The sequence below is a fragment of the Archocentrus centrarchus genome, chromosome 8 (assembly GCF_007364275.1).
Source record: "Archocentrus centrarchus isolate MPI-CPG fArcCen1 chromosome 8, fArcCen1, whole genome shotgun sequence".
Lineage (NCBI taxonomy): Eukaryota > Metazoa > Chordata > Actinopteri > Cichliformes > Cichlidae > Archocentrus > Archocentrus centrarchus.
The window spans coordinates 16,525,554-16,597,331 of record NC_044353.1 but is presented as its reverse complement, the minus strand read 5'-3'; the positions used below and the strand labels follow the sequence as shown (position 1 = coordinate 16,597,331).

Below are 71,778 nucleotides of genomic sequence, written 5' to 3'. Positions count from 1 at the left end.
AATACTCGAGTGCCTAGCATGAGGTGAAATGTGGGGGCCGCCTAAGGTCTTTCCCCGCCTCTTATACCTTTCAATAACCAATTGTGTTGTCCACTTTCCAAGTCAAAAACGTGTTTGCCGATGTGGGATTGTCCGGTGCCAGAGCCTTTCCAAAAGGCCACTGCTGATTAGTTCAAGTGAAAACTATGTGGCAGAACAGCCATTCACCCATCATGTGGACATTTTAGCATGGAAAATAAAAACACTGAAAGGTACCCCAAACCCTACAGGAAGTCAGCCATCTTCAATTGAATGTGTCAATTTTTGCCATTTTCAGGCCTGCTATTTGACTCATCTTCTCCTAGGGCATTTGACCCAGTGAGACCAAAATGGCTCCAGATCATCTACACAAGTAGCTCATCAAAACTTACTCAAGGTTTTACAGAATCTCGAACAGTGTTGCTGTAACAACCCTCTGAATATGGGATTTCAATCATATACCAAAGAACACCAAATTGTCACATCTCAAATATGTCCAATCAGTCCCAAACTTCACATGCTTCATGACAGTGTGAATGAGTCTGGACACACCCATCTACCAGCTTTGAATCACACTCATAACCTCACCTAGTGGCGACAGTACACTAATAATCACCATCCTGTGATCATTACAATTTCATTGATGGGTGCAGGTATTAGATACAGCATCATGACACTTTATTTAGTGGGTGCTCACCAACGCCACCCACTGGATGTGGGAGACGTTTGGCAGCTGAACAACGCAAGGAACGAGCAGTCTGCTCAAGCGTGCCACAGGTCGACGCGCGTTGGGTACGAGGGCCCGATCATCGCTGCTTGCGGCTTTATTTTATTTGAGGCAGTCCACACTGTCAGCTTTAGCAGCCTACAGCCACAAATAAATATAAGTAATTATTGATAGTATCAATGAGAAAAATTTTATGATACAGCAGTGAGCACTGTTTTTAAACTGTAACTGTAACTGCAGCTGTAACTGTTCTTGCCATTTTCACACTTACTAAAAACCTAAAAAATATACCCTCACTGCTCTCTGAAACAATCATTAAGGATTAATCACTAATTAGCCAGTTAGGCTAGCTATATATTCCAAATTGAGCTGTAGTTCAAAGTTTGATACAGACACTTGTTACAAGTCAAAAGTGACCCAGAATCTTCTGTGAGGGTATGAAATATGAATAGTATGTAAGGGTTAAATTACAAATCCTGGCAGTGACTGTGTTTCACCTATAAAGTAATTTCACAGTGGAAGGATGAGAGGCTTTGCAGAACACTCAGTGTCAGTGTAACAAGTATGAGGAGTCACCAGAGTCATATTTTTTCATAAAACAAAACACTTTAATTGAAGTTGTTGCAAGTAAGAATTAAAAAGTGGAATGTCTTGGAAAAACAAATAGTGAAGCATTTTAAGGCACCTTAAAGAAAAACCTGATCACACATTTATGATTTATGATTCTTGAAAGCAAAAAAACTGCAAAAAGCAAATCACTTGGACTACTTTAAAACTGCTCATAGTAGGATTCCACAAAAGCATGTTCACTAATCCGTGTGCTAAAGAGCTAAAGATTATGAGTATCCATCTTTTCTATCCATCTTTACACCCATAGCTGTTTGGATCTGTTCTCAACAAACTAAATTCCTGTAAGATATGACAATCTGTGATCAGAGTCAAGATTGGCATATATTCAGGAAGCTGAAGACCTACAGCTACTTATTACTTTCTGCTAAACTAACAACAAAACAGGATCTTTAATCCAGAAATTCCAGGGAGGACGGAGCTTTACTTGATCTCAATGCTTCTTATGCGAGCATCCCCATCAAAGCTCAGGAACGAGTATTTCTCGGCACCGATGCGATTGGGGAAACGGATTGTTGAGTCATTTGGTAAAGTCACCACAAACTCTGAAGGAGTGAATTCGATGACCATCTAAAAGGTATTATGAGTGAGAGACAGAGAGACAACGGAATTATATACTACAGTATATATAAATTGGTGCACAAGTAATATAGTTATCAAGGATGCAATGATACACATTTTCCAACAGAGGTCACTCTCAGAGAGAAAAAAGCATTAGACAAACTACACAGAACCCATGCAAGGCTAGAATATGTGCACACCCTCCTTGAACATACCTTGAACTCCTCTCCCTGGGAGAAAGGAAAGCAATCCTCACGTTGCTCCTGACACCAGTTTCCTCCCTCAAATGAGTTGCAGACAACTGTATTTGTGTCTCCATGGGCATTAAAACGAGGGTTGATGTGAAGTGCAATTGTGTCCTCGCTGGGGCCGATATTCACTTGGAAACTGCAGTGTACAGACACACAAAGAGTCATTACATCATTTTTTCAGGTGGGTAAGAATATATTTGGCTGAAATGGATTGGAATACAGCTACAAAAATTGTCGGTGTACATTCACAAATGATTTTGCAACAAAATTCATGATCTAATAGCCCCAAGACAGTAAGTGTAAATAAAATAGAAACAATAAGTAGTCAGCCAGTTATTATAGAGGCCGCCCCATTTCTGTGTTTGTGTGTATGCAGATAAAAGTTCTTTTGAAAAACTCATTTTCCTTTAACAGACAGTTCACAGCAAAAGAAAAAATTAAGGAGAGTTTAAAACAGAAATAAGCACAGGAAGTTTAAAACCTCATTTATCTTAAAGGAATAGCTCGATCAGGTTCTCATGGTGAATTTCCAACAGTAATAAGCATAGTAAGTAAAATATGAGAGGAAGAAGAACAAACCTGAAACACAGATTCACAGCTGTACTTTTGAAGCTTGAAAGTCCCAATTAGAGATTTGACTTGATTTATTTTTCCAACTTAACTATTAACTAGTATTCACTCATTTACAAAATCGTGACACAGTCTATCCTTTCACTTACTTTCCTGCATCAGGTTTGGCGACTCCAAGAACAGTCAGGGTTTGTCCGACTTTGAAGGACATGTTCTTTATTAGCATACCCTGTGCAGAAAAAGGGGAGTTTGATGATACAGAGCATTATTGTCTAGTAATGCCACTGACTTTTATTACATCCAATTATTATTGCAGCCTCAGGCAGAAAACAGCACTGGCAGTAGTTGCAGCAAACTCGCCAATCCTCACTTCATCCTTAGAAATTGCAGAACATGTGTTTTCAATTATAGACCCATTGACTGGCTGCTCAAATATTCCAAGTCTTTCTTGTCCTGAGGTTGCCAGGGACATTTTTTCTTCATGCCGATTTTGGCAGAGGCTGAAAATATTGAAAAACGATGAGGGATGACTGCTGTTTAATTGAGTCAAATTTTCCTCAGTGCAATACTAGATGCCAGCAACACAGTGGAAAAACCACCAAGCGCAGCAAAAACTCAGTAGCTACCGTACATGTGGCAGGGACATGCTGGGCTGTGTAACGATTAGGAAATGATACTTGAGCAACCAGTTATTTTATTGTGAAACACAGATCACCACTGTTTTACACTCTGGGCCATTTTGTCAAATAATGTAACTTTGGAAATGTCAACTACCACTAAGGCAAAAGAGTACATATGCACCAGTCCTATGAGGAGTGACTATTTTCCAGAGTATTGTGTTCTATACTTTGTGTAGAAGAGAGAGAGGTGTTCTAAAGAAGTAGGTTATCAGACATCTGATAAACCACTCACAGCTTAAAAAAAAGAAAAAAATATGTCCGTTAGATGAGCTTCTGCAGCTTGTCAATAATTTATCTTCTGACCAGAAAATGCTGAGAAATGAGGGAAGGGAATGATTTGATGCCTTTGTTTTAATAGTTTTCATTTCTTGCATTTATTAATTTGCACCTGCATTCTTAATGCGCCCATTTCAGGGGACGAGAGCAGAAACCTTAACTACTTGTGTGGGTTTGACACACTGCAGTTGTTAGGGAAATACAGTCAACAAGAGACCAACACATCTGCCAAAAATAACCATAAATACTTTAAATGTTTGCTTAGCTGATTTTCTTAGATTATGCTAACAATTTTAGATGCAGTTATGAAGAGACCAAACAAAAACACCAAACACCAGTTAGGCATCTGCAGTGTTACATCCCAGTTGAACTATTTATACTCTAAATTTCTGTTAATCCTAAATGATGTGTCACAACTGTAAGAGTTTCTATTGGTCCAAAGATAACATCAAACTAATTTATATTACTTTAGTAGACACATGAATGCTTACTGGTCCCCAAAACCCACTTTGAGAACCCCTGTAAAATAGGCTGAAATGATGCCACGACTTATTGCAAAACCTGAGACGACATATTTAAAGATAGAGCAGTGAACGTAAGGGGAGGCATGTAACATGGACATTCTTCCTTTGTTACAAAGTGTGTTTGGCAGTGCGGCTTGAACTGTGTTGGGCTGGGCTCATGTCCAAGCTGGCAGTGACCCTGCATCGCTCCCAGACATGCTACCTAATGAAGGAACGTGAAATAACCAAATGTGTCATTGAGAGGATGGTGAAATCTGGCTGCCAACTTATTAAAACAGGCTACTATATGTACAGTAACACACATTTAATTAGTAGTAATAATTTATTGTTTTAATTAATAATTTGAGTATAAATCATTGTCATTTCTCTGTGAAATCAATATAAAGTGGACCCTGACAGTGGCCAAGACATTCTTTAAGAAAATACTATACTACTACTACTAATGATTTGCACTGCAGGTTACCACTGTTTGACTTACAATTACAGGATTGTTGCCTCTGTTCTAGTTTCTCCATTATTACTTTATTTTATTTAATGTGATTTAAACCACTGCACTCCTTTCCAAACATGTTTCCCCCTTTAGCAAAAAAGAAGCCAAAATGATACAAGGTCTTTATTGTACTCTGCCAGTTCATCAGTCTAAAGAGGCTGGACTGCAATGCAGCCTTGGTTCAGCTCTAATACTTGGACACAGAGAAGGCATGACTGAAATGAATGGTCAAATGTTAGCATGTGTTTATATTACTTTAAAACAGACATCTATGCATAGGCATGGAAGTTGCCTAGTACTGTAGATGAGATGACAAAATAAAAGTTATGAGGTCATTAATGGACGCATGTATTCTGTAGTGAATATTTTGACCATAAAAGGTCATCAAATAAATTCAAAAGGTCAGAACTCCCAAAAGCTCAAGAAACACTAAAAGCAAAAATCTCCTTTAGTTGAAGCACAGTTCAGTTGGTTCTGTTACATTAGCCTGGTATAGACTAAGTTTGCACCAGCTGTCAGTCCCATATTTAAATTATGGCTTAAAACGGTCCATATCAGACATAAAACACATAGGGGTAAGAGTAATACAAGTCGAATATTGTTGTCAAAATTTTACTTACTTGCATCATCTTGGCAGATGTAGTAGATCAAGTACAGCGGAGAACAAAGGAGAGTGCTGCAGGGCCTTGGCTCTCTGCAACCCAGCAGATGACAGTATATAGAGTGTGGGAGGTGCCTTCAAAATGAGAGACGTTTCAACCAGCCAATAGAATTGTGTCGTTGCTAAACAGCCACCAGCTGAGTCATAGTGAAATTATAGACCATAAATAACTACTTTAGTAGCTAACAAATACTTGCAGATGTTGCTGAAGTAAGGCTAATTAGTGAAAGATCATTTGTTAACATCAGACTGTTACATTGTAACTTGGTGGAGTTGAGTCTGACTGTGAGAGGAGACTTGCACACTTGCAGATAAAAATAGAAACGTGTTTGTTGCCAGGGAGACAACTAAATATTTAGAACAGCCAGCAGTCTTAATGTCCACTTACTGTATATAGCCTGGAGCGTACTGTAAGATCAAATGGCAAAATCTGAAATATATCTGACTGGCAAGTGAGTAAATTCTAGTTAGAGGAGAAATAAGTGAAATGTTGAAACTGAGTCAGATCCTCAAAATGTTTTGAATGTCTGACTCACAGTTGGCAACACTCTCAGCTGCTGACATGCATAAGGCAGCTGCTATGACTAGAGGAGGGCATGGCCCAATCCACATACATCCACTACAATGTATCACAAACTAATGCACTTCAGAACAATGTCACAAGAAGCAGTTGTCAAGGAATACTATAGTTTATAGTTATCTACTGTTTTTTGTAATGTAATAACAGCATGTGGCACTGACATGTATGTATGCATTAAAATTGATTAGATTGTTCTTTACAATGCAAATGGATAATGATTCAAATCATACCGCAAAAGCCGCCCAAGAGTTTCTTGAGACAAAGAAAGGAGATATTCTTCAGCTGCATAGTCAGTCATCTGATCTCAACACTTTAGATCATGCTTTTCAGTTATTAAATACAAAACAGAATTCAGAAAGACCCACAAACAAGCACCACAGAAGCGGCTGCATTAAAGGCCCAGCAGAGCATCTCAGGGTGGGAGGGACAGCATATGGTGATGTTCATAAGTTCTAGACCTAAGTCACCGACTGCAAGATTTTTATCCAAGTATTAATATCTATCCCTATATTTAAAATTATGTTAATTTGTCCAATTAATTTCATATACACAACAAGCAAAAACCTAATAGAAAGCTACTCTGCACCACCATACACACACAGTTTAATTGACAGATTATGTCATTTTAAATAAGATTCCTAAAGCAACTAATCTCACCTTCTTCTTCCACGGTGTGCTCCTGTGACCATGTGTCAGAAAAGGCGGCCCCATCTTCAAATGACGCTCAATAAGGACTCCCACAACTTGCTGTGTCAGGGTTAGGTACTGAGGACTGAAGCAGACGCAGAGTGGCGGGTTTAGTGCAAGGTTTATTTTCAGTGACTCAAGAGCACAGAGCAGGTAGGCCAGGCACGGGGAGGGGGAAGACTGGGGACTCCGGTGACCAAGGTCGAGAGAGGAGCTTCGGGTGCGGTGCGGCGGACCCGCAGAGAGGCGGACACGGAGGAGAGGGATCTGGTTGTGAGCTTCCCAAGGAGATCTCCGCTCGTCGGGCGATATCTGAGTACACGGAAAACACAGGTAAGTTCTCAGGGTTAAGACAAGTAGATGTGAACATCAAGGAGCCGAAACTAACTGTTTCACAGTCAACGATCCAGCGACGAATGACAGTCTACTGCCAGCTTAAGTAATGCAGGAGGATGAGCTGATCGGCAACAGGTGTGGAGATTGCTGCTCTGAAAACCAGCCCACGAGGGAGGAGACCTCTCTACCACTCCAGAGGGACGCGCCCACCAAAACACACACACCAGAAAGAAAGAGGAAAAAACAGAATACACACCCACTAGCCCGGGACCGTGACAGTACCCCCCCCCTCAACGGGAGCCTCCCGGCGACCCAAACTTCTCCGGGTGCTGTCGATGGAAATCCCTGACCATGTCCTTATCCAAGATGTCTGCCTGGGTCACCCAGGACCGTTCCTCGGGTCCGTATCCCTCCCAGTCTACCAAATACTGGAAACCCCAGCCGCGGCGACGGGCATCCAGGATGCGGGTGATGGTATAGACACGTTGGCCGTCAATCAGGCGAGCAGGCGGCGGAGGAGTAGGAGGGGGACACAGGGGACTGGAACGAACAGGCTTGACTTGGGAAACATGAAAAACATTGTGAACACGCATGGTGCGAGGCAATTTCAGGCGAATGGAAACTGGGTTAATCACAGAATCTACTTCGAATGGACCAATGAAGGTGGGGGACAGTTTTCTGGACTCCGTTCGGAGAGGGACGTGTCGGGTGGAAAGCCATACCTTCTGGCCGGGTCGGTAGTCGGGCGCTGCAGTCCGGTGACGATCGGCCAGCCGCTTGTTTTGCTCCTTGGTCCTGAGTAGTGCCGCTCGGGCGGCTCTCCAAACCCGACGGCAGCGGCGGAGATGGTGCTGGACCGAAGGTACTGACAGATCCTCTTCAACGGCCGGTAACAGCGGCGGTTGGAACCCCAAGGAGACCTCGAAGGGGGACATGCGGTGCCACCAGAGGTCAAGGAGTTATGGGCGTACTCCACCCAGGCAAGTTGGGAGCTCCAGGTGGACTGATTGGTTGACACCACACAGCGAAGGGCCGCTTCCAGCTCCTGGTTAGCATGTTCAGCTTGGCCATTTGTCTGGGGATGAAAACCAGAAGATAGGCTCACCTGGGCGCCGAGCGCAGAGCAGAATTCCTTCCAGACGCGGGACGTGAACTGTTTGGAAATTGGAAAAGCGATCTATGATCGTCAGAATGGTAGTGTTGCCGTTAGAGGGGGGTAGACCGGTAACAAAGTCCAGGGCTATGTGTGACCAGGGTCGCTTAGGAGTGGGCAGGGGTCTCAGAGACCCAGAAGGAGGGGAGTTAGATACCTTGTTCTGCGCAGAGACGCTGCAAGCCGCCACATACTCTCGAGTGTCCTTGATAAGGTGCGGCCACCAAAATAGTCGCTGCAGGAAGGAGATGGTCCGATGGACCCCGGGATGACAATGGAACCTGGCTGTGTGTGCCCACTGTAACACACGAGCCCTGACCTGACTGGGAACGTAGAGGCGGTTGGGCGGTCCGTTTCCAGGGTCGGGTTCAGTTTGCTGGGCAGTCCGGATGAGAGACTCGATTTCCCAGGTGATTGAGCCCACTATACAGGAGGCGGGTAGTATGCTTTCAGGCGGGTCGGCATGGTCAGAGGTGAATTGACGAGACAGGGCGTCTGAGTTGACATTACGGGAACCAGGTCTGTAAGAGATCGTGAAATCAAAACGAGCAAAAAACAGAGCCCACCTGGCTTGTCGGGGATTCAGGCGCTTGGCAGACCGAAGGTAGGCCAGGTTCTTATGGTCGGTCCAGACGAGGAACGGATGGGCCGCCCCCTCCAGCCAATGCCGCCACTCCTCCAGGGCCAGCTTGATGGCCAACAACTCGCGGTCACCCACGTCATAATTTCGCTCAGCAGGCGAGAGACGGCGAGAGAAAAAGGCACAGGGCCGCAGTTTACCGTCCACCCGCTGGGAGAGCACGGCCCCCACTCCCGCATCTGAGGCGTCCACTTCCACGACGAAAGGGCTAGCGAGATCCGGCTGGATGAGGACCGGGGCGGAGGCGAAACGGGCCTTGAGAGCTCTGAATGCTGCGTCCGCCGGCGGGGCCCACTGAAACGGAAGCTTAGGAGAGGTGAGGGAAGTCAGAGGCAGTGCAAGTGTACTGAAATCCTTAATAAAACAGCGGTAGAAATTAGCAAACCCCAGAAACCTTTGCAACTGCTTTCTGTCTGCTGGTTCCGGCCAATCCAGGACCGCTTTGAGTCGACACGACGTGGAATTCACACTTCTTGCCTTTGACGAACAAGCGGTTTTCAAGAAGGCGCTGGAGAACTTGACGAACGTGCATCCGGTGCTCCTGCAGGGATTTTGAGAAAATCAGAATGTCATCCAGATATACAAAAACAAAGTGGTTAATGAAGTCGCGAAGAACATCGTTGACCAGAGCCTGGAACACAGCCGGGGCGTTAGTTAACCCAAAGGGCATGACCAGATACTCAAAGTGTCCCAGGTGGGTATTAAAGGCCGTCTTCCATTCGTCCCCCTCACGGATCCTCACCAGATGATATGCATTCCGGAGGTCGAGCTTGGAAAAGATAGTCGCCCCCTGCAGGAGCTCAAAGGCAGACGTTAGCAAAGGCAGAGGGTATTTGTTCTTCACTGTTATCTTGTTTAGCCCACGGAAATCAATGCAGGGACGGAGGGTCTTGTCCTTCTTCTCGACAAAGAAAAAACCAGCGCCAAGAGGGGACGAAGAGGGTCGAATGAGACCGGCAGTGCGAGCGTCGGTGATGTACTTTTCCATGGAGTCACGCTCTGGCTTAGAAAGGCTGCAGAGGCGACTGGATGGCAGAGGGGCCCCAGGCAGTAGGTCAATAGCGCAGTCATACGGGCGATGTGGAGGTAGTGATAGAGCCAAATCTTTGCTCAACACCTTGGCCAGGTCATGATACTCGGGAGGAATAGCTGTCAGATCCGGTGGCTCGGGTTCAGGGAGGGAGGAAGCAAGCTTTACCGAAGGAACAGCGGATCTCAGACACTGCTGATGGCACAGGGCACTCCATCCTGATATGTTGCGAATGGACCAGTCGATACATGGGTTATGTTGGCTTAGCCAGGGGTAACCAAGGATGATGGGATTCTGTGGGCACTCAAAAAGATAAAGTGAGAGATGTTCAGTGTGATTTCCAGAGAGAGTGAGTGACACCATTTCAGTCTTATGGGAAATTTCAGACAGCCTTGCACCATTAAGGGCGGAAACCAGGAGTGGTTTAGTGAGTTTTACTAGTGGCAACTTGAGGTGAAGAGCTAGGGTGCGATCAATCAGGTTCTGTTCCGCTCCGGAGTCGATTAGAGCTTGAACCGAGTGACTCAGGTGAGGGAGGTTAATCTTAGCAGGTAACAACAATCCCAGCTGGGGGGAACAGGAGCTCTCCTTGCCCGCCAGTAACCCCACCCTTAGGGGCTCGCCACACGGGGAGCAACGTCGCTCGCTCTCCATTCATTTCCTATGGAGCTTGTGCGATGAGGCGACAATCACTTGCCCTCCTCCAGCTAAGCGACCGGCGACGTTCGTGCATGTGAAATTTCGAGCTCGTACACGTAGACGTGCACACGCGACCAGGCGACGCGACACAACAAAGTTGGAAAATGTTCTACTTTTGTCGCTGTCGCGTGGCACTAAACCAATCAGCAAGAGTTTCATTGACTGACCAATGAGCGAAGAGTATGCTACACACTGCAGTCTGCAACCACTTTCAGCAGGAAGGAAAGCATCGTTTTAGCTGTGTTTGACTTTCCTATATTATATGACACTTCACGCAGTGATTATCGAGTTACACATAAAAGGCAGCCATATGAGAACGTGTTGGTGCAAGACTAACGTTAAACAGACGGATAGAGAGGACTTTTGTGCTAATATAGGATGAACGCGAGGTTGTCTTTTTCTTTTGTAGAGGAGACTTAACAGCAAGATTTCTGTCAGATCCAATAAAATCTTCAGACTCCTCATCTTTATTGCCGTGTCTGACATGGACTGCTTTGAAAATGTCTAAATCCCTCCAGTTTCATAACCAATCACATTTCTTGGAGACGAGTGACGTAAGAGCGCGATTCGCAAAGCTGCCGTCGCTATCGCGTCCCGTGTGTTCGGTTTCACCCCAGTGGCGATGCGACCCATTCGTCGCTGTCGTTTGTCGCTCCCCGTGTGTCGAGCCCATCACGGGCACAAAAGTCCTCTCTATCCGTCTGTTTAACGTTAGTCTTGCACCAACACGTTCTCATATGGCTGCCTTTTATGTGTAACTCGATAATCACTGCGTGAAGTGTCATATAATATAGGAAAGTCAAACACAGCTAAAACGATGCTTTCCTTCCTGCTGAAAGTGGTTGCAGACTGCAGTGTGTAGCATACTCTTCGCTCATTGGTCAGTCAATGAAACTCTTGCTGATTGGTTTAGTGCCACGCGACAGCGACAAAAGTAGAACATTTTCCAACTTTGTTGTGTCGCGTCGCCTGGTCGCGTGTGCACGTCTACGTGTACGAGCTCGAAATTTCACATGCACGAACGTCGCCGGTCGCTTAGCTGGAGGAGGGCAAGCGATTGTCGCCTCATCGCACAAGCTCCATAGGAAATGAATGGAGAGTGAGCGACGTCGCTCCCCGTGTGGCGAGCCCCTTACTGACGGGCCCCATCTTTTGGTCGCACCGGACAGGAATTGATGAAATGCCCTTTCTTCCCGCAATACAAACACTCACCCCCCGCCAGTCGTCTTCTCCGTTCTGCAGCGGTTAGCCGTGCTCGCCCGAGTTGCATGGGCTGTTCATCCGAGCCGCTGGACGTCGCGTCGACTCCGTCATCCTCTTCCGGGACCTCACTGCTAGCCCCCGGCAGGGCGCGTCGAACCGCAGGAAGGGGACCGTACCCGCGGGGGCGGCGGCGCTCTCTCATGCGATCATCCAAGCTGATACACACCGAAATCACAGCCTCCAGAGAGTCGGGGAGGTCCCTGGTGGCCAATTCATATTTTAACTCTTCACACAGATTGTTTAAAAACACTCCGCGGAGGGCTCTCTCCTCCCATCCTGCTTCCTCGGCCAAGATGCGGAAATCCACGGAAAAGTCCGCTACGCTCCGCCTCCCCTGTCTCATGTTCGTTAATCTCTGAGCTGCCGCATCCGGGCTGGTACCTTTATCAAACACCCCTTTGAATTTAGACAGGAATTCTAGGTATGATAAATCAGGGTGAGAACGTAATACTGCCTGCCCCCAGGCCAGAGCCCTGCCTCGCAGTAATGTGACCATAAATCCTATTCTGGAGCTGTCAGAGGAAAAAGTCCTCTTCTGCTGTCTGAACACCAGCGCACACTGAGTGAGAAAACCGCCACATTTTTCTAACTCACCGGAGAAGACTTCGGGGGTAGGCAAAGGTCTTTCGGCCGGCTCTGCGGGTGCCGGGGGGGCGGTAGCTCCAGGCGGTGCCTCAGACGCCGGAGGAGACAGGGGAGAGAGACCGGGTGAATTAGGAGATGCAGTGGTTTCGAGCATACCTTTGAGATCCGCCAGTTGCTGTGTAGTGGCTCCCAGTTGGCTCGTGATCAGGCGAAGCATGTGGTCGTGCCGTTGGAGCGTCTCCTCCTGTATTGCCAGTGCCCGGTTTACGGGATCGGTGTCTGCTGAGTCCATATCCTGGCTGGATCGTTCTGTCAGGGTTAGGTACTGAGGACTGAAGCAGACGCAGAGTGGCGGGTTTAGTGCAAGGTTTATTTTCAGTGACTCAAGAGCACAGAGCAGGTAGGCCAGGCACGGGGAGGGGGAAGACTGGGGACTCCGGTGACCAAGGTCGAGAGAGCCCGGGACCGTGACATGCTGGACTGGTCATTGATACATTTTTGATAGTTTTCTTCAATCATCATCTACAGGTCAGAAGTTTACATTCACACTCATCATGGGCATCATGGGCGTTAAAGTCATGATAATTTTGGGCTTTTAATACTTTCTTTGATATGTTCTTTTTCACAGGTGGGATGATTGCACAGCATATATCTTTGGTGACTTTAAAAAACAAGTATTTTGTGCATTAGTTTGAATTTATTTTTTTAATTTCTCTACTACACACAGGTCAAAAATATACATACAGGCTAAAATATACTAATATCTAGTTAAATGTCCCTTAGCAAGTTGCACCTTGACCAGATACTTGGTTGGTTTCCTGGCACAGACCTGGCTTTTAAGCATAATCCACAAATTTAAATAGGGTTGAGGTCAGGGCTTTAGGAAGGCCATTCCAGAAGCATTTTTGATGTGTGTTTGGGATCATTACCTGTTGGAACACCAAGAGGTAATGATCAGTGTCCAAGTTTCAGTTGTGGATTTAAGGTGAAGTTGAAGAATTTGGAGGTAGTCCTACTTCTTCATTATTCCATCCACATTGTGCAATGTACCAGTACCACTGGCAGCAAAAGCATGAGGGGCCTCTTTCTCGGATGGCAAGCTCTCAGTCCATAGCGATGTAAAACCCACTTCACTATGGACAGTGACGCTGGTGTTCCAGCAGTTTCTAGTTCATGGCAGGCTTGAGCCTTGGTGGTTCCTGGGTTGTTCAAGAGTATCCCAGCCAGTTTCTTCTAATCTAAGGGTGACAGTTTGGGTCTTCTTCCAGGCAAAATGGTGACACAGTCAAATACCTTGTACTTACGCACAACTGTTTGAACTGATGATCTTGGAAACTGCAGTCTGCCTTCACCTCATATAGCAGACAGGACCTTCTGGACATTAAGCATCTTTGCATAAACAATGTTTTCAACTTCATCTTCGACTAAGTTGATATCCCAGCAGAGATCACCAAGACACTGAGACCCTGCAAGGCAGCCCTACCGCTGAGACGATGACACCAGAGATTGCAAACAAAGATGGGGAAGGCAAAGAAGGCTATGTGATAAACTAGAGCAAGCAGCACATCGACCACCTCCTCCGAGCCCCTTTACTGGCTAATATTTGTCCATGGGTGAATAAAATGGATGAACTGCAGCTTCAGTTAACAATTCAGCAGTTCTTACATGTTTTTTTTACATGTTTTTCATGAAAACATGGCAGAACAACATCACATACATATAAACAAAAATAACTGGTGTCTTAAAGAAACAGTTTTAAATGAATTGTTGTGTGGGCACATAAGTGCAAGATGAATTTTTCCCCCTTGGATGCCTGCTATGGGTAACCTTTGTTTGTCTTTTCTGCACTGAGCGGTTTCTGTCGTATTTCAAGCCTGCTTCCAGGGTACAGGGGTGGTCATCAAATGTCATCTTTAGAATAAAGAGCTAAGAATGTTTTCCCAAATTACTGTATTTTGGTCTACAAGATATGATTCCTTTGAAGGTGTTTTTGTTAAGATTCTATCACTTTACACAGAACTTGTGTGGCGATTCAGCTTCAGATTACTAAAGTTCAACAGACAACAACCTTGCTTGCTGATATCACAGCTGACAAAAAAATGCTGGTCAAAAATGTTGCTTCTGTTGAGGCAAGCATACCTGCCACACACACTAAACTAAGGAAGAATGCATGTGCATGGCATACACTCATCTGTTTCTAGATATTATCCATGTGAGATGACTTGTTTACTGTGAGGTGTTCTGAGGCTTCTCTTATTTGTGCATTACATTCTTTGTATAAATATTTTAAGCTTGGTGCCTGAGTCAAGTTACTTTTGTGTATACTGTGGCTTGCAAAAGTATTCATACCCTTTGAACTTTTCCATATTTTGTCACATTACAACCACAAACATAAATATATCTCAGTGGAATTTAATGTGAAAGACCAACACAAAAGGGTATACAATTGTGAAGTGGAACGAAAATTATACATGATTCAAAACATTTTTTACAAATAAAAAACTGAAAAGTGCGGTGTGCAAAAGTATTCAGCCCCCTGAGTCAATACTTTGTGGAACCACCTTTTGCTGCAGTTACAGCTGCAAGTCTTTTAGGGTATGTCTCCACCAGCTTTGCACATCTAGTGACTGAAATTTTTGCCCGTTCTTTGCAAAACAGCTCAAGCTCAGTCAGATTAGATGGAGAGCGTTTGTGAACAGCAGCTTTCAGATCTTGCCACAAATTCTCGATTGGGTTTAGGTCTGGATTTTGACTGGGCCGTTCTAACACATGAATATGTTTTGTTTTAAACCATTCCATTGTAGCCCTGGCTTTATGTTTAGGGTCAGCCCCAGAGCATGATGCTGCCACCACTGTAATTGACAGTGGGGATGGTGTGTTCAGAGTGATGTGCAGTGTTAATTCTCCACCACACACCTTGTTCCACATGTTTGCTGTGTCCCCAACATGGCTTCTGGTAAACTGCAAACGGGACTTTTGATGGTTTTCTTTTAACAATGGCTTTCTTCTTGCCACTCTTCCATAAAGACCACATTTGTGCAGTGCACGGCTAATAGTTGTCCTGTGGACAGATTCCCCCACCTGAGCTGTGGATCTCTGCATTTCATCCAGAGTCACAATGGGCCTCTTGGCTGCATCTCTGATCAGTGCTCTCCTTGTTTGGCCTGTAAGTTTAGGTGGACGGCCTTGTCTTGGTAGGTTTACAGTTGTGCCATACTCTTTCCATTTCCAGATAATGGATTGAACAGTGCTCCGTGAGATGTTCAAAGCTTGGGAAATCTTTTTATAGCCTAAGCCTGCTTTAAACCTCTCCACAACCTTATTCCTGACCTGTCTGGTGTGTTCTTTGGACTTCATGATGCTGTTTACTCCCCAATATTCCTTAACCAACCTCTGAGGCCGTCACGGAGCAGCTGTATTTGTACTGAGATTAGATTACACACAGGTGGACTCTTTTTAGTCATTAGCAGTCATCAGGCAACTTCTGAATGCAATTGTTGCACTCAGAGAAAAGGGGGCTGAATACTTTTGCACACCGCACTTTTCAGTTTTTTATTTGTCAAAAATGTTTTGAATCATGTATAATTTTCTTTCCACTTCACAATTGTATAACACTTTGTGTTGGTCTTTCACATTAAATTCCACTGAGATATATTTATGTTTGTGGTTGTAAGGTGACAAAATATGGAAGAATTCTAAGGGTATGAATACTTTTGCAAGCCACTGTATGGTTGTGGAGAGAAGTTTACATACACGGATCACGGGTATGAATGTCACGGTAATTTTGAGCTTTTATTGATTTCTTTGAACCATTTTTTCCCAGGGAGGCTTTAATTCAGCAGTGGTTCTCCACTGAATTGATTGTTAAAAGTCATGGAACTAAGCACAAAAACACAAAGATCAACTACAGTGCAAACATAGCAGGCAGAATAGGGGATGGTGTACTAAAGACCTTTTAATGAGGCGTGCTGACATGAGAATCTAACATTAATGTGCTGGGGCTGACTGATTGAATGGAGCTGAGTCTCTGAGGATCCTGCAGCTGGGGGTGAAATTTTACTCGTAACGATGTTTATTTTGTCAGCAAAGAAATCCAAAAACTTATGACAGGCCTCAGTAAAAGGCACTAAGGTAGCAGCCTCAGTAGAAGGATTCAGTATAGAATTATATGCATAAAATGATGCTTCCAGTCTTTGAGCATTTTTTGGGATTAGTTTAGCAAAATATTGTTCGTTAGCTGTCTTTAGTGATTAAAAAATTTCTACATTTTTGTATGTGGAGTTTATCTTTTTTTGCTTTGTGCACTAACTCATCTAAGTACTGACAGTGTTGTTCTTATTTGTTTTTTAATTTACTGGAGCTACAAAGTCAGGGTATCAGAGCCACAGGTTACAAGTTCCTATTTTTGGCTTGTATCTTAAAATATTAGTAGTGCTCTTTGGGTTCATGCAAGTTGCCGCGTCTTGTGGGTTTAAGATTTTTAGTTGAACTTGGAGATACTTATGGAGTTTTCTTGACTTTAGTCATTTGCAGCATACTACTGTTTTGTTATTTTGCTCATAGGAAAGTGGTAGAAACAGGGGTATTTTGTATTTGGTCACATTATCTTCCCTCGCAGATGAGCTCGTTCACAATTATGTACCAGCTCTCATGTGAACATCTGAGGATCTTAGTTCAGCTGTGCTTCGAGTGTTGGCTGACAAACAGTGTGAGGTTTGTTCGGATTTCAAACAGCTGGCATCCACTGGCATCCGAATAAACTGTCAATTTACAAGCCACAGCTCAAAGTACACTAACCATGTCCTCATCAACAGTGAGGCGTCCCCTTCATCCCATAACCAGCTGGAAAATATTTTTTATTTATAAGTTTAGCTCTCTGTATGATGAATCTAGAAAAGCTATAATATTTTTGTCAGTATTGTGAAAGTCGGTTTCTTCATCAGGAGTTCAGTGGGGCACAGAGGTCTTTGCTCATGCCCCAGCACGGTCTCAAGACAGTCAGCAGATCTATTGCCACAGAAAACATTTACATAAATAGAATAAGGCGTGTGCACACACACAAACACATACACACACACACACACACACACACACACACATACAGTACATACGCAGAAAGCGCTTATACAGATTTTACTAAATATTTACTAAAACTATTATGATCGTATGAATGTTATGTGAGAAATTTTAACAGTATGGACCACTGCAAAATGTATTCCAGGCTGCGCATCAACACAATACAACAAGATACAACTATATTTGTAAATTTATGGATGGTTTGTGTCATTAGCAGTGAGCAGAGAATTAGCAAAGTTGACTGTTTTACTTAAGAGTTATTATTCAAAAAGCTCGGAGAGGAATTGTTTCTCCAGTGTTGTTTTTGGTTTGACACTAAGCAAAGTTGATCTGAGCGTTCACTGCCCTCCAGTGGTCACAGTGAATTACTACAAGACTCCACATTCTGCAAAGCCTTTTCACCGCTCGTGTCAATAAAGAGACAAAGTGACAAAAAGAACATAAAGGGCACTAATGCAGGTGTGAAGTCTTAAGAGGATATTCACTCTGAGTGTTGGGGATGTATAGCTTTGCAAATTACTAGTTATTTCTGACCGGAAGAAACAGAGCAACAAAAGGGAAAAAGGGACATGTTATTTAATTAACTCCTCATCTGACAGCGTACAAATGTAAAAAAAAAAAAAAAAAAAAAAATTAAAAAAAAGAAACCCATACCCCTCAGCTGAATTTAATAAAAAAGTGCTCACATGTTCCCATGTCATACACAAACAAATAAAGTAACTATAAGCAAATAAATACCCCACTATTCTTGGGTAAATCCAGGCATATCAGAGTCTGTGTGGGGCTAAGGGTTACCTAGTAGCTTCAAAAATAGAAGGCAAGAGCTTGGCCCAGCATTAGTTAACCAAAAGCAATACTCAATCCTTACCTGAGATTTAAAGGAGAGATATTTTACTAAATAAAAAATGAATCCCAATGATTATATGAACGTTCCAGCAAGTAGCTGGAGTAATTGATTAACTCTGTGAATAAGGAAGCTTGCTTCTGCTACAGGAGAAAAGGCTGAAATTTTGACGTATTTTGTCAAAACTTACTGACTGAGCATCTCAAACTTTTGAGTTACTTACAAGTGATTTGAAATTTTTTTAGTGGGGGGAAACAAGCTACAATACTTTTTCTTCTCTCTCTCTCTCTGAGTGAGGGGGTGCGAGACAGAACAAAACTGTTGAAGAGAGCCAGAGATTAATAACAAATGATTAAATGCAGAGTGGTGGATAAATACAGAGAGTAAATAGAGTTGAGTGAAGAAGAAACAGCTCATCACTGGAATAGTTATCTGTTGTGAACTGGGAGTATCTTGCTTTTCTGGTTGATTTGTAACCTGTACCTAGTGTATATGTAGAATAGTAATGTGTCTGTAAAATATGATGAACACTGTGATCTCTTGTTACCTGCCCTAGCCCTCTTGTTTGTTTGTTTGTCTGTTATTTTTTCTGCATAAAAATAAATAAAAATAAAGTTAAAAAAAAAAAAAAAGAAATGCAAAAGAATAATCACTGAGCAAAGTTATTCTCACTGACAATCTATGAAGAGGCGAACATGAGTCAGTGGTATCAAGTGTGCCATTATAACTCAACATTTACAAGTCAAGCAGAACATTTCGTACACCAGAGGGCCAGTTTTTCCAGTCTGCAGATCAGTGTTAGAACAGTTTTCAAGAACTGAGAACTGGTCACAATTCAGTGGCTGAAAAGTACATCATATTATTTTCTTGTCATGATTACATAGGTCAGACATAACTAGCTTGTTGGAAACCTTGTGGTGTTTGTCAGACCAAAGGTATACAGTAATAACTGCAATTTATAATTGTAAATGATTAAAATTAACAATTGAATTCTGCTACCATTACACCCACAGTAGTTTAGGAGTGTTACATGCTGATTACAACATACTGGCCTGCCGCATCACCAGCCCTGCTGCCTTACTGCCCTCTGAGGGGCAGATCCAACTTGTAATCATATGAACGACCCCCTCACCGGTATTGGTCCACTGTTAACATACTCCCAGTGACATCAACGCTACTGGCGAACAAGGATGTAAAAACACACGGTTATCCACGCCTTCTTTATGAATATTGAGTAGGTACTGGTGTTTTTTATTTTCTAATGCAGGCAGACGGCACATAAATAAGACTTATTGTAATGTTAGTTAACGTGAGGTGAGACCCTTATTAACTTCATTAAGTCTAGTGTAGCTGATGTTGGCTAACCAACGTTGGAGTTGAGAGCCTGAGTTGCACAGGTTGGTGTGTATGTGTGTGTGTGTGTTGTTTTTGGCTGCCTGCCGTCATCACAACAATTTAGACAGCCTCCAATTTATTACTGCAAAGTTGGCGTAAAAATGGCATCAATAGCAGCGGCGCATGAAGCAGGCATTTGTCCAGGCTCCGCACCGCTGGCTGATGCTGTAGTCCCGGCGAGTATATTTGCTCCAGACCGGGGAGGATGCAGCGACGACGCCGGGGATGAGTGTTTCGAGGATGGGGACGCGTTCAATGGCGAGCCCGAGGATCATGGGATTGACTTTACTAGCAAGGTAAAGTTAGGCCTGACAGCGCTGCTATGCTAATGTTAGCTGCTGCTGTCACAGTGAATGAATGAATGAAAAAAAGAATGTGGCTTTCGCATATTGGCATGTAACTACCGTTTTATAACTATGGAGTGGTCAAAGCACCAAGTATTATACACGACTGATTTTCTGGACACCGAGCTGCTTTTGTTGACATTAAATAAAATAGCTAGCAGGTGTTAGCAGCTCCAGCTAAAGTAGCTGCAGTGGTGCCGGAGCGCGGCGCTGACTGTAGCTACACAGAGGGGCACTTTGCGACATAAACGAACATGTCCCGAAATTATTATTTAACCCCGAAACAAAAACATAGAGGCTGATGAAGAACACTGAGATAATATGGTTTGTTTAGCAGGCTACAAGCCAAAATACCTGACATATTTCTGCTTATAATTTATATATATAATATATATACTTTTGGCTGTAGCTATATGTGCTGTAGAACCACTCTGATAAACTCAAAGTTTGTTTTGAGTAAAGAAACTTAAAGCAGGAAAGAAGAGTTTTTGACATGACGTAATCCTGGATGTTTGGATGTAAGAATGAAAACAATCAGTTCTGTGAATGCAGGTGTCAAAATTGCACATTACAATGGCATTTTCTGGCCTATAAACACATTGCACGGAGTTGCATCAGGGAGGCAGTTCCTTGTTGACTTTTTGCTCTGGCAGTTTCTGTATGTCAGCAACTGATATGCTGTTCTTTGTAGTAACTTATCAATAAAGTGGTGCACTTCTTGCAAAGTACTCTATTTATGCAGCATGCTTTTAACACAGTCTGTGTAGCTCTAAATGCATATCTTTTGGTATAAACTCTCATAGTAATGGCACATTTGTAAACAGACCTCAAAGGGACAGCCATGTACTATAAGCCACTAAGTAGCTAATTGTAACCAAAACTCCTGGGCCTAAACTACATTTCCACAATTCCTTTGTTCTCATATTACATTTGAAGTGATAAAATAATTATTATGTGTTAATTTCTTTAAAAGGGGGAAAAAAAAACTCCATCATTTTACTAAGTTAAGAATAATAAGAATAACTTTATTGATCCCAGAGGGAAATACATATGTCTGACATAGCTCATCTGCTATTTGTATTAGCACTGAAAAGCCTGATGGCTGTGGGAACAAATGATTTCTGCATCTATCTAAACGGCAAGAGTAATGTGTTTATTTTTTTTTTTTAATTGTTTGTTTGTTTAATCAGGATCCCCATTAGCACCAGCCCCAGCCTTAGCTATTCTTTATGGGGTCAATCCAACTTCCACAATGCATAAACATAAAACAAATGGGTTCTTCTTATACAGATAGTGCTGAATTTCATAGAAAGAACATAAAAACTGTCTTACAGCAGGACACCAAAAAGAAAACAGCAATCAAAAGAAACTAATAGAGTTTTTTTTTTTTTTGAGGTACATATCCCCAGGGATAATAGCACTGTTTGTATCAGCCCCTTTGACTGTATGACCCAGACGCGTAGAGTTTCAAACGGGTGTCGTTCTATTTCTTCTTTTTTTCAAGATCACCAGACACTGTTACACCGTGAAAAACTACGAAACAAAAGCAGAGTGCATCTGTGTAGTTTCACACATAATTCTTATGCACATTATATCCACATATTAATCACAACTCAAAAATGCAACCAATAGTAAGTATTACAACTGCAATCACATCTTGACAAGTTGTGCAGTTTAACTCATATGAACAGGTTTTAACCTGTTCATATGAGTGTGCTTCTTAGAGAAAATGAATAAGAGCGAAACAATAAAGATAATGAGGTAGATGAAAATACAAGCTTGTTTCTTATAAAAATGTTAACTTATAAACAATATAAATACTAGTTTGTTTTCTGAATCTTCTACCACACAACGGTTATCCGCACAGTTGCCCTGGAAACCAGCAGAGTATCGCATCTCCAACGTTAAAATAATCTTTCAAAATAAGAGCGCAACACAGCAAAAGAACACGCTGTAATTGCGGGCACATACGGTACTGCACGTAAACATTCAACATAAGGAGGATATTCATTACATCTAGAAGTCATTTACACTGTGCTCACATAACCTCGAGACATGTCGTCATGGGAAGAGAGGCAGCTGCGTTTGTATGTGGAGGGCAGTTTTTGATCCTGACATTCCTTCCAGGTTTTACTTTTTCTTCTGGTTTATGGGGAATGAGAGTTTCCTGCAGTGAAAGTAAAAAGCCCTGAATGAATAATACTATTTGGCCCAGTCAGTGCAATCCCGCCCGAGGACTGGTATTAACAGTTATCTTGTTGGATGAAAGATATTCCTCGATTTAACATGAATTCCATGACAAACATAAATCCAGTGATGATGGGAGCAGTGGTCAATGCTCCTCTTTATGGTTTTGTGTCTTCTCTCTGGGACCCAATAGCTGGCACTTGTTAGCCCAAATGGAGAGCAGTATGACTCGTTACTTTCGGCAGCTACGGACAGGATGGAAGAGGGATGTGGAGAGACTATTTATGTGGTTGGAATGGGCTCAGTGAGAAATATAAAAGCTTTTCTACATTTCAAAGATACTGTAGTGTAAATATGAGTGTGCCTTTTGGACCTTTTCACCCATTTGCGCTAGCTCAGTCTATAACACATCTGCTCTTGTTCTCGTACTATGCAGATGGCGGTGACTGGGGTTTGGATGAGAAAGATATGGAGGCCTCAGTAGCCACAGTGCGCTCTATGTGTGAGCAGCTGGACGCTGACCTGATCCCTCTACGGGAGCGCAATGAGGCTGCCGGTTTGGTACGTGACTATCTGATACGGAGACGTGTGGGTGAGCTGGACTTCCTGGAGGTCAGGTGAGCAGTAACGAAGTCACAGTTACTTTGGAGTAAAACACTTCACTCATGATACCAGAATGTTCACTAAGTTTACAGAAGTGCATAGTGTGTGGAGCACAAGGCAATATCTTCAGTAACCAGGATTCTTGACTTATGTTATGGCAATATTGATAACGCTTTTAAAGCGGTTTGCAGTCCCCCCCCCCCCCCCCCCCCCCCCCCCCCCCCCCCCCCCCCCCCCCCCCCCCCCCCCCCCCCCCCCCCCCCCCCCCCCCCCCCCCCCCCCCCCCCCCCCCCCCCCCCCCCCCCCCCCCCCCCCCCCCCAATTGGGAAATCAGCCCATAATGATATCCACCTGCTTCCTAAAGACAGAGAGCTAATAAAAAGGGTAAAATCTACAGCGAAAACTGTACAAGTTTGGAATGAAGAAAACGAAGGAAGGTTAACAGCTTGTTTGAATTAACAGGAATTTTTTCTTTGACACAATTAATGATCCACACAAGTTGACTGATTATAATACATTATATACACTACTCAAAACAAAAAATTAAAGGGACACTTTGAAAACACAGCAGATCTGAGGGGGAAAATATGCTTGATATCTATATGGATATGGACTGTGTAATGTGTTAGGAATGAAATGATGCCACATCTTTTGATGGAAATGAAATGAAATGAAAATGATACTCAGTAGTTTGTATGGCCCCACATGCTTGTATACATGTCTGACAACATCAGAGCATGCTCCTAATGAGATGGCAGACAGTGTCCTGGGGAATCTCCTCCCACATCTGGACCAGGGCATCACTGAGCTCCTGGACAGTTGAGGTGCAGCCTGGTGGCATTGGATGGACTGAAACATAATGTCCCAGAGGTGTTCTATTAGATGTTTTATGGTTCAGGCCTTACAGGGTAAAGGTTTGTCTCAGTGAGAGAAAGATTACATTTCTTAATGGTGACACTGAAATCTTTTATGGTTAAAGGAGAGAACGCAGGTTGGAGGAATGGTGTATCTGGGAATATATATATATATATATATATATATATATATATATATATATATATATATATATATATATATATATATATATATATATATATATATATATATATATGACCAGATGAATTTTACAGATCATGTTGATTTCATCTGTAAGAAAGCCAGTCAGAGATTATTTCTTATTAGGAAGTTAAGAGGCTTTGGAGTTGTCATCTTGATTGTAAGCATCCTTATATTCAATACATCAGTCTAGTATATTATATGACTGGGGAAAATAAGAACAAACTGAACAGGATTGGCAGAACTGCTGGAAAAGTCACTGGACGACAGCAAGCCTCATTAGATAAGCTGTATCAAACTGCCATTTTAAGGAAAGCCTGATCTTTTGTTGCTGACATAGAACACCCCTTTGATTTTGAACTAATGTCCTACGGACGCTGTTGCAGGATGCGTCGAGGTAGTAAAACGTTGTATAAGGGATCATTTGTGCCAAATGCAGTTTGTAAAAATAAGATGCTGTGATGTATTTTTTTTATTGATTTTACTGAATTTGTATGTATGTATATGTATGAATGTTTGCTGATTATTATCAGTGATTTTATTATGACTTGATTTGTGACTTGGTGAACCAAAGACAGTTTTCTGGTCGTCTGGAGCGTCCAGGGCTCTTTTTTTCACTTTAGATGGTACTCTTGTGTCCCTCAGGGTTGCAGTGGTGGGGAATGTGGATGCTGGTAAAAGTACTCTGCTGGGAGTATTAACACACGGTGAGCTGGACAACGGCAGGGGCTTTGCCCGCCAGAAACTGTTCAGACACAAGCATGAGATGGAGAGTGGCAGGACCAGCAGTGTGGGCAATGATATCCTGGGGTTTGACCAAGAGGGACAGGTGAGAGTGTATGCTCCGTGCTTTACTTCTAAAAGGAGTGTAATTCTAAAATTACACATAAATGTTTTAAAAATTGCTCATTTATTGAACCATGAGGTGCTGAAATGTGTTCACTTTGTGGATGAAATCTTAACATTAATGGGAGAAGTGAAGCCATCGTAGCTCTACGAAAGGTGAAAGTTAGTAGTAACATCGAGGACATCTAGAAAGATGAGCTCAAATTTGAAAGAGAGACTGTTCTGCACTAGTGCACAATAGGATTTATGGTATGGTACTTGTCTCGCAGGTGGTGAATAAACCAGACAGTCATGGAGGAAGCCTGGACTGGACCAAAATCTGTGAGAAGTCCTCTAAGGTCATTACCTTCATAGACTTGGCCGGCCATGAGAAATACCTCAAGACCACAGTGTTTGGGATGACTGGACACCTTCCCGACTTCTGCATGCTCATGGTCAGAAAGGGGAAGGGGGAGGGAGGATAGTGTGTGTGTATTTGTGTGTGCCTATATACAATATCTATACCACAAAAAAATCTTTTTTTTTTTACTTGCAAGCGTAGGATTAAAATTCACTTTCCCTTCCTTTCCAGGTGGGCAGTAATGCAGGTATCGTTGGAATGACCAAAGAGCACCTGGGCCTGGCTTTAGCGCTGAATGTGCCTGTGTTTGTAGTGGTTACCAAGATAGACATGTGCCCAGCCAACATCTTGCAAGGTCAGCCTTCTGGAGTCTTACTCCCTTATAATATTTCTTTATTCTACAAAATACACGTCCGACCTTGTGTTGATGTATTGTCTAATATCGGTTTATGTGCAGTTTGTCTGCATTTTTACAAATTAAAAAAAAAAAAAAGGAACTTTTGTGGGCTTGCTTTCCTCCTTACAGAGACCTTAAAGCTGCTGCAGAGGTTACTGAAGTCTCCAGGTTGTAGGAAAATTCCTGTCCTGGTACAGAATAAGGATGACGTCATAGTCACGGCTTCAAACTTCAGTTCAGAGAGGTAGGGCGTCTGTTCTAGCAAGATTCAGAATAAGAAAGAAAATGCTTCACTGTAACATGAATGCGTATCTGTGTTGCGTTCCCCCAGGATGTGCCCCATCTTTCAGATCTCCAATGTGACCGGAGAGAACATGGACCTGCTTAAGATGTTTCTCAACCTGCTTTCCTCCAGAACATCCTACAGGGACGATCAGCCTGCCGAGTTTCAAATAGACGATACATACTCTGTACCGGTACTCTGAACACTGACAAACTCCTCTCCCTAATGCATTTTATCATGTAAATTTCATGCAAAAACAACAGTTTGTGTTTTGTTTATGTCTTAGGGTGTGGGAACTGTAGTATCAGGAACTACTTTACGTGGGCTCATACGCCTGAATGACACCATGCTGCTGGGGCCAGATCCTCTAGGGAGCTTCATCTCCATTGCTGTTAAATCAATACACCGCAAGCGAATGCCTGTGAAGGAGGTCAGAGGTGGCCAAACTGCCTCATTTGCGCTTAAAAAGGTAGAGGAAAAAAATCCATAGTACCATCTAGTGGACATGCTTGGCATTGCGTAGGTTAGGTCAATTTTAGTACCGTATTTGTGAATTAATTGTAATAACTGGGTTATTTTGAGGTACATTTTTGTATTCATGAGGCCTTATTACTGGTCTGTTAATTATATATTTATCGTGATAATAGAACAGTGGTGATAATGTGTATTATATGTTTATTTCTAAAGATCAAGCGTTCGTCCATAAGGAAAGGCATGGTAATGGTGTCCCCGAGGTTAAACCCACAGGCAACTTGGGAGTTTGAGGCTGAGATCCTGGTGCTGCATCATCCCACCACGATATCCCCCAGATACCAGGCCATGGGTGGGTAGTAGTGACTCAGGCCATGTGTTATGAATATGTTCTGTATGTGTTTTTAAAGTCACTATAAGGCAAAAGCAGGACATTTGAGTGATGATTTATAGCCAAATTTGTAAATGGCATTGCATATTTGTATCTATGTTAATTGTTATGGGGTTGAAATAGTCGTATTATTGTCACAGTATGCATCAATTCATTCTCCTTTACCTGTATTTTACCCATTATCCAACACTCAGTCCACTGTGGAAGCATAAGGCAGACCGCCACCATCTTGTCCATGAACAGAGACTGCTTACGAACAGGGGACAAGGCTTCAGTCCACTTTCGTTTCATCAAGACCCCCGAGTACCTGCACTGTGACCAGAGACTGGTGTTCAGGGAGGGGCGCACCAAGGCTGTGGGAACCATCACTAAGGTAGCAAAGCCTTCTGGAAGTTGAAGGTTTACACTGAGATATTGCTAAAGTGATCTGGCTCATTGTGTGCAAAGGTGATCTTGAGCCAGGTACTAAAGCTGTATTCTTCACATACTACAATTAATCATGGAGTTCCTCAGGTTCTGTGATTGGGCACAGTTCTATTTAAATTATTCATGCATCCCTTAGGCAGTATTATTAGAAGGCATCACATACATTTTCACTGCTATGCAAATGATGTCCAGCTTTGTCTATCCATGAAGCCAGATGGCACATATCAATTAGTTAAGCTGCATGAATATCTGAAAAACATAAAAACCTGGATTTCCTGCTTTCAAATTCAGATAAAACTGGGGTTATTGAACTCAGCTCTAAAAATCTTAGAAACATGGCATTACCTTGGCCTCCAGTAACACTGTGAGGAATCTTGGAGTCATTTTGACCAGGATATGTCCTTCAATACACATATTAAACACATATGTAGGACTGCTTTCTTGCATTCAGAGTGATGCTGAAAGGCTAATTCATTCATTTATTCTAGGCTGGACTAGTGTAATTCGTTACTATCAGGCTGCCCACAGATTGTTCATTGAAACTCACATGTTGTCTCATGTCATTTTCAGCTGTTGCAGTCCACCAATAACATGCCATCAAACTCAAAACCTCCACAAATCAAAATGCAGTCTACAAAAAAAGCGCCGCTCCGAAAAGAGGACGGCACCGTGACAGCCAGTGACGATGTGGGAACGGCAGCGCAGCCAGCAGGCTCCAGCACGACACAACCGGTGAGCTACAAGTCAATACATATCCTACAGCATACTGTATTGTACAAATACTATGTGTGCACAGTAGTGCTATTCCTGTGTTTCTTCATATTCTGATTACTTACCCTGACGATGCTGTTCCATGCCATTTCTCTGACTTGTTTCCTCCTCCCCTTTTTTCCCATGCGTCACCTTGTCTGTCAATCAATACACTGCTTTGTCATATTTCACCCTAAATTCTAACTCATCCACATCACTCCTTTACACTCTCTCCATCTCCTCTGCTTTCATGGCTGGCTCTCTCAGGGAGAGGGAGATGATGACCCTCAAATAAAGGAGGGCAACAAAGAGAATAAGGTAAACTGTGGTGACAATAAACAAGAAGAACAGCGAAGCTGTACTGAAGACTGACAGGCTGGGAGTTAATTGTTAAAAATATGGACACTTACTATATGACGAGTTCTGGGCCCTGTACTATGAAGCAAGTTCAGCATACCCAGGATATCTGTCTGTTAACTGGATTCACTTACCCTAACGCTGGCAAACAGGATAAATAGTCACCCTAAGCTGGTTACCACCTTAAGTTAACCCAGGGTGTCCCCTGTGTATTTACATGAAAGGGGTGGTGTTGGCAGCATCTGGCCAATCTAAAAAGGGCTTTTCACAGGTCATATGACTTTTTTCCACAGAAAAGGATCCCTGTGAGTGCCACTTACTCCTGAGACAAATAGAAATCTCTAAAGAACATTAAAAAAAAAAAGTAAAAGGCAACACTGTTGTAAAAAGAGGGCATGCGATTAATGCCAGAGCAAATCGTTAATCTGGTGACTTTGCGCACAGAGTGGTAAAATAAACATTTAATCTGAATGGATGATTTTCCGGCTTAGTGCACTCTCAATGCTGCTGTTTATTTCTAAGGTGACGGCTGCACATTGGAGCTCTGAAACTTTACACTGGATCCATTTAAACATTAAAGCTTCCTGTTTCACAGCCTAATGAAGGAGATGCGGAAATCGCTTTAGTTTGTCGGCAGATCAAAGTGAAATTAATTTGCTAGAACTGGTATTTTTGGTGTGTGTTCTGTGTTTCCAGCAGTGCGAAAGAGACTCAGCAACAGACTAGAATCAAGTACAACAACATTTATGCATTTCCTCAATCACCAAATCAATACACACACGTTCCTGTGGTTTTAGTAAAGTACGGCTTAACATGCTGCACAGCAGAGAATCTATATTGTTCTTCAGACATGCAAATAAATACAAATAAAAAAAAAAACTGTGAAACTGTGGCACTTCCAGATGATTGAAACTGAAACTCTGAACCTGCTTCTGAGTTTTAGTTTTTATTCTCTCAGCTGCAGACTCTGTGCTGTTTAAGGGAGAGTAAAAATTAACTATAAAAACAGAATTCAAACATAAGCTTAGTCTACATACAGATTGGATATGTGGTCAGCAAGCACAGTGTAAATGTCCCGTTTTAGGATCATATTTTAACACTTACAGAACAATAAAATTGTTAGCAAAAAAAAAAAAAAACCCAAGGAATGAAATTGTGTTTACAAATCTATATTAATTACTGATGCTCATCAGGGAAACCAAAGATTTTAGATACGATTTTAGATTGTCTGGAGAATTGATTGGTCAGTGGGTGGTGATCTCATACCTGTTGATCTCTAATCTGGGACCCTGCATTTTGTCTGCATTTCGTTGCACTACTTGTGACATATGCAATGACAATAAATTAAATCTAATTGAATCTAAAAACCTGCTCCGGAGCAGGTTAGCTTTGTAACATAAGTTACCAAATAAGTTTGCGATTTACCCGGGTAAGAAGTGAACCACCTTCATAGTACAGAAAACCCAGGGTTAACCCTGGATAAGACAGAATCCTGCTTCACAGTATAGAGGCTTGGTCTTCGCATTGGTTGTCGTTCTGGCTCTTCAAATGTTGTGACGCAGTTCAGCGACGCCTTATTGAGCATTTCCGTTCTCTCTCTGTTACAGCCAAAGTCTGGAGGTGGTGGAAGGAGACGGGGTGGCCAGAGGCACAAAGGAAAAGGCCAGAACAGCAGCACCAACTCCACAGCAGCACCGTCTTCATCGGGGATAGGGAGCTGCTGAAAAACCCACGTGCTCCATTTCAAACCTTCTTCTCTATCACTCCATCAAGTGTCTTCATTCCACAAACCATGAAGAAAACAGATGTTTGGAGCAAGACACTCTCCTCAGTCTTATTACTCCTTGCCTTTTTACACCAGGTCCTATGTTTTTGTTTTTAAAGGGAACACAGAGGGGTGTGTCACACTAAAAACATGCACTTCTTAAGCATTTAATATCAGCTGTCTGTACCATTTTGAGTGGCTTGGGTGATTGAAAGCAGTGTGATTTTTCAGGTTAGCCTCACTCAGGATGAAGAATTTATTTAATTTTATCCATATTTTATGCGTGTCTGAAATCAGTCCCCTGGCTCAGTTTCAGGGGCTGGGAGGGGGGTCCAATACCCTATATATATGAGCAGCTATTAGTGACACTCACCCATGAATTCCCTGTGTATTTGCAATGATAAACAGTTGTACTATTTATACTACATAAATTACCCATTAGTTCTACTGATTGGAAGTGTGTACAAAATGTATGCAAATCACAAATGAATGTAGCAGAGCTCTCACAGTGATTTGAAATTCTAACTACGGAAAATATAAGCTGTTTTGTTTTATAATTATTTATTTGACATGCAGAACATTTACTCTTGGATGGTCGTGATCTTTTGAAATGAACTCACTTGCGCACCTAGATTCAGTAGTATCTGTCATGCTTCCATTGTCAGTCTATATACAAACCTTCTAATAGTGTTAGTATGAATACAGCACAGTTTTTCACTTCAGCAGCTGCTAATGATTGTAAGACTTGCCGTACTTGCAGTGCTACTTGTAACTCTCATACCCCATGTGTTATGGCCTGTTGCTGTAGACATATTGTGTCATTTTAAACACCTTGCTGCAAGAAAAGGACCATTAATAAACACAGTTTACTGAACTTTTCAACAGTGTACCTTATTGTGTTTCCATATTTTCCATTATTAGATAAATACAATCCTAACACTATATACAGTACTATGCAAAAGTCTTGAGTCACCCTTCATCGCTTCATATTTTGCTAGAAAATGAAACTGAAACTGAAAAGGTGGAGCGAATTATTTAAATATGTGCAAGCATTAATGGAAATACAATAGATAAGGCAAGAACAGTTTGTACAGTTTGTAACCAATTTAAAAGTCAATATTTGGTATGACTCCCTTTGTTCATCAACACAGTCTTGGCTTTCTTTAAGTAGTCTTCAGGAGTAGTTCTCCAGGGTTCTTGAAGGACATTTTGCCTGCATGGGTTTTCTCTGGGTACTTAAGTTTCTTCTCACAGTCCAAAGACATTTAAAATTTTGCCTTTGCTAAACTGTTATGTGTAGACAACACTGTTTCATAACTTGAGTTGGATTCCAATTTGTGCTTGAATGATTCGTAGGTCAGTGTTAATTGGCTTTAACAACAAAAACCAGTCTGAAAATGGTTGAGGACTAGGTTGGAAATGAGTGAAAAAGCAGCCAATGTCCAAAGAAAGACTTCAAGGAGACCTTCAGAAAGCCTGGAAAGGCTTAAAGTCTGGAAGCAAAACAGGTAAAAATGACAAGTGGCTCAAGAATTTTGCACTGTAGTGTGTTTTTGTGCAAAAAGGTCAAATTGAACATTTTGCCAGGAAAATCACTGTTTTTCTTCAGTACGTTGTTAAGTCAAATTTTGTCCAGCAGGATTTAGAGTGTTGGTGAAATATTATCTGCTGCAAATGATATTGGTGAGGAGAAAGACTTTGTTAACCTGACAACTGACACTGGCTACAGTCATGTAGACCCAAGAAACTGAGGAAAGATAGCAGTGAAAGTTAAAAACAGATGCATAATCTTAAGACCATTTAAGCTCCAAGGAATATGAATCAGAAGAACAAAGTCAAAAAATTAAGGTGCTAAAAAAAAAAGTAATGAACATGTATCATTTACATGTGACACAGCTTACTGAACTTAATGCAGTTTATTTCTGAAGTGCATGGCTTTCAAGTCAAAGCTGGAGATCAAATATAGATGAAGTTCTATGTTGAACTGCCTTAAACCTTCAATGGTCCACTTAGCCACAAGCAACAAATGTGTTCATATCCAAAAAACATTACAAAGTATAGACTTTTATGTGTGTGTATATATATTTTATACATAGCTGTAACATGAAAAGTATCTGCTTCATGTACATTATATTATACAAGACAGACTGTTTACTACCACTGCTTCGGTAGTTTTGTATCACACTCACAAGGCTTACTCGGCGTGTGCAACATTTAATGAACTATTTTGTGATACTGAGGTAAATTACATTCCACTCAAAAAATAGTTTGTAACTTTACAGCTTTTTGTTTGCGAATGTCCTATTTTGGTCTTAAAACATTTACAGAACGATGATGATGTCATTTAGGATAATGTTAAAACAACTTGTGTTTTCCATGGCAATCGTGTCTTAATGAGCCAAACAAGAGCACAGATCGTGTTTCTCACCCACTCATGCATCATGAGTTGCAGGTACTGAAGAAATGCTGTTCAGGCATTTGTTGCGCTCCAGTCCTAACGGTACAGACTCTTCTCTATGGCAGGAGTGTGTCAGATGTGTGTATATATATTTTTGACCTTGCAGTGAAACCCCTGGTACTGGGTATTAGTAAATTTAAATTATATACAATGATTTACACATTCTTCAGCAAACACAAAGTTGAGTTTGAATCATTTGGGTGTTCAAATTGTCCAAAACTGACAGGATGAGAGGCGATGGGGTTGGTGGAGTAGTCACCTCTTAGCAGGCAGTAGTGTCTGTGTATATCTATATATAGTGAATGTCGCTTCACTTTTTTTTATATTTTAAAAAAGACAAAGGACTAAGCACTTGGAGACCAAGTGATAACTTAGATGCACAACAGCAGGTTTCAGCCATTTTCGCTGCGTGTCTAGCCGTCAATGTCCCAGCTGAACAGGTGATGTTTGACCAACATGTCCTGCACTCCCTCTTTCAGTGGCTTCTGCTCCTTCTCCTGGGACACAAATGAAATGTGGAAAGCTTTTAGTTGAAGAGGACAACAAATAAATAAATAAATAAATAATAATAATCAGCAACACATCACATGTTTTCTTTTCTATGCGACTATAATACCTAACTGAAACACAGCAGGAAACACAGGTGTTACAAACAGGACTGATTTTTTTTTTCCTTTTTCTACTTGTACAGTGACATGGCAAATTTTCCTCTTTAAGACGTTTTATTCTAACAAGAAAACTGTTGACTCTTCATCAACCATCACTGAGCTATTTTTTTTTTTTTTTTTTTTTTTTTACCATTTCAAAAATTTACAAAAATATTTAAGTAAAAAACTGAAATTCTATAGATTTTTGCTCAATGAATACTCATACAAGTTTCAGAAGAACTGACCAACAAAATAAGGGAGGAATAGCAACTGAAGTTAAACATGAATGTACAGTTTATCTTTAAAATAAAATAAAATAAAAAATAAATAGTAAAAAATTGAACATAAAAAAATTTGTCTCAAGCATTTTGCAGATTTTGCACACGGCTCAGTATTGAATAAGCTCAGCTGTCGTTGACAGCGGCGCAAAAATGTGCCACCTCACTCTGAAGATGAAGGGTAAAGAACAAACTACCGACAGTCTGATAAGTGACATTACCTAGAGATCCCAACTAAAGAGGTGATGCTGAACCAGCACTTCCATAACTTGTGCTTTCAGAATCGCAGACTTCTGAAACAGTATAAGTCATAATGTTTTTCTTCTCTGGGTTCTAACAAGTTGTCTTCAATTAGTAAGACTTGCTCACTACCACTCTGTATGGAGATGCTGTCACACTCTCCTTGGCTCACCTCCTTTTTGTCGGGTAGCTCACAATCTTGGGAGAGACTGAAAGCAAACTTTGACAGGACCCTGAGGAGACAACAGGTTTGTCATTAATTTTTTTTCCTGTTCAAATCACTTTGTTTAATTTTTGCCCTTCAAGCTCCTTTTACATGTATATTGCCGTTTTTACACTACTGGATTATGTGTGGGAAATGCAGAAGGGTCATGGGAGGATAAGATAGCCAACTGCAAGAATTCATTAACTGAGTAACCATCCATGATTTGAGCAGACTGATGCGTGTTCACTACCTGAGCTCACACTTGATTTGGACCCATCCAGGACTACGAAGGAAAGACCATGGATGATACCATTTTTCTACAGCAGCCATGCTGGAGCACAACACCTCCAACCATAAGTGCAGCACCTGCTCACTGGAGAGACAGACGTGTTAAGATCCAATCAGTATGACAGTATGCTGTGGATTTCCCCGGAATGAAATTTCTCATAGCTTCTACTGATGATTTCAATTCTGCATGCGTGTGTGACGAGAACTTACTTCAGCCCAACACACACAAGAGACCTAAACTTGACATCCATTTGAGCGTGTGCTGCATCGTGGCTCATGTTGACTGACTGCACTGCCTGAGAAGGGAAACAAAGGTCAACACTCCACTTCCTACCAGTCTTCAGTGCTACAGACTGACTTTACAGACAAAACGCTAGGCCTCAGTGCACTGACAATACAGTTGTTGATTAATAAATGTAGTGTTCACTCACTCTGTAGAGCAGCTCCTCTGGTGTTAGTACTTTCCCATCTTCATCTAACCTGGTAAATACAAAAGACTACTTCTAAATCTCTAGTTGTGGTAGAGCAAAAGGCACACAATACACTGAGCGTACAGTCAACGGGAAATGCCCCATTTATGTTCTTAACAGAGTGTTATGCATTGCAAATTAAAGTCAAGTGCATCCCTGATTGTACCTGGAGAAATTAAAATTCTGTGCCGGTGTCTCACCTGTAGGTTTTACACAGCACCAGCCTGGAGTAAACAGAATTGAAGTCCCTCTCTACCTCCCTGCTGGCCGCCTGAGAGAAAAGCAGAAGACAGGAATCAGAGTTCAGTTTTTAGTTAGACACACACTGTTTGATACATGGTACAGTGAATAGTTAAAGTTTTCCTACCTCCTCTATGAATAACCAAGGGTGACATGGCCCCCCAAGTATAGATGGTTTCTTTAGACCATGCTGAAAGATGGCCTTTAGAGATGGACATAGAGTCCCTCTGGCCAGGTCTGTCACTGCCTCTGTCACAGAGTCATCACCTGCTAGTGAGTACTGGAAACATGTATAAGATCATCCATCAATGTCAAAGGCACTGTATGATTTAATAGTCAGGACACTATAATATAAAGAAGCAAAGATAAAAACAGGTGGATAGCACACGACACAGAACACTGTATAAAACATCAGCTGGGCTAATCGGACAATTTCAAAGCATTTGGCTTTAAGGGAATAACGTGAGCGTGTTCATACCTCCTTGCTCCTTTCATCTAGAATCTCAACAAACTTTGCTGGAAACCAGCCTGTTCAAGAGAAAATGTATGTTGTGAGGCAGATGATTACTTAATGTTTTTATACCACTTTATTTATTGTCCACATTTTATAAGTTTTGCTTTGCTCTTCATTTTTAAACATGTCTGTTTATGAGTTTTGTGTTTTGCAATTGAGTTTCTGGAAACCTGGAATGTAAATACATCTGCCTGGAATACACTTTGGATCAACTCCTGTTTTAAATGTGCTACATCAATAAAAGTGACTTTACTTGATAGATTAAAAATAAATAAATAAATCACATACCTCTAAGGCCATTGAGCTCACCGACCCAACAGTGCTCATCCTTTTGCGAAATGATCTGAGTGACAAAAATACAGCAGAATAAGACATAGAGGTACAACTGTGTTGTTTTGTTTGTTTTTTTGGTTTCATCTCTAAGTTATGACTCACAGTGATGATGTCATTCTTCCTGAAGCCCAGTTCATCATCATCATGACGCTCAAAGTCCAGCAAAGCCTTTGCCCGTCTCCGCCGGTTGCGAGATACCACAAGAAAGTTCTCATGATCTCGCTGGTGACTCTCCATGGAGTAGTCTGGAGTCAGATCCTAGACAGACAAGGAGGGAGAAGTCAGGTTAAAATTAAGTCAAACTGTGTGAAAATAATAAACTTCTAACAATTTGAGGATATCAGAATACTACTACCAGTACTATTAAATAAGCACTTCAAGTACTAGCCATTTATTTTGGCTGATTCATAGTTTAGAACAGGACACAACACACTCACAGTGCTGGAATGGCGTGGGTCCAGACAATGGAAGTGCTCTGCAATGCGGGCTATGGCCTCTCGCAAGGAGGCCACCAACTCAGTCTGCTTTATGTTCTTGGATTTCAAAGCTTCTGCCTCATCCTCTCCAAACAGCAGGGAGGTCAGGGTGGATTTCCTGCGCAAAGACTGCCTCCTCACCACCTGAACATTTACCAATGAAATCTGTTTTTTTCCTCTTTTTACATAAAAAAAAAAATATTTGAAAGAAAGGAAAAAATACACCTCCTATTCTCCTAATCTTTCCAAACCATGTGACTCTACTCAGCAAAACTAAAAACAACTTTGCCAAGACTACAATGACTGACCTTGTTGAGATTACTGTTGAGTGTTGTGCTGTTTCCATTGCTGAGCTGTGCCTGTTCATTTAGGATGTAGGCTAAGTGCTTGTGTCTGTGAGCTTCCAGAGTTTCTTGGGACAGTGTCCCTGCCAGCCTCATAGCCTCTCCTAAAACTGCAGCCGCATCTCTCAGCTGGCTTGGCAAATCCGAAAGAGTATTAAAAATGGATGCAGAGTTCTCTGATGATACGAGTTCCTCCTCCTGGAGTCAAGAAGCAAAAGAAGAGAAGAAGAGTCAAGAAGAACCACTCTTATTTTTAACAGGAATCACTGGTGAATAAATGGAGTGAGAATGATTTCAGTCCAATGTATAGTATAATGCTTTGTTCTTGGATTTCAAAGCTTCTGCCTCATCCTCCCCAAAGAGCAGGGAGGTCAATGTTTGTTGGTAATGATGGCTTTAATCTTCCGTCCTTCTAACCCCGCATTAAAAAAAATAAAAATAATAATCTAACTCATAACTGCACGCACACTGAGTGACTAAATTAATTCAATAAATGTAAAGCATTCAGGCAAAAATGCAAACTGTATCAGGCTATTGAGATTCAATAAAGAAGCGAAGTAGTGTAGCTACCTTAATCTTGAGCATGCCCAGTGTCACCTGGAAAAGCACCAGGGAACCTTCATAGAAGAGCAGATCCCAGATCCTGAGAAGCAGACGGATGTCCACCACACTGGCAAATGATGTCAGGAACCAGTGCAGTGTGATCAGTGATAACTCTGGATGCATAATTAAGAAGCGGTTACATACTGTGTGCAATGTACAGTATATAGTGTAATGCACATATAATTTAGAAGATGAAAGTCACAACCCTAAGACTGAACCATCTTTCCTAATACCCGACTCTACCTATGTCATGTTCCTGCAGAAGGCGGTCAAGGGCCGGCAGGTACTGAACAATAAGTTGGCGGAGAACTCGCTGGTCCGTTTGGACGCCCAGCAGAGTGGAGGAGAAGTAAGATGGAGGAAGGAGGTCTTCAATCAGGGAACACATCATCCATAGTGCATCCTCCTCCTCAAGAAAGAGCAGCAGACAGGAAACCACCTGGATGGATCAAGACACATGCAGGGAACAATGCCAAAGAGTAAGGAGGAGGATACCATAGGAAGAAAAATATGATTATGTAAATATTACTACAAGTTAATAGTTTACAAACTGTGTAAGTGACTTTGTCTACATTGAATCAGCTGCCTGGAGTAATGTAACAGATCACACAGGCTCTGTGTGTATGTGTTCTTACCATGCCGGTTCCCTGGCAGTAGCCAATATCGGGGTAGAGCCAGGCCAGGCTTCTCAGTACCCGTCTCAGCCTTGGCACTCCGACACTGGTCAGACTACTGAAACATGCATTGGTTGGCATAGTCCGTAACAAGTCCTTCTCTATCTGAGGGACAAAAGGTTTAGATGGGATCATCACATCATTATTTCAAAGACTTGAAGAAAAAGAATAAATAATGCAAACACCCTACTCTTAACAATCTAATCTGTAAAGGGCATTTTTATACCAATTAACTGAGACTCAAGTTATTGCTGGCTTGATGATACACAACATGTATACCATCCTTGAAGACCAAGATACTTCTGTGAGATACGTGAATGAAATATGCCAGTACAGATTTGTTGATTGCATTTAGGCAGTACTTTGTGTACTTTATAAAAACAGTGCTTTTGCATATATATATATATAGAGCTAGGCATTTTACCTGTTTAGCTATTGTAGTGTCATCATTGGAGCTGTTCTTGATGATTTCTCTGTAGGAGATCTCAGAGGTCCTCTTCTTTTGAAGGGCTCCAGACAGACGCATCCAAAGCTAAGAGAAAATCTTTAAAGGTCACTTTTGGAGAAAGGAGATTTATTTCTTTTCTATTCACTTTTTTAAAAATCATTTTGCCCCACTTCTAGTCAATGCCACAAGAAGGGGGGAGTGCTGTGAAAGCTTGCTTACCTGTGGTCTCATACTATGAGGTATTCCTCCTAGCACCAGGGAATGCAAACGCTCCGAGCGTGGAAGGACGGGATCAATAAGATCCCAGGTCAGATCACCCACTGTGTGGTTATGGGTGAACTCCAGGTGGGCTTGCCAGCGCAGTCGCTGCTGGGGGTCTTCACGCTGAGGTGAGCCCTCAGTGCCCAGCCAGGACTTAGGCTCCCCACCGTCTGAGAAAGAGCAATATACTGAGCTTTAGCAGTGTTTGTCTTCTTAGCAGTCTCTATATTAAAACAGTCATACCTCACAAATACTCAGATTAAGGTGGAAAATGGAAACAGCTGCAATACTGTGACTTTGCATTACTGAGAAATGAAAGTTGCTTCAGTTAAAACAAATTCAGTTGAGTCTGTAGGAGTGCTGGAGAGAGTAGTCCAATTTAGCTGCTGTGAGCTGTCAATTTGGATTTTTTAATCATTAAAATTTGGCTGGGTGATTAACAAAATATTTTTCTGTGGTGTGAAACTCACAATAATCAAAACAGATTTCATCATCATACTGGATCAAGACTGGAAAAATCCTGAGATCACATGCACTTTGTGCACACAACAGAGCCACTACACTCACATCCAAAATTTACATTTTTCTTGATGATTCAGCAAATGAATGTTGAGAAAAAAGGATTAAAACAGAAAAAAATGCCAGTGACGTGTGAGAGCAAGAGGGAGAAAATATGAGTAAATTAAATACCCTCTGTGTCCACCCTAAAACCAAATTCATCGTACTGGAGTTCAGGCTGCTGTGACGAGTCTTTCTGCAGAAACAAAAAAAGTGGCATGCATTTCATCAGTGCGCCTCTCATACTGAAAACATGACTTTAAAGACACTAATAAATATGGCTATTAAGGAGTGAGATTAATGGACTACTGTTGCACCTAAAGCCATTTTCAATGTCAGTAAGGCAGCTCTCTTAACCTAACAAGGTCACCATGGTAACTTATGCTGAACATTACCTACTCCCAAGGAGGCTCTGGAGGTGTTTCAAATTAAAACTGGCTGCAAAAAGCCACTTATTTTCACTGTTTCCTGATGATCTACTCTGGAAGTGATCAGGTGCACTTTATATACAACCCTGTATATTGGTAATGGCAAAGTCTTTCTGGGTGGACAGGTATGTCTTTGAGAATCCCTAAATGAATGGGTGCTGCCATACAGGAATTTCCATGCATTTACTTGGTGATGCAAAAACTGTGTTCTTATGTTTGGTCCTGATCTGGGGTCTTATTTTTTGTTAACCCTCCTGATACAGTGGGACAGTGTCAGGCCTTGGATGTACTTCTTATTTTTTAATATATTCTTCATTAGCCTCCATAACCTCACTTCTTGACTCAAGTAGGCAGCACTTGATTAGTCAATTTTTTGTGGAAGAAAAGCCAAACATTTTTAAGAGTTGGAATGCTCCATTTCTCAAGAAATTATTTTTTAATGAATATCTAAAGTCATATTCTTACTTGATGGTACTTGGCCAAAATATCCTGGGGCCACATGCTTGGGGTAAGAGCCGAGAATGGCCCACCGGGAGCTGGTGTGTAGGTACCTAACAGAAAAGAAAAATTCTCATATATAGTAACATGAAAATATGGTATGAAAGTTAAAAGATCTGCAAATAAGCACAGGCAAATTAAGAGACCTTTAGCAGGAAAAAATGAAATTCTGCAAATACATACCTGACATTTTGTTGATAGTAGAGTTCAATATGGTGGAACACCGGGGAGTAAACAAGTCAGCTAATAGCCACGCTATAGAAAAGACAAACAGAGTCAGAGAACAAGTTGGCAGTTTAATTTCTGGACTGTCAAGCTTTCACATTTTAAGAAAGATACTGAACCCAAGCTCCTGCGGCTGACAGTGCTCCATGTGTTTGTGGGAGACAGTGGTGCACTTGGAATAAAGGGCCTTTATAACCACAAATTACCATTAGCTGGCACTATAAATGTGTTTGACTTAGCTGTTTCCATGGTAATCCATTCAAAGTAGAGTAACACCAAACCAATGTAATGTCTGAAACCCTTCACGGTAATCTGGCATTCAGTCCCTAAGGTTACTTTGATAGCATCAAAGTTACTATAATGTAAGTCTACCTAACCTAACTGATAAACACATTTGTCATTCTTCAAAAACCGAGCCAGTACCTTACCAAAGAAGAAATTGACCAGTGGTCCAACAATCACGTAACAAACCAATGCCACTTCTTCTAGAACGAACTCCAGCAGATGCAGAACTTCTGCACAATCACAGCGTGGGGCCCAGCATGTGGTCATGCTCTTTTAAAAATAATAATAAAAAAAAAAAAAAAAAAAAAAAGGAGCATTTCTCTGTAAGAGTTAACTTTGCATGAAAGTACAAAAGCAGTCACAATTTCAGAATATTAGAACAATAGCAAACATCAGCAAAGAAGCAGAATGAAGCGGTCCAACCTTCCACAGCACTGAGACCACCGTTCATTTCTTCAAACTGTTGGTGCAAAGTTGGAACAGCTGTAGAGCCTTCCTGGGCCATGGATATTAACAATGGCCTTAAATATGTCCACAGGCTCATTTTCAGAACTTCAGCTCCCACAGACACCACACACTTTGAAGACCATGTAACTGCACAACTATAAACAACACATGTCGCATATTAACTTATTAAAGCTGGAAGTGCTGAACAAATTGCTGCCCAAAATAGTTTTGAGCACAAAGACATACATTTTTTCCCCACACATAAAGCTCCAGCTAAAATCAAGCTATTGAACAGTGGGAGGGAGAACAGGTGACACAGCTGTAACGTCATTAAACCTGACCAATATATCAGCTGACTGATATCAGCCTATCACAAATATACAACTGAAGGCTAATATGAGCCCATATTAAGCATATTTTTCTGAAAGCAGAATGGACAAGAGCACACTGCTTCATTTACAGCCTTCAGCTGTGCAAGCAGACTATCATTTCAGCACTGCTGTGCTTCCACTTTGCTGGAGGATTTTTGATGAACTCTTGACTTTAATGAAAACTGTTCTTTTCCTTAACAAAATATAAATCTGAAAAAGATACTTGGAGTAATTGTGAGATGATTCTGGCTCAGTTTTTACTAGTTTCAGTAATGTGTGCAGCACATGTAGCAAAGCATGCATCACAGACATATTTGGAATGTATGTATGCTGGCTGATATCTGGCTATAGGGGGGGCTCTAAACAACATGAAGCCTCTGTCTATAATGATGGGTTCATGCCATCAAGTCTATCAGTTTTATCCGTTGAACAAAAATGGCAAAATCTGCTGCTTGTGTTTGATAATTGCTTTATGGGCAATTATACAACAAGTATGGGGTTGCCCGAGAGAAGAAATTATACAGTATATCAGTAAAGGTAAACACTACTTGAAATGTGAGCAGCTACAAGCCACACAACACTATAACAACTATAACCTGCAAAAAGAGGCTTGCTTGCATGCAAACACACTGCCAAAATGATTCATTCTAGCAGCAGGCTTGTGGCATGAAGGGGGATTTAGGACTTAAGAGAGATGAGAAATCAATTTGAGGTCTGGAGGATGGCCAAGTGCTTTCAGGGAAGCTCTGTCTAACTCAGGGGAGGACTGGGATTTTAGAGATTCTCCTTTACAAGAATATTAACAGTTTAATCACCTGCCAAGAAAACCAAACATCACAGAACGGATCCTCCAAACTGTTACACATGTTGAAAATCTGACAGCAAAACTCTGCCCCAAAGAAAGCCTCAAGTTAAACCTGAAATAAACATTATACGAGCAAGTTCTGAGTATCTCAATTTGAAGCCTGATTCTCAGAGTCAAAGTAAGATGTTCTCCCTACTCCAAAGAACAGCAAATCTGTAAACACAGTTACTTAAAATGTGATAGTGATTACCTGGCTGTGATTGTGCTGTAGTTTTATATAGCAAGAAAACATCTAAGAAAAACCTTATGACTTATGACAGTGAGGCAACCTATTGCAGAGTGGATCCTTCAGTTACATAATAAACTAATAAAGCCGGCAGGTAAGAATTATTTTAATTTTAGATGAAGCCATAAAGCAGTGATTCCCAAAGTGTGGGTCGGGGCCCCCTAGTGGGTTGCAGTAGTAGAAATACTGTTTGAAATTACTCACATGCATGTACAGTTACATATTTATATAAAAAATGAATTAAAACAGGTAATAGGAGGTGGTTAGTTTGTGATGTTACTAATTACTCTGACCTAAATTTACTGCTCTTGTATTGAAGTTTGTACCCCAGTGGCAAGTGGGTCACATATTGGCATTAGCATTTTACATTAGCATTAGCAATTTATAGCCATAAGCCTGTGCCGTTTATGTTTTTCAAATAAAAGTTTCAAGGAAATACATTACTTTATCTTGTATCTTGATTAGAGTGAAGACTTAAAATTGGGTGGGCCCAATGGGATTTACTGTTTTTTTTTAAGTGGGCCACAGCACTCCTGACTTTGGGAATAGCTGCCATAAAGTTTACAGAGAAATGCAGAACCTGGGCAGGAACGAGTCCCTAACTTTCAGGAAATGAACAGCACTAAGGTGAGTTGGACGTTAAAGCTCTCAACTGCATGTGACAAATTGAAATCATGAACTTGTTACAGTCATGTTCTCCCAAGGACATATATTGCACTAATAAATCAAACCTATAAAGAGTCTTTCACTGTTTTTCTCAAAAAAGAAAAGAAAAAAAAGGAGAGAATATCCTTTTCACTGTGGAGGCGTGGCTGTGCTCACAAGTGTTTGCACACACTGGTCAACACCCTGCTGCAAGAACACATAACATCCTGCTGTGCAAACAGGGCAAGAGCCTGCAAGGTGCACTGCAAAGCCCTTCCTTTTAAACACTATAGGAAGCTCTCACTTCTTTGATTAGAGTTTGTGCTGCCCTGTAAGCTTGCCCAATCAGCTCTACGCACTCCACTTCCCTTTACACCTCCCGCAGCTGTCCCTCTTATTAATCACAACATTGGTGACTCATGTCGCCCCCTCACCAAAAAAAAAAAAAAAAGCCTTTGTGTATGCCAGAGAATCTCTGCCTTGTGCCCCACAAATTTAGCTTTGGCTGAAGAATGACAGACTCGCATGTCTGTGTTTCCTCTCTTACGCACTGACATGCTTCACATTTAATTATAGTCTTATTTACACACACACACACACACACACACACACACACACACACACACACACACACACACACACACACACACACACACACGCGTGAAAAGCCACTTCTTTAAGTGAAGGTACTGGAAACTCCCATCTAAATTCTCTCATTTCCTCATTTCAGGGGAGTGTAAAGTAGAGCCTACAGGGAAAAGGTGCTACATAACATAAAGCACTGCATCATTCTAGCCTATATCCATCTACAACACCAAAGCTTTACTGCCAGCAGGCCATAAGGTTATGCATACAGCAACAAGTGACTCCTGCAATTCATATTCGTTGTTACAGAGAACACAGCCCTGCGAGGCATGTTGGGGTCTAAATTATCTGTTGCTTTAGTACAGACTGCAGCATCTGTCAGCTTTGCGTGTGTGTCACCGTTAAACCACTCAGCTGACCCAGAAATGCATGCTGTAACGCTAACGGCAGACCACACGTGGGGAAAAGAGAGAGAGAGAGAGAAAAAAAAACACACTTAAAATGTTTTTGCTTACTTTTACGTAACTATATATCCATTAAGCACAATGCTCAACAATGATTAAATTACTGTTACGTCAAACCCCAGCTGACGTCAGGTCCAGCTAAAATACAATAACACCCCCATCCCTACCCCCTACCCCACCCCCAGTGGCAACACATTTGGCGCACCGCTTATACATTTTCTATCAATGTCACCAGCAACCTAAACACCGGACGTACAATAATATGGCATCAAATGTAACGCTAATGCATTCATTCTGACTTGTCAGCTGTTAGCCACACAGGCTACGTTTAGCTTTTAGCTGCTAGTTAGGTGCAAAACGGTGTGCCACGACAGGCCTGCTCGACTTACCTACCGTGACATTATTCCAGTGAAAGCACGTTATAGTTTCTGGCGGACGTGCCTTTCTTCCAGCTTTAAAGAGAAAACACCATAAGGTATGCCATCACTCGCCTCTAACGTAGGACTTCCCAGCACTGTGCACCTGCTAGTGGCGACGTGTAACTCCGTCGTATTCTTACGCCCTGTAACGTTTTTCCCCCGTTCCTTTTCCATCGTGGGAAGTAGCGCCAGATCCCGGAACTACAATTCTCAGTAAAAATATCCTTCCGCAGGGGGAGTAGGTGACGCAGGCATACGACGTATAACCTGTTTGTTCCATTCATTCATTTTTTTCTTCACATAACCCCATTCAGTTCAGCTTCAAAGGCAGTGCTGACCATAATGGCAGCTGGAGTCAGCCTGCAGCTGTTTAATTATGGAAGTCTGTGGTGACGGTTGTTGCTTTAGCTTTGGTTAATTCATCTGGCATTTTTAATTACGCTTAAAAATAGACAAATAAAGAAACTGCAAATAGGAAATCTCAACTGATCCTGCCTGCATCAGTGTTATTTCACAATAATCAACTTTTATTTTATTTTATTTTATTTTATTCAGTTCATTTTTAGTATTAAAAGTGCATTGATCCATGACACCACTTATTTTATTGCCTCCTTTCTTTCCCAGCTTCTAAGTTTGTTAAACGTAAAACAGCAGCATAATTATGAATCCACTTTAGCAGCTGATTGAAGTCACAACACGTTGCTTTTCCATGGCTGCTCCACAAGATGGCTTTTTCTTATAAAAGCCGTCTTCTCCATTACTTTTAACATAAAATTAATTTCCTTTAAGTATTTTTATTTTACTATTTCAAGTTTACACGTTAAACATCATTCCGTTATTTATTTTTTTAAAGGGATTATGTATCAACTTGAAAAAGGGGGTGGGGGCAGCTGTGGGATCTCCATCATTTTAATTGTGTCGGGAATTGCTTTAATTTTACTCTATCTATCTATCTATCTATCTATCTATCTATCTATCTATCTATCTATCTATCTATCTATCTATCTATCTATCTATCTATCTATCTATCTATCTATCTATCTATCTATCTATCTATCTATCTATCTATCTATCTATCTATCTATCTATCTATCTATCTATAAGTTGTTTACTTGTGCATTTGATTTGACATTTCATCTCTTCGTTTAGATATGGATTCAATTTGAATAGCTTCTTCTTTACCTCTTTACAAATGAAAAATCAAAATCATTAATAAAGCTAATGTCATCTGCACATACAGCACCAGTCAAAAGTTTGGACACACTTATCTCAAGTTTCTCTAAGCATGTTCCCTTTTTCTTATACAAGTGTTTTCAGCTTTATCCTAATAGAGTTCCTCTTAATATTTGATATTTATTGACAATTATTTTTATAACACTAGATTAGAGTGAGGCTTCTTCACACTGACTCACTCTTTATTCCCGTGGAAACATTACAATGTACATCTCCCAGCATCGTCTATCATCCATCTCCATACACAGGCCAATTATACTGTCTTTGCTGTTGTGTGCTGTTAGTGGAAACTGGCACCTTGGGACGGCACCTTGCACATCTCACAGAATTAATTGGAAGCCAGGCTAAATGGACATTAAAACCAAATGATCAGTGATTTTCCTATCTCAGAGGAAACTCAAGCATGATAGGAGGTAGCTCTTTGATGTACTTTGAAACTGCATTTTAATATCTTGGTTGTGTGTGTGAAAACATGCATGGCACAGCCTCCTGACTGTAAGCCTCATGATCCTGTAAATGCTGAAAACATCTTTATATCCATTAAATTTACACAGTTTCTTCCTCACTTTCAGTAATCCTCGTGTCTTTTTTTTTGTCCTTTTTGTTGCCACTCACACCTATGATACATAGAAAGAAAAGTTAGTATGTCCTTTGCCCTAAACAAAAAACACTTCCCCTTACATCCCCTTCCATCAATCTCTTTCCCTTAAGGCTCTTCTCCCTTTTTCTAGCTGAATGTTGATGCACCAGTGTGACACTATATTCTATTTCTAACCCACTCGCATTGCTTATGTTCAGCCGGCTGCACCATGCCAGAGTGAGTCACATCATTAAAAATGTTGTAGCGGCCGACCTTGCCCACATTATGCTGGCCAAATAGCGCATACAGCACATTTGCCCGACATGCCACAGCAGTGTGGGTGATTATCAGTCCCTTTGTGTCACCTCTTTCCTAATACCCCACCTTCTCCAGTGCTCATTGGTCAGGCTGCCTTTGTCGTTCTTGATAGAATGATGTCCACTGTTGAGCAAACTCTGAATCTTGCACTGCAGTTACCATGACGTCAGGCAGAGGTGGAGGGAGCTGGCAGGGGAGGAATGAGGAGACGAATAGAGATCGAGGCACACTGAGGGTGGGAGAATACATGGGAAAAGGGAGGGGGGAGGAATAACGCAGCTATAAGGGAAGTATGAGAAAAAATAAAGGAGGGTTAGGAAGAGATTAATCTTATAAAGGTGTGTGTGTGTGTCTGTGTGTGTGCATGCATGTGTAACCTAAGCAAAAGAAGGGAATGATTAGGGGAAAAGTAAGGTGAGGACTAAAGCAATAAAAACAGAGAAAGCTGAGGGGGAAGAGAGCATGCAGGCTGAAGAGGCTTTTATCCCCATATATGTTTTGTTTTTTTAGCAACTTACAGACCTGCTGTACTGTGAGTGGGTTTTCACTCAATTTAAAAGCTTGCATGTGCACACATGAACACTCCCATGCTCATTGGATCAGATGACAGAGTTTAGTGATCCAGATGAATCAGCAGGTTAGCCAGATCAGACAGATGAAAGAGAGAAAAAAAACCCCTGAAAAGACCACTTGTTCACTCTCGATCAATTTGCTGCAGTCTTGCAGTAATTTTTCAGGACAGAAGATGACGCTGTTGCATTGTGTCAGGCAGTATACAATTAACTATACAAGTGGGCCATATGTGCATAAATTAGACTGCAAATGTAAATGTCTGTGCGCCCTCATGTGCACTTGGATTCAAGGATGCACTGATGTGTATGAAAACAGGCACATGCATCACTTCTGTTCATGCATATTCATTTATATCTGCATGATTACAGTTTTGTCTTTAGTATGTTATATGGGTAGATGATGCTTTTTTCTTAAGCATTCTACATATAAAACTGTAATGGATGAGTGCATCCAAATTTGCAGGTGCATTTGAATTTAGCCTCAATTTGAACTAACTCTGAAACTTTTAAATTAGAACATGTCTACGTCTTTACTGTCGTACAGTACCCTTCAAGTACAGTGCACAGGTTTATGTGACCTGCATGATTTGGCCTCTGATTCTGGCATAATTTACATCATTTATGCATATAAGGTCAGGCCAGCCTAGCTGGGATAGGTCTTCTGGGCTGGATCATGGGAGTTTTACACAGCTGTTACCCCAGTCTCTGAGGGCTTCTCATGTGCTGAAGAAGACTGAAGGTAAAGGGCAGGGGCACTGTGGCTACATGTGGCAATGGCAACTAATTTCTCTTGGGTCCCCTGAAGGGAGTGGTATTTTTGACTCTGCACTTTTAAATCTATACTGTTTACAGGGTGTAGCATGCTGTGTGGCTGCAAAATATATAAATGAATGAAATAAAATAAAATAAAAATAAATAAATAAATAAATGGAAGACAAACAGGTTTTATACAGTTCCATGTAGTGAAAAAAAAACACATATCTAAGCTCCATTTAAATTTGCTTTGAATTTATGGAGGTTGACTTATGAGGATATAAGATACCGATATGGCAAATACACAAACACATTCCCACACTGTAGGGATTGATGTGATTCGATGTAAAGAAGAAGGTGAGTTTGATGATGCGTGCTGAAGTCAAAGGGACAATGAATGCTGTATGGAAGCAGAGGGAGGAACAGATGTTGAACTTTGTTGGCATGAAAATAGAACACAGAGCAAAAGAGAAAGGAACAAAAATCACAACACAGATTTTTTTTTGATGGCATTTTTCCTGCAGAACATCAAAGACCACCATTAATGCATAATTACCCTTAAACCTATGTATATGAACCTTCACACAGTGCTACAAGATAGCTCAGCTACTGTATTACTGCCATAAAAGGAACCAAAATGTTATCTGTCACAGCTATTACTTGATGGTTATTTGTAAAAATTCAAAATTATAACAGTTAAGACGACTTCAAAAATAGAGCCCATTTTTTAGACTCTACATTTTAAAAAACATTATTAATGCTCCTGTGAAATACTTCCTGAGTGTACATTGTTTGCTGTTGGCGCGAGTGATGATAGTGATGTGCTGTTTGTGTACCAATTATCTCCATCTGCTGCGGCCATGTGCTGGGTGGGTGGATGATCATTATTTTTCTAAGTGATAGACAGAAAAAGAGAGGCTGCAGCAACATAAATCCCTTTAACCTCTTCCGTCCCTCTTCCTTTCCCTTCTTATACAGTATTAAGACCTTGTGTGTGATCCTTATTAACCCTTAAACCCCATACTGTGCTGTGTGTTGCAGTGTCTGTGTGTGTACGCTTGTGTGTGTTCAGATAATAAGAAAATTTGTCTAAATATATTAGATCATATTAAATTCTAAAGTAGCAAATAAGACATTAATTTACACCATTCTATTCCATTCAATACTACTGTAATGTTTCAGTCGCAGTGAGAGCGAGAACTCCATTACTGCTGGGAATATGAAGGGATAATAAAATTAATCTCAGATGAGATTTTCCCACATTCATTTTGCTACTTAAAAAAAATGCAATTAAAATACACTTAAATATCATCTTGGGATCACTGTTCAAGTTTCTTTTTGTCTGCTCTTTTACATAGTCGTGACATAAAATTGTGATTGCTTGCATCTGAGTATCAGGCCTGGTTTTGTGACCTGGTTAACACTGTTGACTCACCGCAACAGCCTGGCTTCAAATTCATGCCAGGGTGTTTCTGTGTGGAGTTTAAATGTTCTTCCTCTGTCTGTGAGGTGATTCTAAAAAGGTTGCTGGTATGGATGTGAGAATGAATGATTGCCTGTCTCTGTGTGTCAGCCCTGTGACAAACTGGCAACCTGTCCAAGGTTTACGCCACCTCTTGTCCTATGACAGCTGAGATAATCTCCAGCCTGTGACCCTGAACTGGATAAGATAGATGGATGTTGCCACTTAGGTTTCTTTCAAGAGTGCATAATGACTTTTTTCGTTCCCACAGCCCATTTGTACAATTATTTCTCTGTAATATTGCTTGGACCCAACATTGATTTGTTGAAAAGCCAAGGGTTTTTGTGATAGCATCTTTGCATCTTTATCTTCATCACTCTTGACTGTTGATCCTTCTTATGGTTTATGTTGCTGTAGCTGATGCTAAGGACATTCTTCTTGTATCCATTTACTGACGGTCATCTCCTCCACTAGTCATAAAAGTTCAGAAGAAAACACTTTCCACTTAAACTCAAGAAGTCTCAGTTTTCTGAGTGCAGACCCCCCCCCCCCCCCAAAAAAAAACAAAAAAAACAAAAAAAAACAAAAAACAAAAGCAAAAACATGCTACTTGTCCAAGTTATAGATTGAGATGAATTCTAAGGTAGCCTGTCCTCAGCTCTGCCATTAGTCTCTGTCAAAGGCAAAAGAAAGAGAGTGCAAAAGACTGAGGGGACAATAACAGTCTAGATAGTCTAAACAAAGATAATAACTTATGTCTACACTTCCATGTGTGTGTGCGTGTGTGTGTGTGTGTGTGTGTGAGGGGGGGGTGTTGCGTGTGCATGTGCGTGCATCTCTGTGGGTAAGTTCTGGCTAAGGGGATAAAAGAACAGCATGTCCTTTATCCATATGCTGGCTTAAATTGCAATGCTAATGTGTACACATACTTTTCTGCATGTGCATTGACAGTAATGGCTATAAGTATACAAGCAGCTTGCAAAGAGAACGTGATGCGAAAGATTAAACAGCACACGAATGATAAAAACTCTAAGAGAAGGGTGATCAGTTAATAAAGTTGTTTTATGTTAAATTGATAAATGTATGTCTTTATGGGTGTGTTAATGCACATCTGCTCTAAGCAACAGATGGTCTTTTGTCATACTGCTTTAAAAATGGTTACTGTACGTGTAGGTGTTGCAGTTTGTCAGTTTCACTTCAAAAATGGTAATCACACTGCCAGCAGCCGCAAATTAAAAAAACTGACAATATTAATCAATACAATCCAGTGTTTATCTGGGAAATGTTGGCTCTTGGCATTCCTGTGGATGCTGCAGCATCCCCCAGCGCACCCCGCCACACCGCAGACCACAACAAAGAGCCCATGGCATTTACCCGGCTTCCAAACTCCCCAGATCCCAAGCCGATCGTGCATTTGCAGGATGTGCCAGAACAAGATTGATCCATAAAAGCCCCTACCTGCAATACAGGGGGCCAAGGTCATCCAAATCTACCTGACCCACTCTGAATGATGTCTGATATCACCAACTGTTGCAGCAGTCAAAAACAATTACTACTTGAGACAACAAACATCCACAGGTGAATTCTGACATTGGCAGCTGTCACTGGCAGCTGTCTGCTGTGCTAATCTAAGTCCCTTGACTGGACCTCTTGACTGTATTTGTAGTGTTGATGTATTCTGGAGCCTTCCAGTGTTATAAAACAAGACATATAGTTTGTGCTACGTTAACTGCACTACCAGGCCATCCATCCATGAGTGAAACCTAGTATGTATGCTTTTTAGCATTAATTAACAGGTACTGTGTCGTAGCAATACACCTATACAGTCTATGGATGCATCTTGACAGCATAACTTGCTAACACAGGAATGCTTTCCCTTCTGCCTTCCAAAAATGATCATGGCAGCAGCTAAAAAGCTAAACTGGGCTTCATATACAGTCTATAGTATAAATGCAATGTTCCTAAATGCCTGAGCTCAATTTAGCATCATACAATTTTCTTATTTTTTGTACACAGATTTTTTAACTTTGAAATAATACAGGTACCAATAGAAACTGCATGTGCACAGATAAAGCGAACTTTAGTTCAGGTTTCTCAAGTTTTCTCGAGGACATTAATTTTCCATTTTAATAACATCCTCACTCATCTAATCCACCTTGTCTCTCTTGATTATGATTCAGAATATTTCACCTTTTGCAGTACTTACAATGATGTCTAATAAAGATCTTTTAGCCCAGTGGTGCAGATAAAAATCAGCAGCAGGAAGAGCACTCAGTGGTGGTTATCACTGATAACAGAAATGAATAGTGTCCCTGTAGCCCTGATACACATCAACTGATAGAGACCACACTGTCCATTTTCCTTGCGCAATTTGGCTGTTGATAAATACTGCTATTTTCTGTGTGTGCATGCAAGAAGTCATAGTCATTTATACTCACTGTGCACTTAATTAGGATTACTATACTAAATATAGTTCCTATCTCTAAACAGCCTCTGTTCAATCCATGTTGACATGAGTGCATCACAAAAAGTCTGCAGTTTTGCACACAGTCATGCAACGAGCCTCCTAAATCCAAAGACCTTCAGGTGGATTTAGAAGGCTACGGAGGCCACTGAGGTATTTTGTAATCATTGCCAAGTTCATGAAAACACTTTCAGATGATATTCTGGAAGTAGACACTAGGAGCTGGGTAAATTTGTGGTCATAAAGTCCATCTTCACTGAACTGCTGACAGCAAATAGGTTGTATCTGGTTTATGCCAAATTCTGAGCATTTGTATAACTCTTCAGAGCTGGCTACTGTACAATCAAAAATGGAGAGTCTTCAACAGTCCATTATTAGTGAGTCTGTGCCTGCTGCAGCCTCAGATATCTGCTTTTCTCTGTGAGGAGTGAAACCTGACATCATCATTTACTGTAATTCTCAGATTCTTTTTGCTTCACACAGTTGTACAATGTAGTTATCAGGCTTACTACAGCCTTTCCTCCAGCCTTTCTGACCTCGCTCATCAACAAAGCATTTCCATGTACAAAACTGCCTCAAGGTGGATGACTATTGTTTTTCATATCATTATGAGTAAACTCTAAAGGGAATTGCATACTGCTCAAAAAATTAAAAGAACACTTTGAAAACAATCAGATCTCAATGGGGAAATAAATTAATGCTGGATATCTATACTGATATTAACTGAATAATGTGTGAGGAGTGAAAGAATACCACGAAATGTTTGATGGAAATGAGAATTATCAACTTACAAAATCAAAAGAGAAAGCATAAATGCAGCAGGGCACCAGTGGTGGACCTGCCAATTCTGGTAGTGCTCCTTGCCCAAAAGAGCAGATGCCAGTCCTGCTGAAGGGTTAAGGACCTTCTACAGCCCTGTCCAGCTCTCCTAGAGTAAATGGAATCTGCTGGAATCTCGTCCATGCTCTTGAGACTGTGCTGGGAGACACAGCAAACTTTCTGGCAATGGCATGTATTGATGTGCCATCCGGGAGGAGTTGGACTACCTGTGCAATCTCTGTAGGGTCCAAGTATCACCTCGTGCTATCAGTAGTGACACTGGCCCTAGCCAAATGCAAAACTAGTGAAAAAACGATGAAGGAGGAAAAAAATGTCAGTGGCCTGCACCTGTAAAACCATTGCTGCTTTGGGGGGTTGTCTCATTGTTGCCCCTCTAGTGATCTTGGCTGACCAGTCATGTGGCATAAACATATGAATAAGCAGGTTTATAGGTGCTCCTAATAAAGTGCTTCATGACTGTGTATGTGTATGTGGGTGTGTGGTTGGGAGCAAAGCAAGGTTTTGCAGCCTCCAGTAAAAGGAGCACTTGGCCTTTTCCAGATTGGCCTATTATGAACCCTTCACAAGTCTGTTTTACACTACACAGCACAAGAAGCAGTTCATAGGTTACAAACATCAAACACTTAAAAAAAAAACAAAAAACAAAGAACAGCACTAACATAATAAAAAAAGAGAGAGAGACTTTAAAATTGTTCTATCAAGACTTGCTTAAAATGCTCGGTGCAATCTGGATGCAAATAGCGCCTGAAATGTTACCACTGAGACTTCATTAAAACCTGCTTTGAGTAAACACGTCCCAGTGGGTATCCAAATCAAGTGAGCAACAGTTTTCAATATCTATAAAGCTCAACCATGCAAAAACACAGTTAAAAGGATGGAATCCAATACACTGATGCAGTTGCACACAAACAATCAACATAAGGCACATACACATGCAGGGACTGCTCATAATTATGAGCGTCTACACAGTTAGCCGGAGCGTCTGTGTCATCGAATGTCCAAATATGCGAACTTATGGGGTCTGAGTTTCACACCTATTTCTTCACAAATTTATCTGCCTGTGCAAATTTACTGAGAAGGTGAATGTCGAAAATGTTTGTGTGAATAATAATAACTTAATGAGTAAACATTTCAACACATTTCACAGTGATTCCAATCTTGCTTGGGTTTAAATGAATTCTCTGTAGACCTGGGTTCATCTATATGTTAATATCTGGATATGATCAATACCATTTCTTATTGGTAGATGCATGCAACTGGTTAAAATGGGTGGAGGCTCTAATTCATATTCAAATCACAGATGAAAGAATGAATGATGAGGAGGAATATAAAGACTATAGCTCGAACAGACATCCTGCATTCATGATGTTGTGCGCTGAGCAAACCCCAAATTGGCAACATGAAGAGCTTTTAGTGCACTTTTTTAGTGGCATTAATTCAACTGTGTGGTGGGCTACAGCAGTCTTCTTCTGCTTCTCTTACAAAACCACCTTTTCTCTGTGTCCATTTGTATTTGTGCATGTGTGTGAGAGAAGCATAGCATCGAGCTTAGAGCAATGGTTTATTTATGAGTGTGAAAAGCTTTGCAACTCTCCATGTCAGACTGAGTGGGTGCAAATTAAAATATCAACGCAAGGGCTAGACGCTACAAACAAGCTTTCGTTTGAAAGATAAATGTTCTCGTGTCTGAATGCTATCAGTTCGTGTGCACATGCTTGCGTGACATCATCACAGCTGTCACGGAATAGGTGCAGGTCTTTTCATTTGTATTGTACAACCTTGGGCATTAACGAAGGGCAGCCAAAGTCTGAAGAGCCTCCTGAGAGATAATCAGATGAACAATAGCCGGTTTACACAAGAGCTAACTTGTAATCACGTATCTATTTATTATGATGGATGCTGCCTTCGTTATTTAATCCAGACACTTATCATTTATCACCATACTGAAAAACAGTCATTTGCTGATGCTGCCTGTTTCAATTAAAGGTACTGTCCCACACTTAGTCCTGACAAACAAACAAACAAACAAACAAACATGATGCTCCAAATGTTTTGAATTGGAGAAAGGTCTGGACTGCAGGCAGGACTCCTCTACTATGAAGTCATGCTGCTGTAATAGCTGCAGTACGCGGTTTAGCGTTGCCTTGCTGAAATATGCCAGGCCTTCCGTGAAAAGAATGTGTCAACTGGACGGGAGCATATGTTGCTCTAAAACCTTTCAGCATGGATGCTGCTTTTCCAGATGTGCAAACTGCCAATTCCACAGGCACTAAAGCACCTCTGTACCATCAGAGATGCAGGCTTTTTAAGTGAGTGCTGATAACAAACCGGATGGTCCATCCGACGATGTCCATGTTTTCCAAAAAGAATTTCAGATTTTGATTTGTCTGATAATTTCCACTCTGCCTCAGTCCATTTTAAAAGAGCTTTGAATACAGCAGTGTTTCTGGATCTTGTTCACTTATGGCTTCTTCTTTGCGTGACAGAGTGTTTGTGCATTTGTGGATGGCACGGTGAACTGTGTTCAAAATGATTCCTGGAAGTGTTGCTGAGCCCATGCAGTGATTTCCACGAACTGGAGGACTCAAAGATCACAGGCACCCATTGCTGATTGTCAGTGGTGTCCCTTGTGAACCAAGATTTCTCCAGATTCTCTGAATCTTTTTTATGAAATTATGCTATACTGCAGATGATGAGATATTCAAAGTATTTGAGGAATTTTTCACAATTTGTAGATGTAGTTTTTTGCAGGAAATTGGTGAACCTATTTCCATCTTTACACCTACTTTTCCAGCATTTTGTCACATCCCGTCTCAGTCATTTTTGAAACTTTTTGCCATCAAATTCAAGATGAGCTGGTACTTTTCATGCAATAGCAAAATATCTTAATTTAAAATTGTATGATTTCTCATGTAAATATGACTTATGATTTTTCATTTTTTTTTGCAAATCATTGCATTCTGTTTATATTTCGATTTTACACAGCATCCCAAATATTTTGGAACTGGGGTTGTATTTCTTTTCAGCACTCCTGCGTTTTCTTTCGAGCATCAGTTGGTGTTTGCTTTATTATGAACCTATAGGATTTAATTTACTTTCAGTTAAGTGCTTTGTCCATCAAATTAATGAACATAGGAGAAATTGCTTTCCATAACCTGCATCTCATGGGGTCAATATAATTAGTTTATCAGCTCAAAAGCTTGGTGGCTGTTGCTGCTCATGTGTTTTTTTTTTTTTAAGCCTACCAGGGTGCTGATAGGATAACATATGCATGGCAGTGTCTGCTGCACAACTGCTGAAATATGAACAGATGCCCTATTATCCTATCAGCACCACTATTTGAATTTCAGAATTAAAGCTTAGAATCTGAGACTTAAATCATTTTTATGTCAATTCATGCAAAAAAGGAGGCCCGAAAATGAGAACCAGTGTTTGAGTTTATTTTCCACATCAGGCCGGCAATGCTCTCAGCTTTTCTTTTTCTTTTTTTATGGCAGCATGCGCTTCCTGGGTTAGATCAAATATTTAAGATTCTTTCACCTCACTCATCCTTGAAGCCTCAGCAAAAAAGTAAAATATTAAAAATATATATTTTAATAAATACTGCTGTGCACACTTAAAATTGTACACCGTGTGCACTTTTGAAAGTGTGCATGTAAAACTATAGATTTATATTTAAAATGTATGTAATGTGTAAGAGGCAAAAGTACTGCTTTTTAACCATTTACAGGTCACTCTGATTATTTATATATCCCTGATTGCATTTGTGACTCTGCATGGTGCCTAGTTATCTCCTTCCCTCTGAAGCACTTAGGCAGGGGGTCCACAGGGATTAGGGGGATACAGCTCTTCCTTCTCTCTTTGATATGTGCTGACACGTGCATGTGTGCAAGTATAAGTGTGAGTCTAAGATCTACTCAGGACACTGATGTACACTGGGAGGGCTAATGACATAAAAGCAACTGACAACTGGTTTTGGACAGAGAGAGGCAAATCTGTTTTGTGGTGGTTTCTGCAGTGATACAATTACTGAAGACATTTGGACACTAAACTTTCCGATTTCCAGCAGTTCAGCCTTTTGTCTTTTGTTTGCCCATCTGTGGCTGTTGGACATTTGAATAATTTGTCCTCTAAATGAACCTCCCTGAAAATCTCATGGCATGTTTTACAGTTATTGCTAAAGGGACTTTCTCTATTGTCCATACTTTATCTGTTTGTTTCTATTCTGCTTTCTGGTGGAGTCTACAGTAGATATCTTCTGTGATTTATAATATGATTTTGTATTTCCCAGCTTTATGCAACATGTAAATATTTGTATTCATGTAGACATGATGGTGTGAGGCAGCCTAAACATTTTATGTGTATGCTGTGCAATTCTGTGTTTGTCAGTGTCTGTACACAATTAATATTTCAGGAAGCTAACAGCATAGCTGTCACTGTTCTGTCTGACACTAAGGTCTCCTGTAACTCATCTAATTTTTCTCTCCATCCTCTTCCTCCCATTTCTCTCCATCTCTATCGACTTTAATCCTGTCATAGTTTCTCTTGTTTGCTCACAGCATAGATTCAAGTGTCATTCTGTCTGCCTCTCTCCCCTCTCCCAGCCATTTGTCCACGCCTGCTGCCCTCCGTCCTTTCTCTTTCTGTCTCTCCAGTCATCCGTGCCCTTTTCCTTCATTTTTCTCATTCTCTGCTCATTCCTCTATTCACCTCTTTTCCCCCCGCTTGCCAGCAGTGTATGCCCATTTTCTGTCCTCGTCTTTGCAACCTGATAACAAGCAGGCTAGTGCAATGCCACGCTTCGCTGCGTCCCCCTTTTTCTGCTGCACATGAAAAAAAGTGAATGGTATACAAAGAGAAACAGAGGCGCACACACGTAATCCTGCACAGACACACAGGTGACTGAAACACACACACACACACACACACACACACACACACACACACACACACACACACACACACACACACACACACATACAGTATACTGGAATATGTTTGATTCATCCGTTTTCATCATGAGTCATCAGCTTGGTGAGAAGCTAGCACCCTCTATGAAGTAATGAAATTTAAAGCTGTCTTTAACTTCACTTTCAATGGGAGTGCTGAAGCAGCAAGACATGGATATGAATAATGCCATAATTTATGTCCAGAACATTAATTTTTCCAGCTTGCCATCTCTATATCCCTGTGAAATATTTTGCATAGCTCAGGACTGCTGTGTTGCTTTGTGGTATAATAAATAAAATTATGTGTACACTTTATGAATATGCACAGAGAGTTTTTCTCTTTTTTGGGAGTCAGGGTGGGCTGAGTAACACATCGTAGAAGCAAGAGGAGTAATGTCAGTCTGATTAATGTTCATAAAAATTCTGGATTATATTATACAGTTTCATTTGAATGCTTTCTCTGCTCTTAGGAAGGGCAAAATGTAATTCAGACTGAAAACTATTGAAAGTTCTTTTTTTTTTCACATCTAAAGAGTTAATTAGGTTAGATGCCACTAAAATGACTTAAAAAATAAAAACAGGGCGGGGAAGATACACCAGGTGAAACTCTTGGAAGAGCTTCACAGCATGAAACATAGCGTCAGATTCTGTGCCTCCTCCGTGATGCTGACACTTTGCACAGAAACAGATTGTTTATCAGCAGGGGTGGGTAAAAATGTGAATATTAATTGGCAGGGTAAACCCTCTTGACACCTCCCTGAAAAAGCTGGAAACTGTTGACTAATATGATGAAGCAAGTTGGGGAGCAGGAAGGACAGAAAACAAAGCTCCAGGAGTTACATAAATGCCTAGTTGCTATGGTTTCTGTTTTTGCAAAGAGTTTTGATTAGTCTTTGTATCACCCTCTGTCTTTGTCATTTCCTATCTACGACTGCCAGCTAACTACCCGCACCTTCTTGCTCTCAGCCATCTTTCCTGCTCAGCTGTGTGTGACTGTATTATTTCTCTGAGTTTTGGTTTTACTTTTGTTAAATTTTTTATTGGACTAATCCGTTCTTACAGTGCAGCGCCTTTTGCTCTCTCCCAGCATAGTTTTATTAAAGTCCCTTTTTTTTCGTCCTTTGAACTCGATATAACACTGTAGTGGCTAGGGAATACAAGAGATAGCAAAAATATAATGTGATGTAGTGTACAGGCCGCAGTGGTTCTCAAATTTTTTCTGGCATGTTTGCACATATCAGGGCATGATAAAAAAGGATCTGGTCATTAGCAGGTCTTAAAATTTGGTAACTACAAATGAACAACACATTCAGACGAACAACACATGAGGTGCATTCATTAGTTCACTTAAATTAAGCCAAAATTCAGAAGCATTATGGGAAACGTGAAGTACAGCCTGTGATTGAATAGCCTGTAGAACCACCTTTAGCAGCAACTTGAGTTTTTTACGCTTGTTCGGAGCATCGTGTGACCTTGAGGCGAATTTGCTGGGATGTCCACTCCTGGGAAGATTGGCAACTGTCTTGAATGTTTCCCACTTGTGAATGTGGACTTCAGATTACTTAGAAATGACCTTATAACCCTTGCCAGATTGATCGGAAACAGTAATTGTTTCCTTAAGGTCACTGCTGATGTCTATCCTCCTTGGCATTGTGTTACCACACACCTGAATGCTCCAGACCCTCAAAGTGCAAAAATGTCTATTTTTATGGGGACTTGCTGATGCTCAACTGATCAAGTGCATCTGATTATCAGCACCTGGCTGCTACTTACCTTCCCAATTCTTAAGGAAGCATTAAGGGTGTACTTAATTTTTCACACGCTGCTTCTACATTTTGGCTTATTTTTTGTTAATTAAATATTGACACGGTGCAAAATATCATGTTTGTAGTTCTTTTGAGGAGGTATTTTTTTTAAATTTTCAGGTTTTCAGTGCTGTGTGAGCCACTGAAGGTATCCTGTCACCTCCGCTGACGCCAGTCTCCAGAAGGTCTTCTTTGCCATCGCTGGCCTCCAGGCATGCTGCATGAGAGTTTCCATCACCGACATCCGCCTCTGTTTTTGTTTTAGAGTCTTGTACTTTTTCTTTTCTTCTGTTGTATTATATTATATTATAGTGTAGCGGCAGTGGCGCAGTGAGTAGGCACTCACCTTGCAGCTGGAAGGTTGCAGGTTCGCGCCCCTGTCCCTGCGCTGCGTTGTGTCCTTGGGCAAGACACTTAAACCACATTGCCTAACAGTAGCGCTGGTCTCTGGCTGTATGACCACAGATGTTTGTCCTCCAGTTGAGTGATCTGGAACCATCATTTCATTGTGTGCCTTGTGTGCACAATGAGTTGAATCTAACATATTATATGAAAATTAGTTTAGTGTTTATTTGTTTTACCACTGAAAAAAGAACTAACAAGAAGGGAACTAACAGTATTCTGATTAGCAGTGCGTATCTTGAATCCTCAATTCATTTGAGTCTGGGTCCCAAAACACCACTCTTGTTGCTGATATCCCCGGGGTGAAGCGAGCACAAGGCACTGCAGATGACTTCATTCATTAAAAACAAGTTAATCATAATTCTGTCTAAAGTTATCAGTGCTATTTTGGGGTTGTTTCAAAAGCCATGCAGCTTGAAGTGTCAATTTAACTGGTGCATGTTTTTTCTGCCTTATAGCTCCTGTTGGTGAATCATAGCTAGTGCATGCTCATGGCAGGACGGTGGTGAGGAAAGGGCAGGCAGTTCACGCCTGGATGACAGGAAACATCCACTCAGTTTAAATGTTACTGAGCTGACTCTAAACTTTGACTGATCTATGCAAGCAGCGCAATAATGGAAACTTTCTTGCACAAAACCAACGCCATCGGCAACAAACAAGCGCCAAAAAAGCCTAATAAAAATGGCCAACGCAGGGTCAGTTCAGGAAGCATATAGAAACAACACACAGAAAACAACAAATGGAACACAAAAACGATGCACTGCACTTTTAGTCATTCTTTGGGTAAGATCACCCTCAGCTATAATTTGCTTTTAGTGCCTTTTAGCACAAAACAGCGAGGATCGCAGACAAAGTAAACCTTATTGTAGGAGCTGTGAGAATGTTAACATGTTGATGTAAAAATTTTGCTCAAATTACAATTTAGCTATGCAACACAGCCTCACAACAGTCGTGAAATTTAGTGTGTTCATTCATTTCCATAAACCTTATTTTCCCCATGTACACTGAAAACAGCTGCAACCCAGTCTGAAAGCAGCTTGTCAAACAGGCACATAATTCAATCCAAATTCATGTTCATGGTGGTGATGCTTTTAGTCTGGAAGAGTGAAAACGTCCACCTCAAAACGCAGTTGGTGGTGGTGGCATGAGCTACGTGATTTTTGTGATGCCTTAATGGCCTGTTTGACACAAGAAAGGAAGTAAGTAAGCAAGGCACGGTGATCACAACAGCAAGCAAAGAGCACAAGAGTGGAACAAGAGAGGTACAAATGCAACAATGCAGGGTTTAGTGACAGGTCAAAAGGCAGAAAACTAAAAGCAAGAGATGAGAATATGTAGATACATAAAAAGGCACAAGAACAGAAGGGAGTGAGTCAGGAATAACAAAGCAAAGCAAATGGGGAAGCAGCAGTGATAAGAAGATAAGGAGAAAAAAACGAGGAGGAGGTTCCTCTGGGGTGTAATTAAGGCGCTGAATCCTGTTTGCCATTGACCAAGAGCTTGCAAGAGATGTGGGGAGCGATGTGCATGTGAAAAAAGAGGGGAAAAAAAGAGAGCACAAGTATAAACTGGGTGAATATTAAGATGAATATTAAGATCTGTTATTATAGAGGAGGGAAAATGAGAGGAAGAAGTCTATACATTTGTTTCAGGAAAAGACACACGATGTGCTGATTGTGTTAGACTGGTTCAAATAAATGTTTGGCTCCTGTAGTTTTAATTATTTTTTAATAGTCATTAATCCAGAGGAGCTCCAACAAAAGCTTTGTACTTTTTTTTTTTTTCCCCCTCAGTAACTCTAAAACTGCACTAACTCTTTCATCTATCTCAGGGAGTAAGGGAATGATTCATCTAAATTTTTAACACTGTTGAAGACAAACTGAATAAAAGGATTTACTAATCTAAGTGTAAGCTTACGCTTAATTCTTTAGCAATCAACATCACATCTGAAGTAAGTTTAATCAAAAAAGAAAATGGGAGACTATATATGCACAAATTTTAAGCAGCTTCACCTGTTTCATACCAATCCATGTTAAACCTCACTGTGGAAGTTGTGGAAGTATAGCAGAGTGGAAATGAGATTTACAAAATGACATGGATGCCTTTGAAAGTGACATGCCCTTGACAAAACTTCTCTCGGGATTTCCTCCCATCGGACAGAAGAGCAAAGCCTGAAAAGCATTCACGCTCTAACATGCAACACTGATCCTATTGCACTTGACATGAGCTGTGCACACAAGTAACAGAACAGGCCTAAGAAATGCTGTTAATTGTCTGGTGTTTGGCCACAGAGCAATGTGTGTGAGGTTAGAGATTACTAATGCAAACAGCTGTTTGTCAGTGAGCGTTCATTCAGTGTCAGAGAAAAACAACAATTCTGATATTATGTGTGATTGTGGAGCACTTTTCACTCACATCTCTGAAACCATAACAGATGATGACAATTCACCTCCAGTTCAACGAGATGAATTGAAGCATGAAGATGATTTGAAAAAAGTCAGCATAATTGACGCTGACAGTCGTAGGATGACTGTGTGTTGGGTGCTGTTTCCCGTCCGAAAGGAGGTTTGGTGCTGCGAGCGGCTGGCTACATTGGGTCCCTGCTGATGCCGATCTCCCTCGGGTGCAGTGGTGAGTCAGGTTCCCTGTCGCAATGCATTCTCTCCAACACAGACATGCTCTGGGGAGTCCATGACTGATCTCTCTGCCCTTCAGTGCACTGTTTGTGTGTGTGTGTTTGTGTGTGTGTGTGTGAATGTATGACTGACTATATGTCTTGGGGTGGGATAGACCAGAGTGTACAAATTGTATATGTCTTGCATAACTAGAAAAAAAGACTTTAGAGCTCCTTTTAGATCTGAATCATCTTGGCCCAGCAGGCAGACAACAAACGTTCTTCTTAAATTCGAGATGAACACAACATGTGCCTTCAGACTGTAACAGTATGACTTAGACAGTTAGCATATTGCAGCTCTGCAAACGGCAGCAAAAGCAAAGCACCCATTAAGTGTTCTGCTGCAGCTATAAAGTATTATTTGTTGCATATAGATGATCAAATGCAGTCTAAGGCTTGTAGGTATGTTGTTTTTTTTTTATATGCACACTGCTCATATGAATAATGGCTTTGCCAGATCAATGACAAGGATTGAAGGACCACACTGTTTTCCTTGTGCCAAAGACATCACACAGGAGGTGATGGATGCAGCTTTGAATTTCAATCAGGTCACCTGCTTTGTAAAATAAATAAATAAATAGATAAAATGACTGTCAGCAAGAAAATGAAAACATTCTTTCCATTTCATGTAAATCACACAAAATATATAATATAATTTTCAAACAAGCCAGAGAAAGTGAAACTCATGTCATCTACTAACAGACATTCAGTATCTGTTGCTATAATTCCATTGTTTGGGTACAACATTGATTTAAATAATCCTCTGCTCATCCTGTTCGGGGGGAGGGGCTGGAGCCAATCCCAGCTGTCATAGGGCAAGAGGCAGGGTACACCCTGCACAGGTCACCAGCCTGTTGCAGGGCTAACACTGAGAAACAGACAACCATTCACATTCACACCTATGGGCGATTTAGAATCACCAATTAACCTAACCCCAGTAACTGTCTTTGGACTGCAGAAGGAAACCAGAGCACCCGGAGAAAACCCACACAAACACGGGGCGAGAACATGCAAACTCCACACAGAAAGGCCCGGGCCAAGGGGGAGTCAAACCCAGACCTACTAGTTGTGAGGCAATAGTGCTAACCACCACATCACCATGATGCCATATAATTTAAATATATATATTTTAATAACAATTAATTTAAATTCTAAATAAATTATTATTAAGTTGTTTAAAATAATTACACAATATCTACACATTGTTTACGAAGGACTTGCAAACAAATGTAGAATGGTACCCCTAACCCACTCTTATACCCCCTTATACATTATACAAATTAAATTCCAGATTGTGTTTGTTATATTGCTCATATCCTCTTTCTATATACACAAGAAACTAGCATCCAGTTTACTCTACCACTCAGAAATACGATATTATTTTCATCCAAAAACACATCAATTCAGAGCCAAACTCCGGTGTTTCTGCTTGCAGCTTTCTCTGTATACTTGCTCATCCAAAGTACTACAGACTCAATGAAATGAGCACATATTCACTGATGTCTAACCAGTGCTGCTGAGCGTGAGTATTAACCCCTCTATCTACATGCCTCTGGGTATGGAATCATTTAGCAATGTACTTACATTAGATTCATTAATTTATCAGTTATTGTAATAATATTTTCTTTAATTAAAGTAACAAAATTACAAATCCAAAATTTGCATGTGTTTCAGTATCATCTAATCATCTGATCTGATGCATCATCAACATGCCTCAGATGGTGCATGCTGTAATGTAACGTTACAGGGCAATGCAGAAATTTTGAATATCAGAACCTGCCTTGCTCGTTCGTGGTACTTGAGTATAGAGAATGCTGTCTCAAGAACACTTTTGCTCCAAGTGCTCTTGTATAATTGCTGTAAGCCATCTACAGTTCACAGTGCTTACAGAGCACCACATACTTGTGACTTTGTCTACAGTCGTGGAAAAACGTTTTGAGAATGGCACAAGTATTGGTTTTCACAAAATTTGCTGCTTCCATTTTTATGATGGCAATTTGCATACATTGCAGAATGTTATGAGGAGTGATCAGATGTATTGCAGATAATTGCAAGTCCATGTTTGCCATGAAAATGAACTAAATCCCCCAAAACCCATTTCCACTTCATTTCAGCCCTGCTGCACCTGCTGACATCATTTCAGTTAACACAGGTGATAGTGTTGACAGGGTCAAGGCTAGAGATCACTCTGTCATGCTGATCGAGTTTGAATAGCAGATTGGATGCTTTAAAATGGGGTGGTTATTGAAATCGTTGTTCTTCTTTTGTTCTTTTTTTACCCATGGATACCTGCAAGGAAACACGTGTAGTCATCATTTCTTTGCATAAAAAGGGCTTCACGGGCATGGATATTGCTGCTAGTAAGATTACACCTAAATCAACCATATATCGGCTCATCAAGAACTTCATGAAGCGACGTTTAATTGCTGTAAAAAAGGCTTCAGGGTGCTCAAGAAAATCTAGCAAGAGCCAGGACCATCTAAAGGCTGCACGATTGGGGCACCACTGTAGAGCTTGCTCAGGAATGGCAGCAGGCAGGTGTGAGTGCATCTGCATGAAGTGCAGTGAGGCAAAGACTTTTTGGAGGATGGCCTTGTGTCAAGAAATCAGCAACGAAGCCACTTCTCTCCAGGAAATATATTACAGATAGACTGATATTTTGCAAAAAGAACAGGGATTGGACTGCTGAGGACTGGATAAAGTCCGTTTCTCTGATGAAGCCCCTTTCGATTGTTTGTGTCATCTGGAAACATGATTGTCTGGAGAAGAAAAGTTGAGTTTACCATCAGTCTTGTGTCATGCCAACAGTAAAATATCCTGAGACCATTCATGTGTGGGGTTGCTTCTCATCAAAGGGACTGGGTTTATTCACAGTTTTGCCTAAGAACACAGCCATGAATAAAGAACCAAAACATCCACTGAGAGCAACTTCTCCCAACCGTCTACAAACAATCTGGTGAAAAACAATGCCTTTCCCAGCATAACGGAGCATCGTGCCATAAGGCAAAAGTGATAATTAAATGACTCGAGGAACAAAACATTGAAAATTTGGGTCCATGGCCAGAAAACTCTCCAGATCTTAATCCCATCGAGAGGAGGGGATCCTCAAGAGGTGGACTGACAAACAAAAAACCCACAAAAGTGTGACAAACTCCAAGCATCGATTGTGGAAGATTGGGTTGCTCTCAGTTAGAATTTGGCCTAGAAGTTTTTGTAGCTGCAGCTTGTTCTTTGGCTAATTGCATGCTTTGACCAGGTGCAGCCACTGCTAACCTTTGTAAATGATGTAGCGTCCAGCATGTCATGTGAGGTAAAACAGGCAATCCATAAATTTGTGTAATGAGATCATTGCTGGGGAAGAAAATTCCTCAAATAAGCTTGTCCTCACATTTTTAATTGAAAAGAGTTTCACTTGTCATGAGTACTCAGCAAAAATGTATATTCATGACAACAGAATGAGATGTCAGTATAACCCTTTAATGTTATCCAACATCTGTCTCGGTGTTTGCAGAGAAACCACTTAAATGGTTTAACAAAGAAGTGCAGTGAAAGAAAAAAGATACACACAGGAGTGACAAATTAAAGCTGTATTCAAATGCTATTTTTTTCCCATGGTTTGATGTAATATAATTATCACCAGAGTATCTCAGTGATATTAAACCCATTCAAATGGTCCACATCAGCATTTTGCATTGATTACAGATTTCTTTGCCAGTGAGGATTGTAATTGGACTGTAAAAATTACCTCAGGTTATAAGAAGTCCCGCATGCGTGAAATTCCACAGTGGTGTAATAGCGAATCGAGCATTTCCTTGTGGGCATTTCCTTTTTATGGTACATTTAGTATCAGAATATTTGTTCAGGCAGTGCTTTTTTTTATATAATAATATTTTTAATATGTGATCAAATAATGGTTGATTAAATTTCAAACAATGAAGTCATAATTAATCATGTTTACTAACTCCTTCAAAACTGGTTTTGCAATCCATCCATAAATGTTATCAGGATGGTTGCTGTAAAGTTACAACTGAGAAACGTTGCAACTTCACTGTCAGTCATCTGTTTTAAAGAGTAGGCAGGTGTGGTAGGGTTGGTCTAGATCACAATACTGTGAACATGAAGACAACAATGTGTCTTGTTTTTCTCAATCTTTAGTTTTGTTTTTCATTGTTGTTTGTTCAGGTCGTAGTTTGGGTTCACTCGTTTTAGTGTGGGATGCTGCAGGATTGTGACACTTAATACTAAACCACATACTGACCTCAACCCGAGAGAACTCCTTTGGGATTAATTAGAGCAGGTCTTCTTGTCCAGCATCAGTGTTTGACCACATTTCTGGAAGAATGGTAAAAAAATTCCCACAAACACACTCCTAAACCTTGTGGAAAACCTTCCCAGAAGAGTTGAACCTGTTAAAGCTGCAAAGGGTGGTCTGATATTAAATTAATCCCTGTGGATTAAGAATGGGACGTCACTCAAGTTCATATGCTTGTGAAGGCAGACGAGCAAATGCTTTTGGCAATATAGTGTATCAAGTTCAGGTCATAAATGTATCTGCACTTTATACTATCCATCTTACTTTCCTCAACAATTATTTCTGCACAAGGGCAAACCAAGGCTCATCATAATTTTCATAATGATCACTGTAAGTCATCTTTTTCAGAACTCTTATGGGTGACTTTCCTTGGCCAAAATCACATGACATGATTAAACATCAGTGTCATTTGACTGTTTACATTCTGTGCCATTTAGCAGTCAAATCCACAGTTTGATAAATGAGGCAGCAAAAAAATGAGGGCACCAAATATTTGTGTGACAGTGCATATTCACGCATCTATCGCCACAGACACACAGGCTTCTATCTAATTACAGTGCAAAGGAGTAGAAACCTTTACAATGCCCCTTGAACAGCGTAAATTATCATAATCATGTTTTCCCGAGTTGTCAGGTTTCTTTCTTCCCTCTGCTCTGCCCGCGCTTTCCTCCTCTTGCTCACTCCCCCTCCATGTCTTTTTCTACTGGTGTTTTTGCAGCAGTAAGGTAATCACAGTCTGCATACACACATGCTGGAGGTCTCACATGGAGAAATAGAGCACATTCAATATTTATGGGGGCACTCTGAGAGGTTATTCCTCCTTGAAATTTTAATGTCTTTTCCCTGGTAGCACCCTGCGAACATATATACATATCTCTCTTCAACCTGAGGGCAGGTGAAAGGTGCTTTGCGAATGTGGGACATGTTGTCCCTTAATCTGCTGCTGAGCCCTGAGAGCTCAAACCACTGCAGCTTGACAAAACATGCAAATACATAAAACACAAGCAAATTAGGAAAGCATCTTCAGTTTGGCAACACAGTAGACAGAAAATGCAAAAAAAAAAATACAGGAAAAAGAGCACTACAGTGGAAAATGTCCAGGGGACAGTTAATAATGTCTGGGACATTCAAGTCTATATGAATGCTTCTTTACCCCATATGTCTTTATCCTGATTCACCTTTTTGTTCATAGTAATGCAATGTTAAGGAATAAAATGCATATGAAGGATGCAGTTAAACAGAGCTGTCATCAAAATTGTGCTATTTTTTGAGATTCTGAGGATGTGAGGCAGGACAAATGCCTTTTTAATGAACACCTTCATGTCCCACTAGAAGGCAAAAAGATCTGCAGCTGTGACAGGCTGTCAGTTGGGGTCCATAGCGTGATGAGCTCCAAGTGGAGCATGACAGGCCTGGCAGTAGGCTGATGGTGCACAGCCTTCTGGGAAGGTCAGTTCTACAGGCAGGGGGAGAGAAGTAAAGGTTAGTCATAATGCAACAGGAAGCATTAGGGTTAGGGAAAGAGGGTTTATCGGCTCATGGAATGCAAATGTAGAGGACAGAGTAAAAATTCAGCATTTAAAGTTTAGTGAAATTAGCAAAGTCAAGATTTTACTCATTTGAATAAATGAAACACTGGGCAGCATGGTGGCATGGTGGTTAGCACTACTGCCTCACAGCTGGAATGACATCTAGAAGGCCTGGGTTCCCGGGCCTCTCTCTCTCTCTGTGGAGTTTGCATGCTCTCCCCGTGTCTGTGTGGGTTTCCTCCGTGTACTCCAGTTTCCTCCCACAGTCCAAAGACATGCAGTTAGTGTGGTTAGGTTAACTGGTCACTCTAAATTGCCCATAGTGTGAATGTGAGTATGAATGGTTGTTTGTCTCTCTGTGTTGGCTTTGCAACAGGCTGGTGACCTATACAGGGTGTACCCTGCCTCTCGCCCTATGTCAGCTTGGATAGGCTCCAGCCCCCCCGTGACCCTGAACAGGATAAGCAGAAGAGGATGGATGGATGGATGGAAACATTAGGTGGCTGCAATTAGGTTATTCTTACAGTTTGCTATACTTGACCCATGCAAGTATTAATGAACTAATGTTACTGTGCACACATGCTGTGGAGGCTGCAGTATTAGTGGTCATTATCAAACATTAATGTAACACACTTCAGATCTGTTTGAGTTCCATTAATAGCTGCATTTTACAGACACAATGTGATGAAAAAAGAAAGTTTCTGTAACTGCACACTGCTGAGAAAATACATGCAGGGCATTTTTTTTTTTTTTCATTTTGGACAAATTTCTGTGTGACTAAAAACATGAAACACTGCAAACAGATCAGGTTCACTGTAAAAAGTAACTTAGGTTCTTGAAGCTGTTTCACCTCGCATCCAAAATGCCCATTCACGTTCCAACAGCTGATAGAAAGTCCCAGGTATTTAACCTTTAGTAGAGCTGTCACCTTGGGGGTGTTCCTGAGATTTCTTGGCCCATCCTGTCATTATGTAAGTCATTAGTTATGAGCCCCTAAAAGAGGAGTCCAGCTGCTTTCAACTCAAGTTCTGTAAAAAGTACCATGACCGAGACAACTGAGAACTATGTGGGGCTAGGTGCTAAATATTTATGGTGAGAATTCACATGAAAGCTTTGGCTCGCCACCCATCAACCAATACCAATTACATCCTTATTCAGATACATCTTCAGCTGGCTTTCCAAATAAAATCAACATTCCTGTTAGAAAAATAAGTCATGCATTGTTTTTCTGCAACGTTCAGAGAAATTTGAAGTAAACTGCCTGCTGGAAACCTCAGTAAATCATGATTGCATGATTCATTTACTCTCCTCCCAACATTTTGCAGTTTGAAGGGAAACTCCTGCAGTCACATGTGTAATAAGGTCAGTCGCAAAATGCTTGTTGTCCACACCAAAAGAGGGTTTTGTGCAGGTGCAGATCATTATTAAATCTGGCCCTGTGTTTTCCCATTTCCGGGTAAATTAAAGTTCTGTGAAGTTACTGTTCAACACAGAAGGAACAAATAATGATCAAATACTGCTGGCTAATGAAGCTCATCATCACTCAAATCATGACTGATAATTTAAAGTTTCTTGAATAAAATGCATTTTCATTAAGTAATCACTAAGTAATGACTGGATTTAACTTAGCCATTATTTTTTTTTCTGTATATGCCTCATTAATTTCCTTAAGACTTAAATCCAAGCTGTTAGTTAAGCTGATTTACTGTGGTGAGCAGTTGGTTTACTTCTCATAAGTAGTCATCTGAACCTTCCACTAACTTGGCTCTAACAGGCATTATTCCAGGTGTTCCAGCAGCGAAGCTATGGCTGCTTCGTTCAATGTTATTATGCCTGTTGGATTTATGTTTGCATGAGTATCACTGAACTTATTTGGGGGGTTTTGCTAAATTTACCACAATGTTGTATCTTGGAAAAACATTTAGTGGAGAGTGGATGGAGCCAAAGACTCCATATAAAAATGAGGTTATTGTTTTTATATTTATCTGCATGAGTGTAGACATAGGCTGTTATAAAATCGCAAATCAGCCAGTAGCTACAATTTAAGATTATAACTGTGGCATAGAAACGCACATTTCTCAGGAAAAGGCAATAAAACTGACTGCTCAAAATAAAATTAACCATGCACAAACACAATTCCCATTCCAGCTGCAGACATTAAATCTTCAGTTTTTAAGCACCTCATAGAGTTATACTTTCTCCACAGCCACCATACAGTCTTGCTATAGAATGTAAATGTTATATGCATTTACATTGCACAGCAGCATGAAATGACTCAAGCAGCCTAGAGAATTAAAATTGGGAGACTACAACCAATATTTCTGTAAAGTACATGCCCATTTCAGACTGACTGATTCTAGTGTAATTTGGATAACAAATTGCATCTTCTTATATGTCTGTCTTTGTGAAGTTGACTGGCTCTTGCTCTGTGAGGTTGCTGTGGTCTGCTCCTAGGCCCACCAGTCACTTGGTGTTGGCATTGTGTGGTGCCTCTTTAACCTAGATGTGCTTCAAGTACTGTTCAGTCTCACTCTGGGTGGTACTACCCTCATACTATTGTTCTTGTCCAAGTGCTTCCTGGATTATAGTGGGATATGTGAGCTCACTGGTTTCAGTGACACTGATAGTAGTCATAGTGAGTAGAGTTGTGTCTGCAAGTATCTCCTCTGATGGGATTTTGTCAGTGAGCTAGGGACATAAGAGGTACAACAGGCTGCCCATACCTGAGGCCTTAGAAACTGCCAAGCAAAGGCTCACAGCCTTGGCTAACTGCTTGAAGAGGTATACCAGAGAAATAGAAGCCAGGAGAATAAACCAGATGTTCACCACTGAGCCATCCAAGGTGTACTCTCAGTGGCAGGGGAACAATATGAGAACAGCACCCCTACCAAGGCTGGAGACGGAGCAATAATGGAAAAGCATCTGGGAGAAGTATGCAACACAAAACAACAACAATGCTCAATGGCTAATGGATCTAAGAGCAGACCACAGCAACCTCCCTGAACAGGCTCCAGTAACCATTACAGAGGCAGACATCCATTAGAGAGTCTCAAATATGAAGAGCTGCACAGCACCAGGCCCTGACATGATTCACACCTACTGGCCAAAGAAGCTAACTGCACTCCATGGGCGCCTGGCAGAACAATTGAACCAGCTGCTAGAGGCTAGGACACATCCAGAATGGTTGAATGAAGGCCAGACGGTCCTGGTTCCCAAAGATCCCCAGAAAGGACCTGTTCCATCCAACTACCGGCCAAAAAGCCTGGCTCAGAACAACATGGAACCTCCTGTCAGGCATCATAGCAGCTGAGATGAACAGGCACATGGTGCAATACATGAGAATGGGAGAATGGCTCCAGCAGATTCTAGGAACAACATCCGAGATCTCTGTCCAGAAGAGCGCAGTCGTAGGAACAGCTAAGATACTGAGCAGGACCCTCAAGCTCCCAGGCCTCTGGTAGAGGACCTGAGCTTGGAGGACAAAGACCCCCCCACGGGGCA

At 41.2% G+C, this 71,778-nt stretch overlaps 3 protein-coding genes across 8 annotated transcripts; 1 reads left to right on the top strand and 2 right to left on the bottom strand.

The window, feature by feature from the left end:
* Positions 1–1,343: 1,343 nt before the first annotated feature.
* Positions 1,344–5,474, bottom strand: LOC115785130 (beta-galactoside-binding lectin-like). The gene is made up of 4 exons (XM_030736609.1): positions 5,345–5,474; positions 2,904–2,983; positions 2,149–2,320; positions 1,344–1,942 (listed from the first exon to the last, which is right to left on the bottom strand). Exons 1-4 carry the CDS (start codon positions 5,351–5,353, stop codon positions 1,796–1,798), a joined length of 408 nt encoding a protein of 135 aa, XP_030592469.1. The 5' UTR covers positions 5,354–5,474; the 3' UTR covers positions 1,344–1,795.
* Positions 5,475–19,452: 13,978 nt separating this feature from the next.
* Positions 19,453–30,768, top strand: gtpbp1 (GTP binding protein 1). Of its 3 annotated transcripts, none has more exons than XM_030734979.1 (14): positions 19,453–19,512; positions 22,398–22,506; positions 22,638–22,821; positions 24,509–24,692; positions 24,979–25,143; positions 25,281–25,404; positions 25,576–25,690; positions 25,778–25,922; positions 26,016–26,198; positions 26,417–26,552; positions 26,786–26,964; positions 27,588–27,749; positions 28,035–28,085; positions 29,732–30,768. In XM_030734979.1, the coding sequence occupies exons 2-14, from the start codon at positions 22,461–22,463 to the stop codon at positions 29,846–29,848; spliced, it is 1,791 nt and encodes a 596-aa protein (XP_030590839.1). In that variant the 5' UTR covers positions 19,453–19,512; positions 22,398–22,460; the 3' UTR covers positions 29,849–30,768. The 3 variants fall into 3 exon arrangements, with proteins under 3 accessions (XP_030590839.1, XP_030590837.1, XP_030590838.1); XM_030734977.1 differs by lacking the exon at positions 19,453–19,512 and adding an exon at positions 19,775–19,969; XM_030734978.1 differs by lacking the exons at positions 19,453–19,512; positions 28,035–28,085 and adding an exon at positions 19,775–19,969.
* Positions 30,769–31,790: 1,022 nt separating this feature from the next.
* Positions 31,791–44,617, bottom strand: sgsm3 (small G protein signaling modulator 3). 4 transcript variants are annotated; one of them, XM_030734976.1, is made up of 22 exons: positions 44,359–44,617; positions 40,036–40,107; positions 39,820–39,905; positions 39,059–39,122; positions 38,327–38,538; positions 38,084–38,191; positions 37,621–37,764; positions 37,229–37,424; positions 36,953–37,098; positions 36,347–36,580; positions 36,000–36,182; positions 35,665–35,820; positions 35,518–35,572; positions 35,194–35,243; positions 34,843–34,995; positions 34,676–34,746; positions 34,437–34,485; positions 34,216–34,301; positions 33,968–34,090; positions 33,685–33,745; positions 33,494–33,565; positions 31,791–32,844 (listed from the first exon to the last, which is right to left on the bottom strand). In XM_030734976.1, exons 2-21 carry the CDS (start codon positions 40,040–40,042, stop codon positions 33,494–33,496), a joined length of 2,256 nt encoding a protein of 751 aa, XP_030590836.1. In that variant the 5' UTR covers positions 40,043–40,107; positions 44,359–44,617; the 3' UTR covers positions 31,791–32,844. The 4 variants fall into 4 exon arrangements, with proteins under 4 accessions (XP_030590836.1, XP_030590834.1, XP_030590833.1 ...); XM_030734974.1 differs by lacking the exon at positions 33,494–33,565 and having other exon boundaries at positions 44,355–44,617; XM_030734973.1 differs by lacking the exon at positions 33,494–33,565.
* Between the last annotated feature and the right edge of the window lie 27,161 nt (positions 44,618–71,778).

Bases quoted from the DNA above. Each gene is read 5' to 3' on its own strand.
- LOC115785130 (XM_030736609.1), bottom strand. The intron at 2,321-2,903 runs GTAAGTGAAAGG...TGTACACTGCAG, and splicing joins GCCAAACCTGATGCAGGAAA to TTTCCAAGTGAATATCGGCC. The intron at 1,943-2,148 runs GTATGTTCAAGG...AATACCTTTTAG, and splicing joins CCCAGGGAGAGGAGTTCAAG to ATGGTCATCGAATTCACTCC.
- gtpbp1 (XM_030734977.1), top strand. From the start codon at position 19,775: ATGGCATCAATAGCAGCGGCGCATGAAGCAGGCATTTGTCCAGGCTCC. The intron at 25,691-25,777 runs GTAGGGCGTCTG...GCGTTCCCCCAG, and splicing joins TCAAACTTCAGTTCAGAGAG to GATGTGCCCCATCTTTCAGA. The intron at 26,553-26,785 runs GTGGGTAGTAGT...TCCAACACTCAG, and splicing joins CCCCAGATACCAGGCCATGG to TCCACTGTGGAAGCATAAGG.
- sgsm3 (XM_030734974.1), bottom strand. The intron at 37,425-37,620 runs GTAAGAACACAT...TGATCCATCCAG, and splicing joins ACTGCCAGGGAACCGGCATG to GTGGTTTCCTGTCTGCTGCT. The intron at 35,573-35,664 runs GTGAGTCATAAC...TTTGTCACTCAG, and splicing joins GGAAGAATGACATCATCACT to ATCATTTCGCAAAAGGATGA.